Genomic DNA, 70608 nt, shown 5'->3' on the forward strand with positions numbered 1-70608 from the left:
CAGCGGCTCCACCCCGCACGCCCTGCAGTAATGTATGGAGGGGCAGCGGCTCCACCCCGCACGCCCTGCAGTGATGTATGGAGGGGCAGCGGCTCCACCCCGCACGCCCTGCAGTAATGTATGGAGGGGCAGCGGCTCCACCCCGCACGCCCTGCAGTAATGTACGGAGGGGCAGCGGCTCCACCCCGCACGCCCTGCAGTAATGTATGGAGGGGCAGCGGCTCCATCCCGCACGCCCTGCAGTGATGTATGGAGGGGCAGCGGCTCCACCCCGCACGCCCTGCAGTGAGGTACGGAGGGGCAGCGGCTCCACCCCGCACGCCCTGCAGTGATGTACGGAGGGGCAGCGGCTCCACCCCGCACGCCCTGCAGTAATGTACGGAGGGGCAGCGGCTCCACCCCGCACGCCCTGCAGTAATGTACGGAGGGGCAGCGGCTCCACCCCGCACGCCCTGCAGTAATGTACGGAGGGGCAGCGGCTCCACCCCGCACGCCCTGCAGTAATGTACGGAGGGGCAGCGGCTCCACCCCGCACGCCCTGCAGTAATGTATGGAGGGGCAGCGGCTCCACCCCGCACGCCCTGCAGTAATGTATGGAGGGGCAGCGGCTCCACCCCGCACGCCCTGCAGTAATGTATGGAGGGGCAGCGGCTCCACCCCGCACGCCCTGCAGTAATGTATGGAGGGGCAGCGGCTCCACCCCGCACGCCCTGCAGTAATGTATGGAGGGGCAGCTGCTCCACCCCGCACGCCCTGCAATAATGTACGGAGGGGCAGCGGCTCCACCCCGCACGCCCCGCAGTGATGTACGGAGGGGCAGCGGCTCCACCCCGCACGCCCCGCAGTAATGTACGGAGGGGCAGCGGCTCCACCCCGCACGCCCTGCAGTAATGTATGGAGGGGCAGCGGCTCCACCCCGCACGCCCTGCAGTAATGTATGGAGGGGCAGCGGCTCCACCCCGCACGCCCTGCAGTAATGTATGGAGGGGCAGCGGCTCCACCCCGCACGCCCTGCAGTAATGTATGGAGGGGCAGCGGCTCCACCCCGCACGCCCTGCAGTAATGTATGGAGGGGCAGCTGCTCCACCCCGCACGCCCTGCAGTAATGTATGGAGGGGCAGCTGCTCCACCCCGCACGCCCTGCAGTAATGTATGGAGGGGCAGCGGCTCCACCCCGCACGCCCTGCAGTAATGTATGGAGGGGCAGCGGCTCCACCCCGCACGCCCTGCAGTAATGTATGGAGGGGCAGCGGCTCCACACCGCACGCCCTGCAGTAATGTATGGAGGGGCAGCTGCTCCACCCCGCACGCCCTGCAGTAATGTATGGAGGGGCAGCGGCTCCACCCTGCACGCCCTGCAGTAATGTACGGAGGGGCAGCGGCTCCACCCCGCACGCCCCGCAGTAATGTATGGAGGGGCAGCGGCTCCACCCCGCACGCCCTGCAGTAATGTATGGAGGGGCAGCGGCTCCACCCCGCACGCCCTGCAGTAATGTACGGAGGGGCAGCGGCTCCACCCCGCACGCCCTGCAGTAATGTACGGAGGGGCAGCTGCTCCACCCCGCACGCCCTGCAGTAATGTATGGAGGGGCAGCGGCTCCACCCCGCACGCCCTGCAGTAATGTACGGAGGGGCAGCGGCTCCACCCCGCACGCCCTGCAGTAATGTATGGAGGGGCAGCGGCTCCACCCCGCACGCCCTGCAGTAATGTATGGAGGGGCAGCGGCTCCACCCCGCACGCCCTGCAGTAATGTATGGAGGGGCAGCGGCTCCACCCCGCACGCCCTGCAGTGATGTATGGAGGGGCAGCGGCTCCACCCCGCACGCCCTGCAGTAATGTACGGAGGGGCAGCGGCTCCACCCCGCACGCCCTGCAGTAATGTACGGAGGGGCAGCGGCTCCACCCCGCACGCCCTGCAGTAATGTATGGAGGGGCAGCTGCTCCACCCCGCACGCCCTGCAGTAATGTACGGAGGGGCAGCTGCTCCACCCCGCACGCCCTGCAGTAATGTACGGAGGGGCAGCGGCTCCACCCCGCACGCCCTGCAGTAATGTACGGAGGGGCAGCGGCTCCACCCCGCACGCCCTGCAGTAATGTATGGAGGGGCAGCGGCTCCACCCCGCACGCCCTGCAGTAATGTACGGAGGGGCAGCGGCTCCACCCCGCACGCCCTGCAGTAATGTACGGAGGGGCAGCGGCTCCACCCCGCACGGCCTGCAGTAATGTACGGAGGGGCAGCGGCTCCACCCCGCACGCCCCGCAGTAATGTATGGAGGGGCAGCGGCTCCACCCCGCACGCCCTGCAGTAATGTATGGAGGGGCAGCGGCTCCACCCCGCACGCCCTGCAGTAATGTATGGAGGGGCAGCGGCTCCACCCCGCACGCCCTGCAGTAATGTACGGAGGGGCAGCGGCTCCACCCCGCACGCCCTGCAGTAATGTATGGAGGGGCAGCTGCTCCACCCCGCACGCCCTGCAGTAATGTACGGAGGGGCAGCTGCTCCACCCCGCACGCCCTGCAGTAATGTACGGAGGGGCAGCGGCTCCACCCCGCACGCCCTGCAGTAATGTACGGAGGGGCAGCGGCTCCACCCCGCACGCCCTGCAGTAATGTATGGAGGGGCAGCGGCTCCACCCCGCACGCCCTGCAGTAATGTACGGAGGGGCAGCGGCTCCACCCCGCACGCCCTGCAGTAATGTACGGAGGGGCAGCGGCTCCACCCCGCACGGCCTGCAGTAATGTACGGAGGGGCAGCGGCTCCACCCCGCACGCCCCGCAGTAATGTATGGAGGGGCAGCGGCTCCACCCCGCACGCCCTGCAGTAATGTATGGAGGGGCAGCGGCTCCACCCCGCACGCCCTGCAGTAATGTATGGAGGGGCAGCGGCTCCACCCCGCACGCCCTGCAGTAATGTATGGAGGGGCAGCGGCTCCACCCCGCACGCCCTGCAGTAATGTATGGAGGGGCAGCGGCTCCACCCCGCACGCCCTGCAGTAATGTACGGAGGGGCAGCGGCTCCACCCCGCACGCCCTGCAGTGATGTATGGAGGGGCAGCGGCTCCACCCCGCACGCCCTGCAGTAAGCGGCTCCACCCCGCACGCCCTGCAGTGATGTACGGAGGGGCAGCGGCTCCACCCCGCACGCCCTGCAGTAATGTACGGAGGGGCAGCGGCTCCACCCCGCACGCCCTGCAGTAATGTATGGAGGGGCAGCGGCTCCACCCCGCACGCCCTGCAGTAATGTATGGAGGGGCAGCTGCTCCACCCCGCACGCCCTGCAATAATGTACGGAGGGGCAGCGGCTCCACCCCGCACGCCCCGCAGTGATGTACGGAGGGGCAGCGGCTCCACCCCGCACGCCCCGCAGTAATGTACGGAGGGGCAGCGGCTCCACCCCGCACGCCCTGCAGTAATGTATGGAGGGGCAGCGGCTCCACCCCGCACGCCCTGCAGTAATGTATGGAGGGGCAGCGGCTCCACCCCGCACGCCCTGCAGTAATGTATGGAGGGGCAGCGGCTCCACCCCACACGCCCTGCAGTAATGTATGGAGGGGCAGCGGCTCCACCCCGCACGCCCTCCAGTATTGTACGGAGGGGCAGCGGCTCCACCCCGCACGCCCTGCAGTAATGTATGGAGGGGCAGCGGCTCCACCCCGCACGCCCTGCAGTAATGTATGGAGGGGCAGCGGCTCCACCCCGCACGCCCTCCAGTATTGTACGGAGGGGCAGCGGCTCCACCCCGCACGCCCTCCAGTATTGTACGGAGGGGCAGCGGCTCCACCCCACACGCCCTGCAGTAATGTATGGAGGGGCAGCGGCTCCACCCCGCACGCCCTGCAGTGATGTACGGAGGGGCAGCGGCTCCACCCCGCACGCCCTGCAGTAATGTATGGAGGGGCAGCGGCTCCACCCCGCACGCCCTGCAGTGATGTATGGAGGGGCAGCGGCTCCACCCCGCACGCCCTGCAGTGATGTATGGAGGGGCAGCGTCTCCACCCCGCACGCCCTGCAGTAATGTACGGAGGGGCAGCGGCTCCACCCCGCACGCCCTGCAGTAATGTATGGAGGGGCAGCGGCTCCACCCCGCACGCCCTGCAGTAATGTATGGAGGGGCAGCGGCTCCACCCCGCACGCCCTGCAGTAATGTATGGAGGGGCAGCGGCTCCACACCGCACGCCCTGCAGTAATGTACGGAGGGGCAGCGGCTCCACCCCGCACGCCCTGCAGTAATGTATGGAGGGGCAGCGGCTCCACCCCGCACGCCCTGCAGTAATGTATGGAGGGGCAGCGGCTCCACCCCGCACGCCCTGCAGTAATGTACGGAGGGGCAGCGGCTCCACCCCGCACGCCCTGCAGTAATGTATGGAGGGGCAGCGGCTCCACCCCGCACGCCCTGCAGTAATGTACGGAGGGGCAGCGGCTCCACCCCGCACGCCCCGCAGTAATGTATGGAGGGGCAGCGGCTCCACCCTGCACGCCCTGCAGTAATGTACGGAGGGGCAGCGGCTCCACCCCGCACGCCCTGCAGTAATGTACGGAGGGGCAGCTGCTCCACCCCGCACGCCCTGCAGTAATGTACGGAGGGGCAGCTGCTCCACCCCGCACGCCCTGCAGTAATGTATGGAGGGGCAGCGGCTCCACCCCGCACGCCCTGCAGTAATGTATGGAGGGGCAGCTGCTCCACCCCGCACGCCCTGCAGTAATGTATGGAGGGGCAGCTGCTCCACCCCGCACGCCCTGCAGTAATGTATGGAGGGGCAGCGGCTCCACCCCGCACGCCCTGCAGTAATGTATGGAGGGGCAGCGGCTCCACCCCGCACGCCCTGCAGTAATGTATGGAGGGGCAGCGGCTCCACCCCGCACGCCCTGCAGTAATGTATGGAGGGGCAGCTGCTCCACCCCGCACGCCCTGCAGTAATGTATGGAGGGGCAGCGGCTCCACCCTGCACGCCCTGCAGTAATGTACGGAGGGGCAGCGGCTCCACCCCGCACGCCCCGCAGTAATGTATGGAGGGGCAGCGGCTCCACCCCGCACGCCCTGCAGTAATGTATGGAGGGGCAGCGGCTCCACCCCGCACGCCCTGCAGTAATGTACGGAGGGGCAGCTGCTCCACCCCGCACGCCCTGCAGTAATGTACGGAGGGGCAGCGGCTCCACCCCGCACGCCCTGCAGTAATGTACGGAGGGGCAGCGGCTCCACCCCGCACGCCCTGCAGTAATGTACGGAGGGGCAGCGGCTCCACCCCGCACGCCCTGCAGTGATGTATGGAGGGGCAGCGGCTCCACCCCGCACGCCCTGCAGTAATGTATGGAGGGGCAGCGGCTCCACCCCACACGCCCTGCAGTGATGTATGGAGGGGCAGCGGCTCCACCCCGCACGCCCTGCAGTAAGCGGCTCCACCCCGCACGCCCTGCAGTAATGTATGGAGGGGCAGCGGCTCCACCCCGCACGCCCTGCAGTAATGTATGGAGGGGCAGCGGCTCCACCCCGCACGCCCTGCAGTAATGTACGGAGGGGCAGCGGCTCCACCCCGCACGCCCCGCAGTAATGTATGGAGGGGCAGCGGCTCCACCCCGCACGCCCTGCAGTAATGTATGGAGGGGCAGCGGCTCCACCCCGCACGCCCTGCAGTAATGTATGGAGGGGCAGCGGCTCCACCCCACACGCCCTGCAGTGATGTATGGAGGGGCAGCGGCTCCACCCCGCACGCCCTGCAGTAAGCGGCTCCACCCCGCACGCCCTGCAGTAATGTATGGAGGGGCAGCGGCTCCACCCCGCACGCCCTGCAGTAATGTATGGAGGGGCAGCGGCTCCACCCCGCACGCCCTGCAGTAATGTACGGAGGGGCAGCGGCTCCACCCCGCACGCCCCGCAGTAATGTATGGAGGGGCAGCGGCTCCACCCCGCACGCCCTGCAGTAATGTATGGAGGGGCAGCGGCTCCACCCCGCACGCCCTGCAGTAATGTATGGAGGGGCAGCGGCTCCACCCCGCACGCCCTGCAGTAATGTATGGAGGGGCAGCGGCTCCACCCCGCACGCCCTGCAGTAATGTACGGAGGGGCAGCGGCTCCACCCCGCACGCCCTGCAGTGATGTATGGAGGGGCAGCGGCTCCACCCCGCACACCCTGCAGTAATGTATGGAGGGGCAGCGGCTCCACCCCGCACGCCCTGCAGTAATGTATGGAGGGGCAGCGGCTCCACCCCGCACGCCCTGCAGTGATGTATGGAGGGGCAGCGGCTCCACCCCGCACGCCCTGCAGTAAGCGGCTCCACCCCGCACACCCTGCAGTAATGTACGGAGGGGCAGCGGCTCCACCCCGCACGCCCTGCAGTATTGTACGGAGGGGCAGCGGCTCCACCCCGCACGCCCTGCAGTAATGTACGGAGGGGCAGCGGCTCCACCCCGCACGCCCTGCAGTAATGTACGGAGGGGCAGCGGCTCCACCCCGCACGCCCTGCAGTGATGTATGGAGGGGCAGCGGCTCCACCCCGCACGCCCCGCAGTAATGTATGGAGGGGCAGCGGCTCCACCCCGCACGCCCCGCAGTAATGTATGGAGGGGCAGCGGCTCCACCCCGCACGCCCTGCAGTGATGTATGGAGGGGCAGCGGCTCCACCCCGCACGCCCTGCAGTAATGTACGGAGGGGCAGCGGCTCCACCCCGCACGCCCCGCAGTAATGTATGGAGGGGCAGCGGCTCCACCCCGCACGCCCCGCAGTAATGTATGGAGGGGCAGCGGCTCCACCCCGCACGCCCTGCAGTGATGTATGGAGGGGCAGCGGCTCCACCCCGCACGCCCCGCAGTAATGTACGGAGGGGCAGCGGCTCCACCCCGCACGCCCTGCAGTGATGTATGGAGGGGCAGCGGCTCCACCCCGCACGCCCCGCAGTAATGTATGGAGGGGCAGCTGCTCCACCCCGCACGCCCTGCAGTAATGTATGGAGGGGCAGCGGCTCCACCCCGCACGCCCTGCAGTAATGTATGGAGGGGCAGCGGCTCCACCCCGCACGCCCTGCAGTAATGTACGGAGGGGCAGCGGCTCCACCCCGCACGCCCCGCAGTAATGTATGGAGGGGCAGCGTCTCCACCCCGCACGCCCTGCAGTAATGTAAGGAGGGGCAGCGGCTCCACCCCGCACGCCCTGCAGTAATGTACGGAGGGGCAGCGGCTCCACCCCGCACGCCCTGCAGTAATGTATGGAGGGGCAGCGGCTCCACCCCGCACGCCCTGCAGTAATGTATGGAGGGGCAGCGGCTCCACCCCGCACGCCCCGCAGTAATGTATGGAGGGGCAGCGGCTCCACCCCGCACGCCCTGCAGTGATGTATGGAGGGGCAGCGGCTCCACCCCGCACGCCCTGCAGTAATGTACGGAGGGGCAGCGGCTCCACCCCGCACGCCCTGCAGTGATGTATGGAGGGGCAGCGGCTCCACCCCGCACGCCCCGCAGTAATGTACGGAGGGGCAGCGGCTCCACCCCGCACACCCTGCAGTAATGTACGGAGGGGCAGCGGCTCCACCCCGCACGCCCTGCAGTAATGTACGGAGGGGCAGCGGCTCCACCCCGCACGCCCTGCAGTAATGTATGGAGGGGCAGCGGCTCCACCCCGCACGCCCTGCAGTAATGTATGGAGGGGCAGCGGCTCCACCCCGCACGCCCTGCAGTAATGTATGGAGGGGCAGCGGCTCCACCCCGCACGCCCTACAGTAATGTATGGAGGGGCAGCGGCTCCACCCCGCACGCCCTGCAGTAATGTATGGAGGGGCAGCTGCTCCACCCCGCACGCCCTGCAGTAATGTATGGAGGGGCAGCGGCTCCACCCCGCACGCCCTGCAGTAATGTATGGAGGGGCAGCGGCTCCACCCCGCACGCCCCGCAGTAATGTACGGAGGGGCAGCGGCTCCACCCCGCACGCCCCGCAGTAATGTATGGAGGGGCAGCGTCTCCACCCCGCACGCCCTGCAGTAATGTACGGAGGGGCAGCGGCTCCACCCCGCACGCCCCGCAGTAATGTATGGAGGGGCAGCGTCTCCACCCCGCACGCCCTGCAGTAATGTAAGGAGGGGCAGCGGCTCCACCCCGCACGCCCTGCAGTAATGTATGGAGGGGCAGCGGCTCCACCCCGCACGCCCTGCAGTAATGTATGGAGGGGCAGCGGCTCCACCCCGCACGCCCCGCAGTAATGTATGGAGGGGCAGCGTCTCCACCCTGCACGCCCTGCAGTAATGTATGGAGGGGCAGCGGCTCCACCCCGCACGCCCCGCAGTAATGTATGGAGGGGCAGCGGCTCCACCCCGCACGCCCTGCAGTAATGTATGGAGGGGCAGCGGCTCCACCCCGCACGCCCTGCAGTGATGTATGGAGGGGCAGCGGCTCCACCCCGCACGCCCTGCAGTAATGTATGGAGGGGCAGCGGCTCCACCCCGCACGCCCTGCAGTAATGTACGGAGGGGCAGCGGCTCCACCCCGCACGCCCTGCAGTAATGTACGGAGGGGCAGCGGCTCCACCCCGCACGCCCCGCAGTAATGTATGGAGGGGCAGCGGCTCCACCCCGCACGCCCTGCAGTAATGTATGGAGGGGCAGCGGCTCCACCCCGCACGCCCTGCAGTAATGTACGGAGGGGCAGCGGCTCCACCCCGCACGCCCTGCAGTAATGAATAGAGGGGCAGCGGCTCCACCCCGCACGCCCTGCAGTGATGTATAGAGGGGCAGCGGCTCCACCCCGCACGCCCTGCAGTGATGTATGGAGGGGCAGCAGCTCCACCCCGCACGCCCTGCAGTGATGTATGGAGGGGCAGCGGCTCCACCCCGCACGCCCTGCAGTGATGTATGGAGGGGCAGCGGCTCCACCCCGCACGCCCCGCAGTAATGTATGGAGGGGCAGCGGCTCCACCCCGCACGCCCTGCAGTGATGTATGGAGGGGCAGCGGCTCCACCCCGCACGCCCTGCAGTAATGTATGGAGGGGCAGCGGCTCCACCCCGCACGCCCTGCAGTAATGTATGGAGGGGCAGCGGCTCCACCCCGCACGCCCTGCAGTAATGTATGGAGGGGCAGCGGCTCCACCCCGCACGCCCTGCAGTAATGTACGGAGGGGCAGCGGCTCCACCCCGCACGCCCTGCAGTAATGTACGGAGGGGCAGCGGCTCCACCCCGCACGCCCTGCAGTAATGTATGGAGGGGCAGCGGCTCCACCCCGCACGCCCTGCAGTGATGTATGGAGGGGCAGCGGCTCCACCCTGCACGCCCTGCAGTGATGTATGGAGGGGCAGCGGCTCCACCCCGCACGCCCTGCAGTAATGTATGGAGGGGCAGCGGCTCCACCCCGCACGCCCTGCAGTGATGTATGGAGGGGCAGCGGCTCCACCCCGCACGCCCTGCAGTAATGTACGGAGGGGCAGCGGCTCCACCCCGCACGCCCTGCAGTAATGTATGGAGGGGCAGCGGCTCCACCCCGCACGCCCCGCAGTAATGTATGGAGGGGCAGCGGCTCCACCCCGCACGCCCTGCAGTAATGTATGGAGGGGCAGCGGCTCCACCCCCCACGCCCTGCAGTAATGTATGGAGGGGCAGCGGCTCCACCCCGCACGCCCTGCAGTAATGTATGGAGGGGCAGCGGCTCCACCCCGCACGCCCTGCAGTAATGTATGGAGGGGCAGCGGCTCCACCCCGCACGCCCTGCAGTAATGTACGGAGGGGCAGCGGCTCCACCCCGCACGCCCTGCAGTGATGTACGGAGGGGCAGCGGCTCCACCCCGCACGCCCTGCAGTGATGTACGGAGGGGCAGCGGCTCCACCCCGCACGCCCTGCAGTGATGTATGGAGGGGCAGCGGCTCCACCCCGCACGCCCTGCAGTAATGTATGGAGGGGCAGCGGCTCCACCCCGCACGCCCTGCAGTAATGTATGGAGGGGCAGCGGCTCCACCCCGCACGCCCCGCAGTAATGTATGGAGGGGCAGCGGCTCCACCCCGCACGCCCCGCAGTGATGTATGGAGGGGCAGCGGCTCCACCCCGCACGCCCTGCAGTAATGTATGGAGGGGCAGCGGCTCCACCCCGCACGCCCTGCAGTAATGTACGGAGGGGCAGCGGCTCCACCCCGCACGCCCTGCAGTAATGTACGGAGGGGCAGCGGCTCCACCCCGCACGCCCTGCAGTAATGTATGGAGGGGCAGCGGCTCCACCCCACACGCCCTGCAGTAATGTATGGAGGGGCAGCGGCTCCACCCCGCACGCCCTGCAGTAATGTACGGAGGGGCAGCGGCTCCACCCCGCACGCCCTGCAGTAATGTATGGAGGGGCAGCGGCTCCACCCCGCACGCCCTGCAGTAATGTACGGAGGGGCAGCGGCTCCACCCCGCACCCCCTGCAGTAATGTATGGAGGGGCAGCGGCTCCACCCCGCACGCCCTGCAGTAATGTACGGAGGGGCAGCGGCTCCACCCCGCACGCCCTGCAGTGATGTACGGAGGGGCAGCGGCTCCACCCCGCACGCCCTGCAGTGATGTATGGAGGGGCAGCGGCTCCACCCCGCACGCCCTGCAGTAATGTATGGAGGGGCAGCGGCTCCACCCCGCACGCCCCGCAGTAATGTATGGAGGGGCAGCGGCTCCACCCCGCACGCCCCGCAGTGATGTATGGAGGGGCAGCGGCTCCACCCCGCACGCCCTGCAGTAATGTATGGAGGGGCAGCGGCTCCACCCCGCACGCCCTGCAGTAATGTATGGAGGGGCAGCGGCTCCACCCCCCACGCCCTGCAGTAATGTATGGAGGGGCAGCGGCTCCACCCCGCACGCCCTGCAGTAATGTATGGAGGGGCAGCGGCTCCACCCCGCACGCCCCGCAGTAATGTATGGAGGGGCAGCGGCTCCACCCCACACGCCCTGCAGTAATGTATGGAGGGGCAGCGGCTCCACCCCACACGCCCTGCAGTAATGTACGGAGGGGCAGCGGCTCCACCCCACACGCCCTGCAGTAATGTACGGAGGGGCAGCGGCTCCACCCCGCACGCCCTGCAGTAATGTACGGAGGGGCAGCGGCTCCACCCCGCACGCCCTGCAGTAATGTATGGAGGGGCAGCGGCTCCACCCCACACGCCCTGCAGTAATGTATGGAGGGGCAGCGGCTCCACCCCGCACGCCCTGCAGTAATGTACGGAGGGGCAGCGGCTCCACCCCGCACGCCCTGCAGTAATGTATGGAGGGGCAGCGGCTCCACCCCGCACACCCTGCAGTAATGTACGGAGGGGCAGCGGCTCCACCCCGCACCCCCTGCAGTAATGTACGGAGGGGCAGCGGCTCCACCCCGCACGCCCTGCAGTAATGTATGGAGGGGCAGCGGCTCCACCCCGCACGCCCTGCAGTAATGTATGGAGGGGCAGCGGCTGCACCCCGCACGCCCTGCAGTAATGTATGGAGGGGCAGCGGCTGCACCCCGCACGCCCTGCAGTAATGTATGGAGGGGCAGCGGCTGCACCCCGCACGCCCTGCAGTAATGTATGGAGGGGCAGCGGCTGCACCCCGCACGCCCTGCAGTAATGTATGGAGGGGCAGCGGCTCCACCCCGCACGCCCTGCAGTAATGTATGGAGGGGCAGCGGCTCCACCCCGCACGCCCTGCAGTAATGTATGGAGGGGCAGCGGCTCCACCCCGCACGCCCTGCAGTAATGTATGGAGGGGCAGCGGCTCCACCCCGCACGCCCTGCAGTAATGTACGGAGGGGCAGCGGCTCCACCCCGCACGCCCTGCAGTAATGTACGGAGGGGCAGCGGCTCCACCCCGCACGCCCTGCAGTAATGTATGGAGGGGCAGCGGCTCCACCCCGCACGCCCTGCAGTAATGTACGGAGGGGCAGCGGCTCCACCCCGCACGCCCTGTAGTAATGTACGGAGGGGCAGCGGCTCCACCCCGCACGCCCTGCAGTAATGTATGGAGGGGCAGCTGCTCCACCCCGCACGCCCTGCAGTAATGTATGGAGGGGCAGCGGCTCCACCCCGCACGCCCTGCAGTAATGTATGGAGGGGCAGCGGCTCCACCCCGCACGCCCTGCAGTAATGTACGGAGGGGCAGCGGCTCCACCCCGCACGCCCTGCAGTAATGTACGGAGGGGCAGCGGCTCCACCCCGCACGCCCTGCAGTAATGTACGGAGGGGCAGCGGCTCCACCCCGCACGCCCCGCAGTAATGTATGGAGGGGCAGCGGCTCCACCCCGCACGCCCCGCAGTAATGTATGGAGGGGCAGCGGCTCCACCCCGCACGCCCTGCAGTAATGTACGGAGGGGCAGCGGCTCCACCCCGCACGCCCTGCAGTAATGTACGGAGGGGCAGCGGCTCCACCCCGCACGCCCTGCAGTAATGTATGGAGGGGCAGCGGCTCCACCCCGCACGCCCTGCAGTAATGTATGGAGGGGCAGCGGCTCCACCCTGCACGCCCTGCAGTAATGTATGGAGGGGCAGCGGCTCCACCCCGCACGCCCTGCAGTAATGTATGGAGGGGCAGCGGCTCCACCCCGCACACCCTGCAGTAATGTATGGAGGGGCAGCGGCTCCACCCCGCACGCCCCGCAGTAATGTACGGAGGGGCAGCGGCTCCACCCCGCACGCCCTGCAGTAATGTATGGAGGAGCAGCGGCTCCACCCCGCACGCCCTGCAGTAATGTATGGAGGGGCAGCGGCTCCACCCCGCACACCCTGCAGTAATGTATGGAGGGGCAGCGGCTCCACCCCGCACGCCCTGCAGTAATGTATGGAGGGGCAGCGGCTCCACCCCGCACGCCCTGCAGTAATGTATGGAGGGGCAGCGGCTCCACCCCGCACGCCCTGCAGTAATGTACGGAGGGGCAGCGGCTTCACCCCGCACGCCCTGCAGTAATGTACGGAGGGGCAGCGGCTCCACCCCGCACGCCCTGCAGTAATGTACGGAGGGGCAGCGGCTCCACCCCGCACGCCCTGCAGTAATGTATGGAGGGGCAGCGTCTCCACCCCGCACGCCCTGCAGTGATGTATGGAGGGGCAGCGGCTCCACCCCGCACGCCCTGCAGTAATGTATGGAGGGGCAGCGGCTCCACCCCGCACGCCCTGCAGTAATGTATGGAGGGGCAGCGGCTCCACCCCGCACGCCCTGCAGTAATGTATGGAGGGGCAGCGGCTCCACCCCGCACGCCCTGCAGTAATGTATGGAGGGGCAGCGGCTCCACCCCGCACGCCCTGCAGTAATGTATGGAGGGGCAGCGGCTGCACCCCGCACGCCCCGCAGTAATGTATGGAGGGGCAGCGGCTCTACCCCGCACGCCCTGCAGTAATGTACGGAGGGGCAGCGGCTCCACCCCGCACGCCCCGCAGTAATGTATGGAGGGGCAGCGGCTCCACCCCGCACGCCCCGCAGTAATGTATGGAGGGGCAGCGGCTCCACCCCGCACGCCCCGCAGTAATGTATGGAGGGGCAGCGGCTCCACCCCGCACGCCCCGCAGTAATGTACGGAGGGGCAGCGGCTCCACCCCGCACGCCCTGCAGTAATGTATGGAGGGGCAGCGGCTCCACCCCGCACGCCCTGCAGTAATGTATGGAGGGGCAGCGGCTCCACCCCGCACGCCCCGCAGTAATGTATGGAGGGGCAGCGGCTCCACCCCGCACGCCCCGCAGTAATGTACGGAGGGGCAGCGGCTCCACCCCGCACGCCCTTCAGTAATGTATGGAGGGGCAGCGGCTCCACCCCGCACGCCCCGCAGTAATGTACGGAGGGGCAGCGGCTCCACCCCGCATGCCCCGCAGTAATGTACGGAGGGGCAGCGGCTCCACCCCGCACGCCCCGCAGTAATGTACGGAGGGGCAGCGGCTCCACCCTGCACGCCCCGCAGTAATGTATGGAGGGGCAGCGGCTCCACCCCGCACGCCCCGCAGTAATGTACGGAGGGGCAGCGGCTCCACCCCGCACGCCCTGCAGTAGTGTATGGAGGGGCAGCGGCTGCACCCCGCACGCCCTGCAGTAATGTACGGAGGGGCAGCGGCTCCACCCCGCACGCCCTGCAGTAATGTATGGAGGGGCAGCGGCTCCACCCCGCACGCCCTGCAGTAATGTATGGAGGGGCAGCGGCTCCACCCCGCACGCCCTGCAGTAATGTATGGAGGGGCAGCGGCTCCACCCCGCACGCCCTGCAGTAATGTATGGAGGGGCAGCGGCTCCACCCCGCACGCCCTGCAGTAATGTATGGAGGGGCAGCGGCTCCACCCCGCACGCCCTGCAGTAATGTATGGAGGGGCAGCGGCTCCACCCCGCACGCCCCGCAGTAATGTAAGGAGGGGCAGCGGCTCCACCCCGCACGCCCCGCAGTAATGTATGGAGGGGCAGCGGCTCCACCCCGCACGCCCTGCAGTAATGTACGGAGGGGCAGCGGCTCCACCCCGCACGCCCTGCAGTAATGTATGGAGGGGCAGCGGCTCCACCCCGCACGCCCTGCAGTAATGTACGGAGGGGCAGCGGCTCCACCCCGCACGCCCCGCAGTAATGTATGGAGGGGCAGCGTCTCCACCCCGCACGCCCTGCAGTAATGTATGGAGGGGCAGCGGCTCCACCCCGCACGCCCTGCAGTAATGTATGGAGGGGCAGCGGCTCCACCCCGCACGCCCTGCAGTAATGTATGGAGGGGCAGCGGCTCCACCCCGCACGCCCTGCAGTAATGTATGGAGGGGCAGCGGCTCCACCCCGCACGCCCCGCAGTAATGTATGGAGGGGCAGCGGCTCCACCCCGCACGCCCTGCAGTAATGTACGGAGGGGCAGCGGCTCCACCCCGCACGCCCTGCAGTAATGTATGGAGGGGCGAAGGCTCCACCCCGCACACCCTGCAGTAATGTACGGAGGGGCAGCGGCTCCACCCCGCACGCCCCGCAGTAATGTACGGAGGGGCAGCGGCTCCACCCCGCACGCCCCGCAGTAATGTACGGAGGGGCAGCGGCTCCACCCCGCACGCCCCGCAGTAATGTACGGAGGGGCAGCAGCTCCACCCCGCACGCCCTGCAGTAATGTATGGAGGGGCAGCGGCTCCACCCCGCACGCCCTGCAGTAATGTACGGAGGGGCAGCGGCTCCACCCCGCACGCCCTGCAGTAATGTATGGAGGGGCAGCGGCTCCACCCCGCACGCCCCGCAGTAATGTATGGAGGGGCAGCGGCTCCACCCCGCACGCCCTGCAGTAATGTATGGAGGGGCAGCGGCTCCACCCCGCACGCCCTGCAGTAATGTATGGAGGGGCAGCGGCTCCACCCCGCACGCCCCGCAGTAATGTATGGAGGGGCAGCGGCTCCACCCCGCACGCCCTGCAGTAATGTATGGAGGGGCAGCGGCTCCACCCCGCACGCCCTGCAGTAATGTATGGAGGGGCAGCGGCTCCACCCCGCACGCCCCGCAGTAATGTATGGAGGGGCAGCGGCTCCACCCCGCACGCCCTGCAGTAATGTATGGAGGGGCAGCGGCTCCACCCCGCACGCCCTGCAGTAATGTATGGAGGGGCAGCGGCTCCACCCCGCACGCCCCGCAGTAATGTATGGAGGGGCAGCGGCTCCACCCCGCACGCCCTACAGTAATGTATGGAGGAGCAGCGGCTCCACCTCGCACGCCCTGCAGTAATGTACGGAGTGGCAGCGGCTCCACCCCGCACGCCCCGCAGTAATGTATGGAGGGGCAGCGGCTCCACCCCGCACGCCCTGCAGTAATGTACGGAGGGGCAGCGGCTCCACCTCGCACGCCCTGCAGTAATGTATGGAGGAGCAGCGGCTCCACCCCGCACGCCCTGCAGTAATGTACGGAGGGGCAGCGTCTCCACCCCGCACGCCCTGCAGTAATGTATGGAGGAGCAGCGGCTCCACCCCGCACGCCCTGCAGTAATGTACGGAGGGGCAGCGGCTCCACCCCGCACGCCCCGCAGTAATGTATGGAGGGGCAGCGGCTCCACCCCGCACACCCTGCAGTAATGTATGGAGGGGCAGCGGCTCCACCCCGCACGCCCTGCAGTAATGTACGGAGGGGCAGCGGCTCCACCCCGCACGCCCTGCAGTAATGTATGGAGGGTCAGCGGCTCCACCCCGCACGCCCTGCAGTAATGTATGGAGGGGCAGCGGCTCCACCCCGCACACCCTGCAGTAATGTACGGAGGGGCAGCGGCTCCACCCCGCACGCCCTGCAGTAATGTATGGAGGGGCAGCGGCTCCACCCCGCACGCCCTGCAGTAATGTATGGAGGGGCAGCGGCTCCACCCCGCACACCCTGCAGTAATGTACGGAGGGGCAGCGGCTCCACCCCGCACACCCTGCAGTAATGTACGGAGGGGCAGCGGCTCCACCCCGCACACCCTGCAGTGATGTATGGAGGGGCAGCGGCTCCACCCCGCACGCCCTGCAGTAATGTACGGAGGGGCAGCGGCTCCACCCCGCACACCCTGCAGTAATGTACGGAGGGGCAGCGGCTTCACCCCGCACACCCTGCAGTGATGTATGGAGGGGCAGCGGCTCCACCCCGCACACCCTGCAGTAATGTATGGAGGGGCAGCGGCTTCACCCCGCACACCCTGCAGTGATGTATGGAGGGGCAGCGGCTCCACCCCGCACGCCCTGCAGTAATGTATGGAGGGGCAGCGGCTCCACCCCGCACACCCTGCAGTAATGTACGGAGGGGCAGCGGCTTCACCCCGCACACCCTGCAGTGATGCATGGAGGGGCAGCGACTCCACCCCGCACACCCTGCAGTGATGTATGGAGGGGCAGCGGCTCCACCCCGCACACCCTGCAGTAATGTATGGAGGGGCAGCGGCTCCACCCCGCACACCCTGCAGTAATGTATGGAGGGGCAGCGGCTCCACCCCGCACACCCTGCAGTAATGTATGGAGGGGCAGCGGCTCCACCCCGCACACCCTGCAGTAATGTATGGAGGGGCAGCGTCTCCACCCCGCACGCCCTGCAGTAATGTATGGAGGGGCAGCGGCTCCACCCCGCACGCCCTGCGGTAATGTACGGAGGGACAGCGGCTCCACCCCGCACGCCCTGCAGTGATGTATGGAGGGGCAGCGGCTCCACCCCGCAGTAATGTATGGAGGGGCAGCGGCTCCACCCCGCACGCCCTGCAGTAATGTACGGAGGGGCAGCGGCTCCACCCCGCATGCCCTGCAGTAATGTACGGAGGGGCAGCGGCTCCACCCCGCACGCCCTGCAGTGATGTATGGAGGGGCAGCGGCTCCACCCCGCACGCCCTGCAGTAATGTACGGAGGGGCAGCGGCTCCACCCCGCACGCCCTGCAGTAATGTACGGAGGGGCAGCGGCTCCACCCCGCACGCCCTGCAGTAATGTATGGAGGGGCAGCGGCTCCACCCCGCACGCCCTGCAGTAATGTATGGAGGGGCAGCGGCTCCACCCCGCACGCCCTGCAGTAATGTATGGAGGGGCAGCGTCTCCACCCCGCACGCCCTGCAGTAATGTACGGAGGGGCAGCGGCTCCACCCCGCAGTAATGTATGGAGGGGCAGCGGCTCCACCCCGCACGCCCTGCAGTAATGTATGGAGGGGCAGCGGCTCCACCCCGCACGCCCTGCAGTAATGTATGGAGGGGCAGCGGCTCCACCCCGCACGCCCTGCAGTAATGTACGGAGGGGCAGCGGCTCCACCCCGCACGCCCTGCAGTGATGTATGGAGGGGCAGCGGCTCCACCCCGCACGCCCTGCAGTAATGTACGGAGGGGCAGCGGCTCCACCCCGCACGCCCTGCAGTAATGTATGGAGGGGCAGCGGCTCCACCCCGCACGCCCTGCAGTAATGTATGGAGGGGCAGCGGCTCCACCCCGCACGCCCTGCAGTAATGTATGGAGGGGCAGCGGCTCCACCCCGCACGCCCTGCAGTAATGTATGGAGGGGCAGCGGCTCCACCCCGCACGCCCTGCAGTAATGTATGGAGGGGCAGCAGCTCCACCCCGCACGCCCTGCAGTAATGTACGGAGGGGCAGCGGCTCCACCCCGCACGCCCTGCAGTAATGTATGGAGGGGCAGCGGCTCCACCCCGCACGCCCTGCAGTAATGTACGGAGGGGCAGCGGCTCCACCCCGCACGCCCTGCAGTAATGTATGGAGGGGCAGCGGCTCCACCCCGCACGCCCTGCAGTGATGTATGGAGGGGCAGCGGCTCCACCCCGCACGCCCTGCAGTAATGTATGGAGGGGCAGCGGCTCCACCCCGCACGCCCTGCAGTGATGTATGGAGGGGCAGCGGCTCCACCCCGCACGCCCTGCAGTGATGTACGGAGGGGCAGCGGCTCCACCCCGCACGCCCTGCAGTAATGTATGGAGGGGCAGCGTCTCCACCCCGCACGCCCCGCAGTAATGTATGGAGGGGCAGCGACTCCACCCCGTACGCCCTGCAGTAATGTACGGAGGGGCAGCGGCTCCACCCCGCACGCCCCGCAGTAATGTACGGAGGGGCAGCGGCTCCACCCCTCACGCCCTGCAGTAATGTATGGAGGGGCAGCGGCTCCACCCCGCACGCCCTGCAGTAATGTACGGAGGGGCAGCGGCTCCACCCCGCACGCCCTGCAGTAATGTATGGAGGGGCAGCGGCTCCACCCCGCACGCCCTGCAGTAATGTATGGAGGGGCAGCGGCTCCACCCCGCACGCCCTGCAGTAATGTATGGAGGGGCAGCGGCTCCACCCCGCACGCCCTGCAGTAATGTATGGAGGGGCAGCGTCTCCACCCCGCACGCCCTGCAGTAATGTATGGAGGGGCAGCGGCTCCACCCCGCACGCCCTGCGGTAATGTACGGAGGGGCAGCGGCTCCACCCCGCACGCCCTGCAGTAATGTATGGAGGGGCAGCGGCTCCACCCCGCACGCCCTGCAGTAATGTATGGAGGGGCAGCGGCTCCACCCCGCACGCCCTGCAGTAATGTATGGAGGGGCAGCGGCTCCACCCCGCACGCCCTGCAGTAATGTATGGAGGGGCAGCGGCTCCACCCCGCACGCCCTGCAGTGATGTATGGAGGGGCAGCGGCTCCACCCCGCACGCCCCGCAGTAATGTACGGAGGGGCAGCGGCTCCACCCCGCACGCCCTGCAGTAATGTATGGAGGGGCAGCGGCTCCACCCCGCACGCCCTGCAGTGATGTACGGAGGGGCAGCGGCTCCACCCCGCACGCCCTGCAGTAATGTACGGAGGGGCAGCGGCTCCACCCCGCACGCCCTGCAGTGATGTATGGAGGGGCAGCGGCTCCACCCCGCACGCCCTGCAGTAATGTATGGAGGGGCAGCAGCTCCACCCCGCACGCCCTGCAGTAATGTATGGAGGGGCAGCGGCTCTACCCCGCACGCCCTGTAGTAATGTATGGAGGGGCAGCGGCTCCACCCCGCACGCCCTGCAGTAATGTATGGAGGGGCAGCGGCTCCACCCCGCACGCCCTGCAGTAATGTACGGAGGGGCAGCAGCTCCACCTCGCACGCCCTGCAGTAATGTACGGAGGGGCAGCGGCTCCACCCCGCACGCCCTGCAGTAATGTATGGAGGGGCAGCGGCTCCACCCCGCACGCCCTGCAGTAATGTATGGAGGGGCAGCGGCTCCACCCCGCACGCCCCGCAGTAATGTACGGAGGGGCAGTGGCTCCACCCCGCACGCCCTGCAGTAATGTATGGAGGGGCAGCGGCTCCACCCCGCACGCCCTGCAGTAATGTATGGAGGGGCAGCGGCTCCACCCCGCACGCCCTGCAGTAATGTATGGAGGGGCAGCGGCTCCAGCTCGCACGCCCTGCAGTAATGTATGGAGGGGCAGCGGCTCCACCCCGCACGCCCTGCAGTAATGTATGGAGGGGCAGCGGCTCCACCCCGCACGCCCTGCAGTAATGTATGGAGGGGCAGCGGCTCCACCCCGCACGCCCTGCAGTAATGTACGGAGGGGCAGCGGCTCCACCCCGCACGCCCTGCAGTAATGTATGGAGGGGCAGCGGCTCCACCCCGCACGCCTGTCACGGGTGTGTCGCCACGAAGATCGTCACGATTACACAGCCTGACTTCTCACAGCTGACTTTTTGGTGCTTTGTGTTTTCGGCAGTGAGGGAGTTAATTCTCTCTCTCTCTGTGCTAGACGAGGTCCAGCCTCGCCCAGCTGCAATCAATGCTGCTGTAGTGAGTCTCCTTCAAATACCTGCTGGTCTGTTTGGGAAGTGTCGGTGAAAGCATTTCATACAGACTTACAGAGCGGATCGTGGTATTTGGAGTTTCTGAGATAAGTGTATTTGGAGTGTTTTTTCCCTTCCTCGCTTTATCATTTATCTCCTTTCCCGTTGGTGTTCCCTCTGTTGTAGTTGTGTAGTTTTTGTATGCAAGGTGGTTTTGGTTTTTCCCTTGTACTGTCTCGTTCGTCTAAGTACTGTGTGTGGGCATATTATTACTTGTCCTCTTTTGTTGTGATCGGGGTCATTCTCAGGACTAGATTACTTAGGTGCAGGGATCCTCAGGAGGTAGGGGTTACGCTGGCGGCCTGGACCTCTGTACCTTTAACAGTACCTCCAGGTTGAGGGATTAGTCAGGGCCCCAGCTTAGGGTCAGCTTAGGCCCCCTACCTCCAGTATACAGAGACAGCGTGATATTTTCACCGACCCACTTAGTTTTTCTCCAGCTACCATGGATCCAGTAGCCGGTCTAGCTCGGCAGTTGCAGAGTTTGTCCATGGAGCTGGCGGACGTTAGGTCCAAGGTTTTGCATCCTCTGGAGCAAGCCGGACCAGAACCTAAAGTAGCTCTCCCTGACAGGTTCACTGGGGGGCGGGACAAGTTTTTTGTTTTCCGGGAGGCATGCAAATTGTACTTTCGGCTGCGGCCTCGGTCATCGGGGAGTGAAGAACAAAGGGTGGGAATTGTCATCTCGCTCCTACAAGGGGACCCACAATCTTGGGCGTTCTCTCTTCCCCCGGGCTCCCCGGCTCTCCAGTCAGTGGATAGGTTTTTCGCTGCTCTGGGACTCGTATATGATGACCCAGATCGGATCTCCCTTGCTGAGTCTAAGTTACGTAGGATCCAGCAGGGAGATCGTCCGGCGGAGGAATTCTGTTCGGAGTTCCGTAGGTGGGCCACGGACACCCAGTGGAATGACCCGGCTCTTAGGAGCCAGTTTTGTCAAGGTTTATCCGACAAATTACAGGATGTGTTGGCACAGTATGACTCTCCCGCGTCACTGGAAGCCGCTATGGCCCTGGCTATTCGCGTTGACAGACGGCTTCGGGAGAGGTGCGGGATAACTCGACCCCCTGTGATGACTCCACCTCCTACAAGGTCCCCTCATATGGTGGTTCCCCTGGTCAGTCCAGAGGAGCCTATGCAATTAGGAGGGACATCATTTCGGGGGAGGGGACCGGTGGTGCGCCATAAGACAGGAAGGTGTTTCTTCTGCAGGAGAAAGGGACATTTTATTGGGGGGTGTCCATCCCGTCCCTTGCAGAGTGAAGAGTCGTCGGAAAACTGTTGATCCCAGGTTGTGTGGTGGACGGCAATCTGGGAGTAGGTATTTCGTCCCTAGGTTCGTCTCAGTTTCTCGTACCGGCGGAGGTGGTGGTGGGTACGAGAACTGAGAGGATATCTGTTCTTCTGGATAGTGGGGCCGGGGCTAATCTGGTTGATGCTCGGTTTGCCCGGGTTCAAGGTATGCGATTGAGTGAGTTGGCTAAACCCATCCCCATATTCTCGATCGATGCCAGGCCTCTCGGTCAGGGAAGTTTTTTGCAAGCTGTGCATGACGTAAAACTTCAAGTGGGGGCGATACATAAAGAACTGTTGTCTTGCTACGTGTTGGAGGGTCTTCCCACTCCTATAGTGTTGGGCCTTCCTTGGTTAACTAAGCATAACCCGGTTATTAATTGGCAAACCAGAGAGATAAGCCAATGGAGTAAATTCTGTAATAAAAACTGCATGAACACGGTCATCGGTGCGGTTACTCCTTGGGTCTTACCTCCATTTCTGGCGGACTTTGAGGATGTATTCTCGGAGAAAGGGTGTCAGGAACTACCTCCTCATCGCGAGTATGACTGTTCTGTAAAACTGCTCCCTGAGGCCAAGTTACCTAAAGCTAGGTTGTATAACCTTTCTGGTCCTGAGAGGCAGGCCATGAAGGATTATATTTCAGAAAGTCTGGCTAAGGGGCATATTAGACCTTCATCTTCACCGGTGGCTGCGGGGTTCTTCTTTGTTAAGAAGAAAGATGGAGGCCTACGCCCTTGCCTGGATTTCCGTGAACTTAATCGGATTACGGTCCGAGATCCGTATCCACTCCCACTTATTCCCGATCTCTTTAATCAGATCGTGGGCGCCAAATGGTTCTCTAAGTTGGATCTCAGGGGGGCGTACAATCTGATTAGGATGAAGGAGGGGGATGAGTGGAAGACGGCGTTTAACACTCCGGAGGGGCATTATGAGAACCTTGTCATGCCATTCGGTCTGACTAATGCCCCGGCGGTGTTCCAACACTTTGTTAATGACATTTTTCGCCGCCTGGTGGGACAGTTTGTTGTCATATATCTGGATGATATCTTAATTTACTCGCCGGATCTGGTGTCTCATCAGGAGCACGTTAGGCAGGTGTTACAGATCTTGCGGGATAATAAACTGTATGCCAAATGGGAAAAGTGTGTGTTCGCCGTACAGGAACTCCAGTTTTTAGGCTTCCTGGTTTCAGCGTCCGGTTTTCGTATGGACCCTGGGAAAGTGCGGGCAGTTCTTGAGTGGGATCGGCCAGAGAATCTTAAGGCACTACAACGTTTCCTGGGGTTTGCTAATTATTACCGGAAGTTCATTCGTAATTTCTCGTCCATGGTTAAGCCTCTCACAGACATGACTAAAAAGGGGACGGATTTTTCTAGGTGGTCTGACAAAGCTTGTCAAGCATTCTCCTGCTTGAAAAAATGTTTTGCCTCGGCACCCATACTCATTCAACCTGATGCGTCACAGCCATTCATTGTAGAGGTAGACGCTTCCGAGGTAGGGGTGGGAGCAGTATTGTCACAAGGTTCGTCCCCTGGTAAGTGGCATCCGTGCGCCTTTTTCTCTAAAAATTGTCGTCCGCTGAGAGGAATTACGATGTCGGCAATAGGGAACTCTTGGCCATTAAGTTAGCTTTTGAGGAGTGGCGCCATTTTTTGGAGGGGGCAGTCCATCCGGTCACCGTCATCACCGATCACAAGAACCTGCTATATCTGGAGTCCGCGAAACGTCTGAATCCCAGACAAGCTAGGTGGTCATTGTTTTTTACCAGGTTTAATTTTGTCGTTACATATCGTCCTGGGTCAAAAAATGTAAAGGCGGATGCCTTATCTCGCAGTTTCCCTGGGGCCGGGAATACGGACGACCCGATTCCTATCCTTCAGGAGGGGGTGGTGGTTTCGGCAGTATGCTCTGAGCTGGAGGAGGAGGTATTGGAGGCTCAGGGGGACGCCCCTGTTGGACCTCCGGGGAGACTGTTTGTTCCAGATCAGTTGCGACAAAAGGTGATCGAGGCACACCATAACTCAGTTTTGGCAGGACACCCGGGGAGTAAAGCAACTGTGGATCTCCTCTCGCGTCGGTTTTGGTGGCCTAACTTACATAAGGAGGTGGTAACTTTTGTCGCGTCCTGTGGGGTTTGTGCGCGCTCTAAGACCTCACATACCCGTCCGTCTGGGGCCCTCTTACCTTTGAAGATCCCGGAGCGTCCTTGGACTCATCTGTCTATGGACTTTATTACGGACCTCCCTCCGTCTTCGGGTAAAACGGTCATACTCGTTGTAGTGGACAAGTTCAGCAAGATGGCACATTTTATCGCTCTTCCGGCTCTCCCTAATGCTAAAACTCTTGCGCAGGTGTTCATTGGGGAGATTGTGAGGCTTCACGGGGTACCCTCCGATGTGGTGTCTGATCGGGGGTCTCAGTTTGTGTCCAAGTTCTGGAAGGCGTTTTGTGCACGGCGGGGGATGCATTTGTCATTCTCATCGGCTTTTCACCCTCAGACCAATGGTCAGATGGAACGTATGAACCAGAGCTTGGAGACATATCTCCGGTGTTTTGTGTCAGAGAACCAGGAGGACTGGGCTTCTTTCTTACCTCTGGCAGAGTTTGCTCTTAATAATAGGCGGAGCGAGTCCACTGGTAAGTCCCCGTTTTTTGGGGCATATGGTTTTCACCCCCAGTTTTGTACTTTCAGTAGGGGGGGCTCTTCGGGGGTTCCTGAGGAGGAACGATTTTCCTCATCACTCGCTTCAGTATGGAGAGGGGTGCTGAAGAATCTGAATACTATGGGGAACCGATACAAACGTATGGCTGATAGGAGGAGAGTGTCTGGTCCGGACCTAAGTGTGAACGATCGGGTATGGTTGTCTACCAGGAATATTAAACTTAAGGTTCCCTCCTGGAAACTGGGTCCCAGGTTCATCGGGCCGTACAGAATCAGTTCTATTATTAATCCGGTGGCATTCCGTCTTGACCTCCCCCCTACGTTTAAAATTCACAACGTGTTCCACAGATCGTTGCTTAAGAGGTATGTGGCGCCGGTGGTACCGTCACCTTTACCTCCCCCTCCAGTGGTGGTCAATGGTAACTTGGAGTTCCAGGTATCAAGGGTCATCGATTCACGTTTTAATCGCCGGTCCCTTCAGTACCTGGTTCATTGGAAAGGGTATGGTCCTGAGGAGAGGATGTGGGTTCCTGCGTCGGATATTAACGCGGACCGATTAGTTCGGGCCTTCCACACGACTCACCCGGATAAACCTGGCCCTGAGGGTCCGGAGGCCCCTCGTAGAAGGGGGGGTACTGTCACGGGTGTGTCGCCACGAAGATCGTCACGATTACACAGCCTGACTTCTCACAGCTGACTTTTTGGTGCTTTGTGTTTTCGGCAGTGAGGGAGTTAATTCTCTCTCTCTCTGTGCTAGACGAGGTCCAGCCTCGCCCAGCTGCAATCAATGCTGCTGTAGTGAGTCTCCTTCAAATACCTGCTGGTCTGTTTGGGAAGTGTCGGTGAAAGCATTTCATACAGACTTACAGAGCGGATCGTGGTATTTGGAGTTTCTGAGATAAGTGTATTTGGAGTGTTTTTTCCCTTCCTCGCTTTATCATTTATCTCCTTTCCCGTTGGTGTTCCCTCTGTTGTAGTTGTGTAGTTTTTGTATGCAAGGTGGTTTTGGTTTTTCCCTTGTACTGTCTCGTTCGTCTAAGTACTGTGTGTGGGCATATTATTACTTGTCCTCTTTTGTTGTGATCGGGGTCATTCTCAGGACTAGATTACTTAGGTGCAGGGATCCTCAGGAGGTAGGGGTTACGCTGGCGGCCTGGACCTCTGTACCTTTAACAGTACCTCCAGGTTGAGGGATTAGTCAGGGCCCCAGCTTAGGCCCCCTACCTCCAGTATACAGAGACAGCGTGACAACGCCCTGCAGTAATGTATGGAGGGGCAGCGGCTCCACCCCGCACGCCCTGCAGTAATGTATGGAGGGGCAGCGGCTCCACCCCGCACGCCCTGCAGTAATGTATGGAGGGGCAGCGGCTCCACCCCGCACGCCCTGCAGTAATGTATGGAGGGGCAGCGGCTCCACCCCGCACGCCCTGCAGTAATGTATGGAGGGGCAGCGGCTCCACCCCGCACGCCCTGCAGTAATGTACGGAGGGGCAGCGGCTCCACCCCGCACGCCCTGCAGTAATGTATGGAGGGGCAGCGGCTCCACCCCGCACGCCCTGCAGTAATGTATGTGTAGCACCCTGAGGACTCGGCTGCTACAGGGGTATTACACCTCAAGCCAGAGGTGTGGTATTCCACTCCCGGGTAAGGATGGAGTGTGGGACTGAGCTCAGATAGCTGCATACACTACATACATCCCATTTCCGGGGGACAGATCGACGGTACTCCCACCAGTTTATGTGCAGGTACGATAGTGTCTGTCCCTGGCTGGAGTGGGAGGGGGGTGGAACATCCCAGTAGTGTAGGGGCAGATAGGGGAAGCAGTCTGGGTAAGGCTAGGAGCTCATTGGGTGCTGGTCACCTGAGCTCACACATAGAGGGAGTATATAAGGTGGGCACCATCTTAGGACAGGGTCTTTTGTAGAGTGAGTCAGCCTTTGTAGAGTCAGAGGAGCAGAGCAGAGAAGCTCAGCCAGAAGGGCTGACAGGCAGTTGTGGTTCCGGCTGGGCCCAGCTCCAAGGCCAAGACTGAGAGAGAGAGAGAGGAGTCAGAAGGACCCAGAGAGAAGAAGAAGGAACCCCAAGACCCCAGAATACAAACAGCAGGGTGAAGGGTTGGCACCCAGGGTACCGGATCCCAAGCTGGTGGAGGCCACTAAACCTTAGCCAGAGACCGGAGGTCGTGGGCAGGATCTACCACGACCCTCACTAAATCCACTAGGAAGGCATACCAGGTATAGGGTCAGGGAACCCAGAAGGGGTGTACCCACCAAGAGACCCGAGGGAGCCGGACATAAGTGGATCCCTAGTGAGAACGGCCAGAAGAGAGGGGAAGTCAGACAGGAGCTCAGGACCACGCTCCAGAATTGCTTGGGGGTTGGCCGAGTCCAGGACCTGGTGGACGCAGCACGGCTCGGGTGGTCTCTTCAGGCCAGAGTGACCATAAGAACACCCGTAAGTAAAAACCCCTGAACTACACAGCCCGACTCTGAGTCTTCTTGCTTAGCTCTCCTGCACCTGCACAACCACCATCCTCTACACCTGACCCCCTGAGGCTATACCCCTCCCGTTGGGGGTTATACTACCACAGCTGCACACATACCACCAGCCTCAGCGGACCCTTCTGCAGCGGCGGCCTTTTGACCGCAAATCAACGGGTGGCGTAGTCGACACTAAGAACATTTAACAACATCTGTAAAGACTGCCACACACTGAGTTTGACACCCTGGGCACGGACCGGGTCGCCGCCACTCGGAGACTACAACCCCCATCTGATCTGGCTCCGGGTAATCCCCAAACAACACTGGCCCAGGGGGCGCGTCAACTTTGGCGTAGTCGGCAGGATTTCGTGCCCGCAACCACCGGGTACTGCGTGCCTGAAGAAAAGTTCAAATTTACCTCAAGAAGAAGTCTCCCGCCGGTTCCAGAGGGTCCCCGCTATGGGACGCCATCACGGATCGTTTCCCGCTGGTTGCCCGCCATCTGCAGCTTTTTCCCGCCATCCACGGAGTTTCCCGCCACTGGGAGACGATTCCCGCCATTTCCAGAAGATTTCCCGCCTTGGAAGAGCAGACGCCATTATGGGCATGCCAGAGGGTGGCAAGAGGTCACCTCCCATCGTGGGCCAGGTCAAGGAATGGCGCCAAAAGCGGAAACCGCCCCCACCAACAGAGACTGTGATGCTAGAGATGTCCATCAGCGTGAGAGAACTGCCCCTGGAACTGACAATCACAAAGTTGCCCCGGGACCACCTTCAATGTGGGCGGAGACAGAACAAGAGAGCGAAGATGGGTGCAGCCTGGAGGAGTCTGGAGAGAGCGCACCCGGAGACAAGAAGTCTGGAGAGGACTCCGGAGAAGTCGTACCCGGAGATGGAAGGAGAGGCAGGCAGCACCGACCCAGTGGTCAGGAGCCTGTTGCAAGCGACAACCCCACTAGGCTTAGTGGAGATCCTGGCACAGCTCCCCCGAGACCGGGAGTGTGCGCAGACCGCGCTGGAGCGCCTCGCATGGAGGATGGCCCAGGTGCAGCGAGAGACGCTGACGGAGTGGAGCCGAGAGATGGCCCTGCAGGCAAGAACCCGCCAGCGAAGCACGCCACCCGAGACGAGGAGACAGACCGCCTCTGAGGATGGTGCAGGAGGAGTGAAGGCCGGAGACGGCGCCGAAGAGGGAGCTGAACAGATGGAGGCAGGTAAAGGGGACGTCACTACCCCGAGCCGAGAAACCGCGTGCCTGCCCCAGCTCCCCGTCGCAGAGCCCGAAATTCCCCCTGCCGTGCCCGTCGCTGCATCGTCACCGCTCCAGACAAGGCCTCAAGCAGAAGCCGCGGCCGCGACCCCTGTGACGTCACGCGCCTCAACCCTGAGCGCGGCAAAGCAGGAAACACCACCGGCCTGGTCGCAAGGTCTAGTACCCCCGGGCACCGCAGTACCAACAGCGCCCTCTACCTCCACTGAGCCACCGGCCTGGTCGCTGGGCCAAGTAACCCCGGGTGCCGCCGTCTTCACGGTGCCCTTTACGTTCAGGGTATCCCAGGCCTGGTCGCAAGGCCTGGCGAGCCCGGGCGCCGCTTCCACCACCGCGCCCTCAACATCTAGAGTGCCACACCTGGGTGAAGACCTATTTGCCCAGCATACGTGCCCGGATGGGCAGCCCTTTATATGGCCACCGGAGTTCCACCATCCCCGACTCCGGAAAGAGAGACCCCTAGATGAGCCCCTGATTCCGGTTCCGAAGCCCGTTAAGATCACCCCACTCTCGTTGGAGGAAGCGCAGTTTGCGTGGGACCCCACCGGAGGAGACCTCATGGGATTCACCCAAGAGACTCGGGCGGCCGCAGCTGAGCGTGCGGAGTGCTGCCGGCAGCAGTTAGAGGTCTTCGACCGGGAGCGAAGAGAGAGGCGGGTCCGAGAGCAGCGGCTGCAGGAACAGAGTGCAGAGCAGAAGAGCCGGACCAGGAGGAACCCCCGTGCAGCCCACGGTCCCCGTGCCACCGGGACTGTGATTAAATTCCAACTGCAGCACGGTTGGGGTTTCATCAGGGATCATCACACCCCCGGCGACGTCTTTGTCACCCGCAGAGACGTGGAGTCCCATCTGCCGGAGGGACACAGAGGTCGTGACCTATATGTAGGGGACGAGGTCACATTCACCCGGCACAAGTGTGCCAAAGGACCCTACGCTCTCCATGTACACCGGCTGACGGAGGAGGAGCTACGGTGTGAAGAGGAGCAAGAGGATCCGGACGGGTCTGAAGGAGGAGCAGGAGTACGCCGTCATTAAAGTACGGTAAAGAGACTGTACATAGTTACCCGTCAGGGTATAAGAACTGTTACTGCTGCTAGTTAAAATATAGTCCCCGTTGGGACCAGCAAATTGAACTGTTCCAGTGTGTCCCATCTCCCCACAGGCTGAGGACTGTGAACAGCCATTCCTTTTTCCCACTGGCCGAGGACTGAGAGCGGCCATACCTTCCCTTGTATATAGTTGCGCTTTCTAAGGTGCCCCCTACCGGTTTTATAGGAAACTGTTGTTTTTACTACAAGAGACTGTCGCACTTTACCCGGTCACAAGTTGCACCGTGGCCGGAGGAACAAGAGTGTTATTTCTGAAAAGCTTTATATGAAAAGTTTATGATGATAATGTTTTATATGTTTATGTTTTATGAAAAAAAAAAAAATGTATGTTTGTGGATGTTTATTCTCTTACAGCCCGAGGACGTGCTGTGATTTACCAGGGGGGAATGTAGCACGCTGAGGACTCGGCTGCTACAGGGGTATTACACCTCAAGCCAGAGGTGTGGTATTCCACTCCCGGGTAAGGATGGAGTGTGGGACTGAGCTCAGATAGCTGCATACACTACATACATCCCATTTCCGGGGGACAGATCGACGGTACTCCCACCAGTTTATGTGCAGGTACGATAGTGTCTGTCCCTGGCTGGAGTGGGAGGGGGGTGGAACATCCCAGTAGTGTAGGGGCAGATAGGGGGAGCAGTCTGGGTAAGGCTAGGAGCTCATTGGGTTCTGGTCACCTGAGCTCACACATAGAGGGAGTATATAAGGTGGGCACCATCTTAGGACAGGGTCTTTTGTAGAGTGAGTCAGCCTTTGTAGAGTCAGAGGAGCAGAGCAGAGAAGCTCAGCCAGAAGGGCTGACAGGCAGTTGTGGTTCCGGCTGGGCCCAGCTCCAAGGCCAAGACTGAGAGAGAGAGAGAGGAGTCAGAAGGACCCAGAGAGAAGAAGAAGGAACCCCAAGACCCCAGAATACAAACAGCAGGGTGAAGGGTTGGCACCCAGGGTACCGGATCCCAAGCTGGTGGAGGCCACTAAACCTTAGCCAGAGACCGGAGGTCGTAGGCAGGATCTGCCACGACCCTCACTAAATCCACTAGGAAGGCATACCAGGTATAGGGTCAGGGAACCCAGAAGGGGTGTACCCACCAAGAGACCCGAGGGAGCCGGACATAAGTGGATCCCTAGTGAGAACGGCCAGAAGAGAGGGGAAGTCAGACAGGAGCTCAGGACCACGCTCCAGAATTGCTTGGGGGTTGGCCGAGTACAGGACCTGGTGGACGCAGCACGGCTCGGGTGGTCGCTTCAGGCCAGAGTGACCATAAGAACACCCGTAAGTAAAAACCCCTGAACTACACAGCCCGACTCTGAGTCTTCTTGCTTAGCTCTCCTGCACCTGCACAACCACCATCCTCTACACCTGACCCCCTGAGGCTATACCCCTCCCGTTGGGGGTTATACTACCACAGCTGCACACATACCACCAGCCTCAGCGGACCCTTCTGCAGCGACGGCCTTTTGACCGCAAATCAACGGGTGGCGTAGTCGACACTAAGAACATTTAACAACATCTGTAAAGACTGCCACACACTGACTTTGACACCCTGGGCACGGACCGGGTCGCCGCCACTCGGAGACTACAACCCCCATCTGATCCGGCTCCGGGTAATCCCCAAACAACACTGGCCCAGGGGGCGCGTCATATGGAGGGGCAGCGGCTCCACCCCGCACGCCCTGCAGTAATGTATGGAGGGGCAGCGTCTCCACCCCGCACGCCCTGCAGTAATGTATGGAGGGGCAGCGGCTCCACCCCGCACGCCCTGCAGTAATGTACGGAGGGGCAGCGGCTCCACCCCGCACGCCCTGCAGTAATGTATGGAGGGGCAGCGGCTCCACCCCGCACACCCTGCAGTAATGTATGGAGGGGCAGCGGCTCCACCCCGCACGCCCTGCAGTGATGTATGGAGGGGCAGCGGCTCCACCCCGCACGCCCTGCAGTAATGTATGGAGGGGCAGCGGCTCCACCCCGCACACCCTGCAGTAATGTATGGAGGGGCAGCGGCTCCACCCCGCACGCCCTGCAGTAATGTATGGAGGGGCAGCGGCTCCACCCCGCACGCCCCGCAGTAATGTATGGAGGGGCAGCGGCTCCACCCCGCACGCCCTGCAGTAATGTATGGAGGGGCAGCGGCTCCACCCCGCACGCCCTGCAGTAATGTATGGAGGGGCAGCGGCTCCACCCCGCACGCCCTGCAGTAATGTATGGAGGGGCAGCGGCTCCACCCCGCACGCCCTGCAGTAATGTATGGAGGGGCAGCGGCTCCACCCCGCACACCCTGCAGTAATGTACAGAGGGGCAGCGGCTCCACCCCGCACACCCTGCAGTAATGTACGGAGGGGCAGCGGCTCCACCCCGCACGCCCCGCAGTAATGTATGGAGGGGCAGCGGCTGCACCCCGCACGCCCCGCAGTAATGTACGGAGGGGCAGCGGCTCCACCCCGCACGCCCTGCAGTAATGTATGGAGGGGCAGCGGCTCCACCCCGCACGCCCTGCAGTAATGTACGGAGGGGCAGCTGCTCCACCCCGCACGCCCTGCAGTAATGTATGGAGGGGCAGCGGCTCCACCCCGCACGCCCTGCAGTAATGTACGGAGGGGCAGCGGCTCCACCCCGCACGCCCTGCAGTAATGTATGGAGGGGCAGCGGCTCCACCCCGCACACCCTGCAGTAATGTATGGAGGGGCAACGGCTCCACCCCGCACGCCCTGCAGTAATGTATGGAGGGGCAGCGGCTCCACCCTGCACGCCCTGCAGTAATGTATGGAGGGGCAGCGGCTCCACCCCGCACGCCCTGCAGTAATGTATGGAGGGGCAGCGGCTCCACCCCGCACGCCCTGCAGTAATGTATGGAGGGGCAGCGGCTCCACCCCGCACGCCCTGCAGTAATGTATGGAGGGGCAGCGGCTCCACCCCGCACGCCCTGCAGTAATGTATGGAGGGGCAGCGGCTCCACCCCGCACGCCCTGCAGTAATGTATGGAGGGGCAGCGGCTCCACCCCGCACGCCCTGCAGTAATGTATGGAGGGGCAGCGGCTCCACCCCGCACGCCCCGCAGTAATGTACGGAGGAGCAGCGGATCCACCCCGCACGCCCCGCAGTAATGTATGGAGGGGCAGCGGCTGCACCCCGCACGCCCCGCAGTAATGTATGGAGGGGCAGCGGCTCCACCCCGCACGCCCTGCAGTAATGTATGGAGGGGCAGCGGCTCCACCCCGCACGCCCTGCAGTAATGTATGGAGGGGCAGCGGCTCCACCCCGCACGCCCTGCAGTAATGTATGGAGGGGCAGCGGCTCCACCCCGCACGCCCTGCAGTAATGTATGGAGGGGCAGCGGCTCCACCCCGCACGCCCTGCAGTAATGTACGGAGGGGCAGCGGCTCCACCCCGCACGCCCTGCAGTAATGTACGGAGGAGCAGCGGATCCACCCCGCACGCCCCGCAGTAATGTATGGAGGGGCAGCGGCTCCACCCCGCACGCCCTGCAGTAATGTACGGAGGGGCAGCGGCTCCACCCCGCACGCCCTGCAGTAATGTATGGAGGGGCAGCGGCTCCACCCCGCACGCCCCGCAGTAATGTATGGAGGGGCAGCGGATCCACCCCGCACGCCCTGCAGTAATGTATGGAGGGGCAGCGGCTCCACCCCGCACGCCCCGCAGTAATGTATGGAGGGGCAGCGGATCCACCCCGCACGCCCCGCAGTAATGTATGGAGGGGCAGCGGCTCCACCCCGCACGCCCCGCAGTAATGTATGGAGGGGCAGCGGATCCACCCCGCACGCCCCGCAGTAATGTATGGAGGGGCAGCGGCTGCACCCCGCACGCCCCGCAGTAATGTACGGAGGGGCAGCGGCTCCACCCCGCACGCCCCGCAGTAATGTATGGAGGGGCAGCGGCTCCACCCCGCACGCCCCGCAGTAATGTATGGAGGGGCAGCGGCTCCACCCCGCACGCCCTGCAGTAATGTATGGAGGGGCAGCGGCTCCACCCCGCACGCCCCGCAGTAATGTATGGAGGGGCAGCGGCTCCACCCCGCACGCCCCGCAGTAATGTATGGAGGGGCAGCGGCTCCACCCCGCACGCCCTGCAGTAATGTATGGAGGGGCAGCGGCTCCACCCCGCACGCCCCGCAGTAATGTATGGAGGGGCAGCGGCTCCACCCCGCACGCCCCGCAGTAATGTATGGAGGGGCAGCGGCTCCACCCCGCACGCCCCGCAGTAATGTATGGAGGGGCAGCGGCTCCACCCCGCACGCCCCGCAGTAATGTATGGAGGGGCAGCGGCTCCACCCCGCACGCCCTGCAGTAATGTACGGAGGGGCAGCGGCTCCACCCCGCACGCCCTGCAGTAATGTACGGAGGGGCAGCGGCTCCACCCCGCACGCCCCGCAGTAATGTACGGAGGGGCAGCGTCTCCACCCCGCACGCCCCGCAGTAATGTATGGAGGGGCAGCGGCTCCACCCCGCACGCCCTGCAGTAATGTATGGAGGGGCAGCGGCTCCACCCCGCACGCCCTGCAGTAATGTACGGAGGGGCAGCGGCTCCACCCCGCACGCCCCGCAGTAATGTATGGAGGGGCAGCGGCTCCACCCCGCACGCCCCGCAGTAATGTATGGAGGGGCAGCGGCTCCACCCCGCACGCCCTGCAGTAATGTATGGAGGGGCAGCGGCTCCACCCCGCACGCCCTGCAGTAATGTACGGAGGGGCAGCGGCTCCACCCCGCACGCCCTGCAGTAATGTATGGAGGGGCAGCGGCTCCACCCCGCACGCCCTGCAGTAATGTATGGAGGGGCAGCGGCTCCACCCCGCACGTCCTGCAGTAATGTATGGAGGGGCAGCGGCTCCACCCCGCACGTCCTGCAGTAATGTATGGAGGGGCAGCGGCTCCACCCCGCACGCCCTGCAGTAATGTATGGAGGGGCAGCGGCTCCACCCCGCACGCCCTGCAGTAATGTACGGAGGGGCAGCGGCTCCACCCCGCACGCCCCGCAGTAATGTATGGAGGGGCAGCGGCTCCACCCCGCACGCCCTGCAGTAATGTATGGAGGGGCAGCGGCTCCACCCCGCACGCCCTGCAGTAATGTATGGAGGGGCAGCGGCTCCACCCCGCACGCCCTGCAGTAATGTATGGAGGGGCAGCGGCTCCACCCCGCACGCCCTGCAGTAATGTACGGAGGGGCAGCGGCTCCACCCCGCACGACCTGCAGTAATGTACGGAGGGGCAGCGGCTCCACCCCGCACGACCTGCAGTAATGTACGGAGGGGCAGCGGCTCCACCCCGCACGCCCTGCAGTAATGTACGGAGGGGCAGCGGCTCCACCCCGCACGACCTGCAGTAATGTACGGAGGGGCAGCGGCTCCACCCCGCACGCCCTGCAGTGATGTACGGAGGGGCAGCGGCTCCACCCCGCACGCCCCGCAGTAATGTACGGAGGGGCAGCGGCTCCACCCCGCACGCCCTGCAGTGAAGTACGGAGGGGCAGCGGCTCCACCCCGCACGCCCTGCAGTAATGTATGGGGGGGCAGCGGCTCCACCCCGCACGCCCTGCAGTAATGTATGGAGGGGCAGCGGGTCCACCCCGCACGCCCTGCAGTAATGTATGGAGGGGCAGCGGCTCCACCCCGCACGCCCTGCAGTAATGTACGGAGGGGCAGCGGCTCCACCCCGCACGCCCTGCAGTAATGTATGGAGGGGCAGCGGCTCCACCCCGCACGCCCTGCAGTAATGTACGGAGGGGCAGCGGCTCCACCCCGCACGCCCCGCAGTAATGTATGGAGGGGCAGCGGCTCCACCCCGCACGCCCTGCAGTAATGTATGGAGGGGCAGCGGCTCCACCCCGCACGCCCCGCAGTAATGTATGGAGGGGCAGCGGCTCCACCCGGCACGCCCCGCAGTAATGTATGGAGGGGCAGCGGCTCCACCCCGCACGCCCCGCAGTAATGTATGGAGGGGCAGCGGCTCCACCCCGCACGCCCTGCAGTAATGTACGGAGGGGCAGCGGCTCCACCCCGCACGCCCTGCAGTAATGTATGGAGGGGCAGCGGCTCCACCCCGCACGCCCTGCAGTAATGTACGGAGGGGCAGCGGCTCCACCCCGCACGCCCCGCAGTAATGTATGGAGGGGCAGCGGCTCCACCCCGCACACCCTGCAGTAATGTATGGAGGGGCAGCGGCTCCACCCCGCATGCCCTGCAGTAATGTACGGAGGGGCAGCGGCTCCACCCCGCACGCCCTGCAGTAATGTATGGAGGGGCAGCGACTCCACCCCGCAGTAATGTATGGAGGGGCAGCGGCTCCACCCCGCACGCCCTGCAGTAATGTATGGAGGGGCAGCGGCTTCACCCCGCACGCCCCGCAGTAATGTATGGAGGGGCAGCGGCTCCACCCCGCACGCCCTGCAGTAATGTACGGAGGGGCAGCGGCTCCACCCCGCATGCCCTGCAGTAATGTATGGAGGGGCAGCGGCTCTACCCCGCACGCCCTGCAGTAATGTATGGAGGGGCAGCGGCTCCACCCCGCACGCCCTGCAGTAATGTACGGAGGGGCAGCGGCTCCACCCCGCACGCCCTGCAGTGATGTATGGAGGGGCAGCGGCTCCACCCCACACGCCCTGCAGTAATGTATGGAGGGGCAGCGGCTCCACCCCGCACGCCCTGCAGTAATGTACGGAGGGGCAGCGGCTCCACCCCGCAGTAATGTATGGAGGGGCAGCGGCTCCACCCCGCACGCCCTGCAGTAATGTATGGAGGGGCAGCGGCTCCACCCCGCACACCCTGCAGTAATGTACGGAGGGGCAGCGGCTCCACCCCGCAGTAATGTACGGAGGGGCAGCGGCTCCACACCGCACGCCCTGCAGTAATGTATGGAGGGGCAGCGGCTCCACCCCGCACACCCTGCAGTAATGTACGGAGGGGCAGCGGCTCCACCCCGCAGTAATGTACGGAGGGGCAGCGGCTCCACACCGCACGCCCTGCAGTAATGTATGGAGGGGCTGCGGCTCCACCCCGCACACCCTGCAGTAATGTACGGAGGGGCAGCGGCTCCACCCCGCAGTAATGTACGGAGGGGCAGCGGCTCCACCCCGCACGCCCTGCAGTGATGTATGGAGGGGCAGCGGCTCCACCCCACACGCCCTGCAGTAATGTATGGAGGGGCAGCGGCTCCACCCCGCACGCCCTGCAGTAATGTACGGAGGGGCAGCGGCTCCACCCCGCAGTAATGTATGGAGGGGCAGCGGCTCCACCCCGCACGCCCTGCAGTAATGTATGGAGGGGCAGCGGCTCCACCCCGCACACCCTGCAGTAATGTACGGAGGGGCAGCGGCTCCACCCCGCAGTAATGTACGGAGGGGCAGCGGCTCCACACCGCACGCCCTGCAGTAATGTATGGAGGGGCAGCGGCTCCACCCCGCACGCCCTGCAGTGAAGTACGGAGGGGCAGCGGCTCCACCCCGCACGCCCTGCAGTAATGTATGGGGGGGCAGCGGCTCCACCCCGCACGCCCTGCAGTAATGTATGGAGGGGCAGCGGGTCCACCCCGCACGCCCTGCAGTAATGTATGGAGGGGCAGCGGCTCCACCCCGCACGCCCTGCAGTAATGTACGGAGGGGCAGCGGCTCCACCCCGCACGCCCTGCAGTAATGTATGGAGGGGCAGCGGCTCCACCCCGCACGCCCTGCAGTAATGTACGGAGGGGCAGCGGCTCCACCCCGCACGCCCCGCAGTAATGTATGGAGGGGCAGCGGCTCCACCCCGCACGCCCTGCAGTAATGTATGGAGGGGCAGCGGCTCCACCCCGCACGCCCCGCAGTAATGTATGGAGGGGCAGCGGCTCCACCCGGCACGCCCCGCAGTAATGTATGGAGGGGCAGCGGCTCCACCCCGCACGCCCCGCAGTAATGTATGGAGGGGCAGCGGCTCCACCCCGCACGCCCTGCAGTAATGTACGGAGGGGCAGCGGCTCCACCCCGCACGCCCTGCAGTAATGTATGGAGGGGCAGCGGCTCCACCCCGCACGCCCTGCAGTAATGTACGGAGGGGCAGCGGCTCCACCCCGCACGCCCCGCAGTAATGTATGGAGGGGCAGCGGCTCCACCCCGCACACCCTGCAGTAATGTATGGAGGGGCAGCGGCTCCACCCCGCATGCCCTGCAGTAATGTACGGAGGGGCAGCGGCTCCACCCCGCACGCCCTGCAGTAATGTATGGAGGGGCAGCGACTCCACCCCGCAGTAATGTATGGAGGGGCAGCGGCTCCACCCCGCACGCCCCGCAGTAATGTATGGAGGGGCAGCGGCTTCACCCCGCACGCCCCGCAGTAATGTATGGAGGGGCAGCGGCTCCACCCCGCACGCCCTGCAGTAATGTACGGAGGGGCAGCGGCTCCACCCCGCATGCCCTGCAGTAATGTATGGAGGGGCAGCGGCTCTACCCCGCACGCCCTGCAGTAATGTATGGAGGGGCAGCGGCTCCACCCCGCACGCCCTGCAGTAATGTACGGAGGGGCAGCGGCTCCACCCCGCACGCCCTGCAGTGATGTATGGAGGGGCAGCGGCTCCACCCCACACGCCCTGCAGTAATGTATGGAGGGGCAGCGGCTCCACCCCGCACGCCCTGCAGTAATGTACGGAGGGGCAGCGGCTCCACCCCGCAGTAATGTATGGAGGGGCAGCGGCTCCACCCCGCACGCCCTGCAGTAATGTATGGAGGGGCAGCGGCTCCACCCCGCACACCCTGCAGTAATGTACGGAGGGGCAGCGGCTCCACCCCGCAGTAATGTACGGAGGGGCAGCGGCTCCACACCGCACGCCCTGCAGTAATGTATGGAGGGGCAGCGGCTCCACCCCGCACACCCTGCAGTAATGTACGGAGGGGCAGCGGCTCCACCCCGCAGTAATGTACGGAGGGGCAGCGGCTCCACACCGCACGCCCTGCAGTAATGTATGGAGGGGCTGCGGCTCCACCCCGCACACCCTGCAGTAATGTACGGAGGGGCAGCGGCTCCACCCCGCAGTAATGTACGGAGGGGCAGCGGCTCCACCCCGCACGCCCTGCAGTGATGTATGGAGGGGCAGCGGCTCCACCCCACACGCCCTGCAGTAATGTATGGAGGGGCAGCGGCTCCACCCCGCACGCCCTGCAGTAATGTACGGAGGGGCAGCGGCTCCACCCCGCAGTAATGTATGGAGGGGCAGCGGCTCCACCCCGCACGCCCTGCAGTAATGTATGGAGGGGCAGCGGCTCCACCCCGCACACCCTGCAGTAATGTACGGAGGGGCAGCGGCTCCACCCCGCAGTAATGTACGGAGGGGCAGCGGCTCCACACCGCACGCCCTGCAGTAATGTATGGAGGGGCAGCGGCTCCACCCCGCACGCCCTGCAGTAATGTATGGAGGGGCAGCGGCTCCACCCCGCACGCCCTGCAGTAATGTAAGGAGGGGCAGCGGCTCCACCCCGCACGCCCTGCAGTAATGTATGGAGGGGCAGCGGCTCCACCCCGCACGCCTTGCAGTAATGTACGGAGGGGCAGCGGCTCCACCCCGCACGCCCCGCAGTAATGTATGGAGGGGCAGCGGCTCCACCCCGCACGCCCTGCAGTAATGTACGGAGGGGCAGCGGCTCCACCCCGCACGCCCTGCAGTGATGTACGGAGGGGCAGCTCACTCCTCCCCTAGACATGGCACAGGGTCTCTGCATGGTCTCCAGCCTTCTTATTCCCCACACTCCTGAGTATAATAGATTGGAGCTCCGTTAAATGTTTCATGGGGTAGTTAATGGGTACAAATCTAAATATATATATATAACATTAATGGGATGACGATTATTTTGATGGAGGCTTATTGGTCCCAGGGAAGAGGTCGTTGTGAGGACTCTGGTTTTTATGAACTTGTCAGAATTACTTTGTATTTGTAAAGACCGACGTTGTGATGTCTCGCCTCATCGGAGACCTGTGATGTTGGGGTCAGATCTTACTAATTCTGACAGGGATTCAGTGGTAAGAGATCACGGGAGAGAGGACGCCCCCGACACCTGCCATTATGTATAAAAATGGCTCTGATATAAAGGTGTGAGAAGGCGGTGACGAGTATGTAGTGTAAGTAGGGGTGAGGTGATGTAAGTGGTAGTGTAAGCAGGGGTGAGGTGATGTAAGTGGTATGTAAGCAGGGGTGAGGTGATGTAAGCGGTAGTGTAAGCAGGGGTGAGGTGATGTAAGTGGTAGTGTAAGCAGGGGTGAGGTGATGTAAGTGGTAGTGTATGCAGGGGTGAGGTGATGTAAGCGGTAGTGTAAGCAGGGGTGAGGTGATGTAAGCGGTAGTGTATGCAGGGGTGAGGTGATGTAAGCGGTAGTGTAAGCAGGGGTGAGGTGATGTAAGCGGTAGTGTAAGCAGGGGTGAGGTGATGTAAGCGGTAGTGTAAGCAGGGGTGAGGTGATGTAAGTGGTAGTGTATGCAGGGGTGAGGTGATGTAAGCGGTAGTGTAAGCAGGGGTGAGGTGATGTAAGCGGTAGTGTAAGCAGGGGTGAGGTGATGTAAGTGGTAGTGTATGCAGGGGTGAGGTGATGTAAGCGGTAGTGTAAGCAGGGGTGAGGTGATGTAAGCGGTAGTGTAAGTAGGGGTGAGGTGATGTAAGCGGTATGTAAGCAGGGGTGAGGTGATGTAAGCGGTAGTGTAAGCAGGGGTGAGGTGATGTAAGTGGTAGTGTATGCAGGGGTGAGGTGATGTAAGTGGTAGTGTAAGCAGGGGTGAGGTGATGTAAGTGGTAGTGTATGCAGGGGTGAGGTGATGTAAGCGGTAGTGTATGCAGGGGTGAGGTGATGTAAGTGGTAGTGTATGCAGGGGTGAGGTGATGTAAGCGGTAGTGTAAGCAGGGGTGAGGTGATGTAAGTGGTAGTGTAAGCAGGGGTGAGGTGATGTAAGTGGTAGTGTATGCAGGGGTGAGGTGATGTAAGCGGTAGTGTAAGCAGGGGTGAGGTGATGTAAGTGGTAGTGTAAGCAGGGGTGAGGTGATGTAAGCGGTATGTAAGCAGGGGTGAGGTGATGTAAGCGGTAGTGTAAGCAGGGGTGAGGTGATGTAAGTGGTAGTGTAAGCAGGGGTGAGGCGATGTAAGCGGTAGTGTAAGCAGGGGTGAGGTGATGTAAGCGGTAGTGTAAGTAGGGGTGAGGTGATGTAAGTGGTAGTGTAAGCAGGGGTGAGGTGATGTAAGCGGTATGTAAGCAGGGGTGAGGTGATGTAAGCGGTAGTGTAAGCAGGGGTGAGGTGATGTAAGTGGTAGTGTAAGCAGGGGTGAGGTGATGTAAGCGGTAGTGTAAGTAGGGGTGAGGTGATGTAAGTGGTAGTGTAAGCAGGGGTGAGGTGATGTAAGCGGTATGTAAGCAGGGGTGAGGTGATGTAAGCGGTAGTGTAAGCAGGGGTGAGGTGATGTAAGCGGTAGTGTAAGCAGGGGTGAGGTGATGTAAGCGGTAGTGTAAGCAGGGGTGAGGTGATGTAAGCGGTAGTGTATGCAGGGGTGAGGTGATGTAAGTGGTAGTGTAAGCAGGGGTGAGGTGATGTAAGTGGTAGTGTAAGCAGGGGTGAGGTGATGTAAGTGGTAGTGTAAGCAGGGGTGAGGTGATGTAAGCGGTATGTAAGCAGGGGTGAGGTGATGTAAGCGGTAGTGTATGCAGGGGTGAGGTGATGTAAGCGGTAGTGTAAGCAGGGGTGAGGTGATGTAAGCGGTAGTGTAAGTAGGGGTGAGGTGATGTAAGTGGTGGTGTAAGCAGGGGTGAGGTGATGTAAGCGGTATGTAAGCAGGGGTGAGGTGATGTAAGCGGTAGTGTAAGCAGGGGTGAGGTGATGTAAGTGGTAGTGTAAGCAGGGGTGAGGTGATGTAAGCGGTAGTGTAAGTAGGGGTGAGGTGATGTAAGTGGTAGTGTAAGCAGGGGTGAGGTGATGTAAGCGGTATGTAAGCAGGGGTGAGGTGATGTAAGCGGTAGTGTAAGCAGGGGTGAGGTGATGTAAGCGGTAGTGTAAGCAGGGGTGAGGTGATGTAAGCGGTAGTGTAAGCAGGGGTGAGGTGATGTAAGCGGTAGTGTAAGCAGGGGTGAGGTGATGTAAGTGGTAGTGTAAGCAGGGGTGAGGTGATGTAAGCGGTAGTGTAAGCAGGGGTGAGGTGATGTAAGCGGTAGTGTAAGCAGGGGTGAGGTGATGTAAGTGGTAGTGTAAGCAGGAGTGAGGTGATGTAAGTGGTAGTGTAAGCAGGGGTGAGGTGATGTAAGCGGTAGTGTAAGCAGGGGTGAGGTGATGTAAGTGGTAGTGTAAGCAGGAGTGAGGTGATGTAAGTGGTAGTGTAAGCAGGAGTGAGGTGATGTAAGTGGTAGTGTAAGCAGGAGTGAGGTGATGTAAGTGGTAGTGTAAGCAGGGGTGAGGTGATGTAAGCGGTAGTGTAAGCAGGGGTGAGGTGATGTAAGTGGTAGTGTATGCAGGGGTGAGGTGATGTAAGTGGTAGTGTAAGCAGGAGTGAGGTGATGTAAGTGGTAGTGTAAGCAGGGGTGAGGTGATGTAAGTGGTAGTGTAAGCAGGGGTGAGGTGATGTAAGCGGTAGTGTAAGCAGGGGTGAGGTGATGTAAGTGGTAGTGTATGCAGGGGTGAGGTGATGTAAGTGGTAGTGTAAGCAGGAGTGAGGTGATGTAAGTGGTAGTGTAAGCAGGGGTGAGGTGATGTAAGTGGTAGTGTAAGCAGGGGTGAGGTGATGTAAGCGGTAGTGTAAGCAGGGGTGAGGTGATGTAAGTGGTAGTGTAAGCAGGGGTGAGGTGATGTAAGTGGTAGTGTATGCAGGGGTGAGGTGATGTAAGCGGTAGTGTAAGCAGGGGTGAGGTGATGTAAGCGGTAGTGTATGCAGGGATGAGGTGATGTAAGCGGTAGTGTAAGCAGGGGTGAGGTGATGTAAGCAGTAGTGTATGCAGGGGTGAGGTGATGTAAGTGGTAGTGTAAGCAGGGGTGAGGTGATGTAAGCGGTAGTGTAAGCAGGGGTGAGGTGATGTAAGCGGTAGTGTATGCAGGGGTGAGGTGATGTAAGCGGTAGTGTAAGCAGGGGTGAGGTGATGTAAGTGGTAGTGTATGCAGGGGTGAGGTGATGTAAGCGGTAGTGTAAGCAGGGGTGAGGTGATGTAAGCAGTAGTGTATGCAGGGGTGAGGTGATGTAAGCGGTAGTGTATGCAGGGGTGAGGTGATGTAAGCGGTAGTGTAAGCAGGGGTGAGGTGATATAAGCAGTAGTGTATGCAGGGGTGAGGTGATGTAAGCGGTAGTGTATGCAGGGGTGAGGTGATGTAAGTGGTAGTGTAAGCAGGGGTGAGGTGATGTAAGCGGTAGTGTAAGCAGGGGTGAGGTGATGTAAGTGGTAGTGTAAGCAGGGGTGAGGTGATGTAAGCGGTAGTGTAAGCAGGGGTGAGGTGATGTAAGCGGTAGTGTATGCAGGGGTGAGGTGATGTAAGCGGTAGTGTAAGCAGGGGTGAGGTGATGTAAGCGGTAGTGTAAGCAGGGGTGAGGTGATGTAAGCGGTAGTGTATGCAGGGGTGAGGTGATGTAAGTGGTAGTGTAAGCAGGGGTGAGGTGATGTAAGCGGTAGTGTAAGCAGGGGTGAGGTGATGTAAGCGGTAGTGTATGCAGGGGTGAGGTGATGTAAGTGGTAGTGTAAGCAGGGGTGAGGTGATGTAAGTGGTAGTGTATGCAGGGGTGAGGTGATGTAAGTGGTAGTGTAAGCAGGGGTGAGGTGATGTAAGCGGTAGTGTATGCAGGGGTGAGGTGATGTAAGCGGTAGTGTAAGCAGGGGTGAGGTGATGTAAGCGGTAGTGTAAGCAGGGGTGAGGTGATGTAAGCGGTAGTGTATGCAGGGGTGAGGTGATGTAAGCGGTAGTGTAAGCAGGGGTGAGGTGATGTAAGCGGTAGTGTATGCAGGGGTGAGGTGATGTAAGCGGTAGTGTAAGCAGGGGTGAGGTGATGTAAGCGGTAGTGTATGCAGGGGTGAGGTGATGTAAGTGGTAGTGTATGCAGGGGTGAGGTGATGTAAGTGGTAGTGTAAGCAGGGGTGAGGTGATGTAAGTGGTAGTGTATGCAGGGGTGAGGTGATGTAAGTGGTAGTGTATGCAGGGGTGAGGTGATGTAAGTGGTAGTGTAAGCAGGGGTGAGGTGATGTAAGTGTAGCACCCTGAGGATTCGGCTGCTACAGGGGTATTGCACCTCAACCCAGAGGTGTGATATTCCACTCCCGGGTAAGGATGGAGTGTGGAACTGAGCTCAGATAGACTGCATGCACTACATACATCCCATTCCAGAGGAGCAGGCCGACGGTACTCCCACTTAGAAATGTGCAGGTACAACCGAGCCTGTTCCTGGCTGGAGTGGGAGGGGGGGTGGTACATCCCATGTAGTGTAGGGGCAGATAGGGGGAGCAGTCTGGGTAGTGATAGGCGCTCATTGGGTGCTGGTCACCTGAGCTCACACATAGAGGGATATATAAGGAGGGCACCAACTAGAATCAGGGTCAGACGCAGAGGAGCCTGTCAGACGCAGAGGAGCCTGTCAGACGCAGAGAGTCAGTCAGCTGCAGAGGACAAGTCTGATGCAGAGAGCAGGAAACAGCAGCCCTGGAGAGAGAGAGAGTGGAGCAGAGAAAGACCCAGAGGGGGAAGACTGAAGGGACCCAAGAACCCAAATTAGAGCACCGGGTGAGGAGTCAGCATCAGGGTACCGGAACCCAAGCTGGTGGGGGCAAAAACAATCCCCAGCCAGAGACCGGAGACCGTGGGCAGTGTCTGTCACGGTCACCCACCACATTCACCCCGAAGGCACACCACATGCAGGGTCAGGGAACCCAGGGCCAAGGGTGTCCCAAAAGAAGGCCCGAGGGAGCTGGACCTAGGTGAATCCCTGGTGGGGACGGCTGAAGAAAGGACAGAGGGAGAGCTCAGGGCCACGCTCCGGACTTGTTTGGGGGTTGGCTGGATCCAGGACCTGGTGGACGCAGCACGGCTCGGGTGGTCACTAGCAGCTGGAGTGACCGAAACATCAGCAGTAAGTAAACACCCTTAACTGCACAACCCGAGTCTGTCTTCATTGCCGGCTGCACCGCACCACCACAACCCCCATCCTCTGCGCCTGTCCCCTCTGAGGCTATACCCCTCCCGTTGGGGGTTATCCCACCAAGCTGCGCATCCACCATCAGCCTCAGCGGACCCTGCTGCAGCGGCGGCCACAGTGACCGCATCACAACGGGTGGCGTAGTCGACACAAAAGAACTTTAGTAACATCTGTAAAGCTGCCACATAACACTGAACTTGACGCCCTGGGCACGGGACCGGGTCACAGCCGCTCGGAGACTACAACCCCCCATCTGATCCGGTGCCGGGTATTCCCCTCAAAAAGGAATATGTCCCAGGGGGCGCGTCAACTTTGGCGTAGTCGGCAGGATTACGTGCCCGCAACACCCGGGTACTGCGTGCCTGAAGAAAAGTGCAAGTTTACCTCAGAAAGAAGTCTCCCGCCAGTTCCGGAGGGTCCACGCCATCGGACTCCATCACCAGTCGTTTCCCGCCGATTGTCCGCCATTTCCAGCTTGTTCCCGCCATCTGCAGAGTTTCCCGCCACTGGGCGACGCTTCCCGCCAAAACCGCAGATTTCCCGCCTTGGAAGAGCAGCGGACGCCATTATGGGCGTGCCAAAGGAGGGCAAGAGGCCACCTCCCATCGTGGGCCAGGACAGAAAATGGCGCCAAAAGTGGAAACCGCCCCCACCAACAGAGACTGTGATGCTGGAGGTGTCTGTCAGCGTGAAAGAACTCCCCCTGGAGCTGACAGTCACCGAGTTGCCCCGGGACCGCCCTCGAAGTGGGAGGAGACGAAAGAGAAGAACAAAGATGGGTGTCGCTTGGAGCAGTCTGGAGCGAGCGCACCCGGAGGCAAGAGGTCTAACAAGGAGTAGCGGAGGAGCTTACCCGGAGATGGAGAGAAAGCAGAACAGCACCGGCCCGCTGGCCAGGAGTCTGCTAGAGACCGAGGAAGGAGGGCAGAGCAGCACCGGCCCGCTGGCCAGGAGCCTGCCGGAAGCCGAGCAGAGCAGCACCGACCCGATGGTCAGGAGCCTGCTAGAGTCCACAACCCCGCTAGGTCTAGCGGAGATCCTAGCGCAGCTCCCCCGAGACCGGGAGTGTGCACAAACTGCCCTGGAGGGCCTCGCAAGGAGGATGGCCCGGGTACAGCGCGAGATACTGGCGGAGTGGAGCCGGGAGATGGCCCAGCAACCAGAGACCAGTCAACGGAGCACGCTACCCTGGAAGAGGAAGCAGACCGCCTCTGAGGAAGGCGCAGGAGGACCCAAGGCCGGAGACGGCGCCGAGGAGGGAGCCGAACGCATGGAGGCAGGTAAAGGGGACGCCTATACCCCAAGCCGTGACACCGCTTACCTGCCCCAGCTCCCCGTCGCAGAGCCCGAAAGTCCCCCTGCTGTGCCCGTAGCCGCCAGGTCACCGCCATGGACTAGGCCCCGACCGGAAGCCGCCGCCGCGACCCCTGTGACGTCACACGCACCGACCCGGAGCGTGACAAAGCAGGAATTACCACCAGCCTGGTCGCAAGGCCTAGTACCCCCGGGCGCCGCACCACCAACAGCGCCCCCTACCTCCGCGGAGCCTCCGGCCTGGCCGCAAGGCCAGGTAGCCCAGGGCGCCGCCGTATTAACGGTGCCCTTCACCTTCCAGGTGCCCCAGGCCTGGCCGCAAGGCCTGGGCAACCCGGGCGCCATCACCACCGCGCCCGCGCCCGCAATACCAAGGGTGCCACACCTGGGGGAGGACCTCTTCAGCCAGCTCACATGGCCGGACGGGCAGCCCTTCATCTGGCCCGAAGGATACCATGAGCTGGGGCGGCAACAGAGACGAGGGCCCTTGTGTGAGCCCCTGATCCCGGCTCCGAAGCCCGTGACTCGGGTCTCGCCTCCTTTGGAAGACGCACAGTTTGAGTGGGACCCCACCGGAGAAGATCTAATGGGGTTCACTCAGGAAACTCGGGCAGTCGCCGCTGAGCGGACTGAGTGTTGTCGTCAGCAGCTAGCAGAGTTTACGAGAGAACGGGAGGAGAGGCGGGCCAGAGAACAACAGGCCCAAATCCGGAGCGCGGAGCAGAAGAGCCGGACTAGGAGGAACCCCCGTGCAGCGCATTGTCCCCGCACCATCGGGACAGTGATAAAGTTCAACCCGCAGCATGGGTGGGGCTTTATTCGGGACCGTAACAACCGCGGTGACGTTTTTGTGACTCGCAGAGACGTCGAGTCCCACCTGCCGGAAGGTCACAAAGGCCGTGACCTCTACGTCGGAGACGAGGTCACTTTCACCCGGCACAAGTGTGCCAAAGGACCTTACGCCCTCCACGTACACCGCTTGACGGAGGAGGAGTTGCGGTACGGAGAGGAGGAGCCAGAGGACCCGGACGGGTCTGAAGCAACACAATATCAAGAAAGAGCAGGAGGAAGACGCCGTTGAGTGCGGCAGAGCAAGTGATGTAAATAGTTACCCAATCGGGGTATAAAGGAACTGTTGCTGCTGCTAAAATAGTCCCCGTTGGGACCAGTGAACTGTTTACCCGTTAACCCCTTCATCCTACAGGCTGAGGACTGTGAGCAGCCATTCCCTTTCCTCTAACTGGCCGAGGACTGAGAGCGGCCAACTTCCAACTTCCCTGTATATAGTTGCGCGTCCTAAAGCGCCCCCTACCGGTTTTATAGAAAACCAGATTTTCTAAGAGACTGTCGCACGTTTCCCGGACACACGTTGCACAGTGTCCGGAGGAGGAACCAGAGACAAGAGAAGTCTACGAGAAAGTTTTATCTGATAAGATATGTTATATATATAATGTTTTATATGTTTTATATGTTTATATGAAAAATTTGTATGTTTTTGGTGTTTTTGTCTTTGCAGCCCGAGGACGTGCTGTGATTTACCAGGGGGGAATGTAGCACCCTGAGGATTCGGCTGCTACAGGGGTATTGCACCTCAACCCAGAGGTGTGATATTCCACTCCTGGGTAAGGATGGAGTGTGGAACTGAGCTCAGATAGACTGCATGCACTACATACATCCCATTCCAGAGGAGCAGGCCGACGGTACTCCCACTTAGAAATGTGCAGGTACAACCGAGCCTGTTCCTGGCTGGAGTGGGAGGGGGGTGGTACATCCCATGTAGTGTAGGGGCAGATAGGGGGAGCAGTCTGGGTAGTGATAGGAGCTCATTGGGTGCTGGTCACCTGAGCTCACACATAGAGGGATATATAAGGAGGGCACCAACTAGAATCAGGGTCAGACGCAGAGGAGCCTGTCAGACGCAGAGGAGCCTGTCAGACGCAGAGAGTCAGTCAGCTGCAGAGGACAAGTCTGATGCAGAGAGCAGGAAACAGCAGCCCTGGAGAGAGAGAGAGTGGAGCAGAGAAAGACCCAGAGGGGGAAGACTGAAGGGACCCAAGAACCCAAATTAGAGCACCGGGTGAGGAGTCAGCATCAGGGTACCGGAACCCAAGCTGGTGGGGGCAAAAACAATCCCCAGCCAGAGACCGGAGACCGTGGGCAGTGTCTGTCACGGTCACCCACCACATTCACCCCGAAGGCACACCACATGCAGGGTCAGGGAACCCAGGGCCAAGGGTGTCCCAAAAGAAGGCCCGAGGGAGCTGGACCTAGGTGAATCCCTGGTGGGGACGGCTGAAGAAAGGACAGAGGGAGAGCTCAGGGCCACGCTCCGGACTTGTTTGGGGGTTGGCTGGATCCAGGACCTGGTGGACGCAGCACGGCTCGGGTGGTCACTAGCAGCTGGAGTGACCGAAACATCAGCAGTAAGTAAACACCCTTAACTGCACAACCCGAGTCTGTCTTCATTGCCGGCTGCACCGCACCACCACAACCCCCATCCTCTGCGCCTGTCCCCTCTGAGGCTATACCCCTCCCGTTGGGGGTTATCCCACCAAGCTGCGCATCCACCATCAGCCTCAGCGGACCCTGCTGCAGCGGCGGCCACAGTGACCGCATCACAACGGGTGGCGTAGTCGACACAAAAGAACTTTAGTAACATCTGTAAAGCTGCCACATAACACTGAGCTTGACGCCCTGGGCACGGGACCGGGTCACAGCCGCTCGGAGACTACAACCCCCCATCTGATCCGGTGCCGGGTATTCCCCTCAAAAAGGAATATGTCCCAGGGGGCGCGTCATAAGCGGTAGTGTAAGCAGGGGTGAGGTGATGTAAGCGGTAGTGTAAGCAGAAGTGAGGTGATGTAAGTGGTAGTGTAAGCAGGGGTGAGGTGATGTAAGTGGTAGTGTAAGCAGGGGTGAGGTGATGTAAGCGGTAGTGTAAGCAGGGGTGAGGTGATGTAAGCGGTAGTGTAAGCAGGGGTGAGGTGATGTAAGTGGTAGTGTAAGCAGGGGTGAGGTGATGTAAGTGGTAGTGTAAGCAGGGGTGAGGTGATGTAAGTGGTAGTGTAAGCAGGGGTGAGGTGATGTAAGTGGTAGTGTATGCAGGGGTGAGGTGATGTAAGTGGTAGTGTAAGCAGGGGTGAGGTGATGTAAGTGGTAGTGTATGCAGGGGTGAGGTGATGTAAGTGGTAGTGTATGCAGGGGTGAGGTGATGTAAGCGGTAGTGTAAGCAGGGGTGAGGTGATGTAAGTGGTAGTGTATGCAGGGGTGAGGTGATGTAAGTGGTAGTGTAAGCAGGGGTGAGGTGATGTAAGCGGTAGTGTAAGCAGGGGTGAGGTGATGTAAGCGGTAGTGTAAGCAGGGGTGAGGTGATGTAAGTGGTAGTGTATGCAGGGGTGAGGTGATGTAAGTGGTAGTGTAAGCAGGGGTGAGGTGATGTAAGTGGTAGTGTATGCAGGGGTGAGGTGATGTAAGTGGTAGTGTAAGCAGGGGTGAGGTGATGTAAGTGGTAGTGTAAGCAGGGGTGAGGTGATGTAAGTGGTAGTGTATGCAGGGGTGAGGTGATGTAAGTGGTAGTGTAAGCAGGGGTGAGGTGATGTAAGTGGTAGTGTATGCAGGGGTGAGGTGATGTAAGTGGTAGTGTATGCAGGGGTGAGGTGATGTAAGCGGTAGTGTAAGCAGGGGTGAGGTGATGTAAGTGGTAGTGTATGCAGGGGTGAGGTGATGTAAGTGGTAGTGTAAGCAGGGGTGAGGTGATGTAAGCGGTAGTGTAAGCAGGGGTGAGGTGATGTAAGCGGTAGTGTAAGCAGGGGTGAGGTGATGTAAGTGGTAGTGTATGCAGGGGTGAGGTGATGTAAGTGGTAGTGTAAGCAGGGGTGAGGTGATGTAAGTGGTAGTGTATGCAGGGGTGAGGTGATGTAAGTGGTAGTGTAAGCAGGGGTGAGGTGATGTAAGTGGTAGTGTAAGCAGGGGTGAGGTGATGTAAGTGGTAGTGTGGGGGTCGTGATGACATTCCACTCGTCCTCCAGTCACTCCAAATTCAAACTATGAGCATGGGTCAACCATTCAAAGAATGAGTCAGACAACAAGCTGGTTCAAGCTCAGAGCATGCTCAGAAGACTACTACAGTCAACGTCCTCAGCAATGTTCTGCCTTTATTTTTTACATGCACAAATCTAAATACACTACATAATGGGGAGGGGATAGGGGTTGTCCGGGGCGGGGTAAGCCATGAAAGTCCAGTGTCTGGCCACTCCTGATTGGTTCTCATCTCCTTATCTCAGTCTCTGGGCAGATATTGCAGCCGTCAGCTTATAATCTTGTTTCGTTTCTCTGAAATAAGTCTTGGCAACGCTGGAAATGTCTTAGTTTAAGTTTCAATTTGAGCACTACGTAGCAAGGAAAGCTTATTGTTATATGACACAAAATGGTGGTTAGTACATTAGCAAAAAAGCGTATAAAAAATACAAAAGTATAAAAGTTACAAATATATATATTCTCTTTTACCCCGACATTCCCCCCTAAACACTAAGCTTTCCTTTGCTTTGGGGCCTTTGAGACTGTCCATGTGTGGGGAGAGGGGAGGTGGATTTCTTCACCCAATCATCTTAGAAGCTGCCCCCTTATGGGACGCCCCCAGACAATCGAGCCCTATCCTGAATAACACATGGAGTTCTCCCAACTGATCCTAAACTGAATCTTTCAATTGGACTTTATCATGAGGGGGTCTGGTCAGGCTTGTTCAAAGGAGTATATTTCTCTATATAAGGGGACTATGCAGCACAGGACCACCAGGCCCAATACTAGTAGGCCTCCCATTACTAGACAAACTTGTTGGAGAAATCCCTTGAGCCCTCCCAACCAACTTGAGAAAAAGGAGGTATCTACCCCTGTGTGGTAGCTGTCCACTCTGGGACAGACAGTAAGCATATGGAAAGGATATAGAAGAAGGTAGTCATCTTTTATAGACTCGTTCTGTCTCTCTTGCAGTGGGAGGCGTGAATCCAGGTGCTCTTGCCCTCAAGCTTCAGAGCCGTCGGGGTGGTGAGAAGCACAGTGTACGGTCCCTCGAACCGCGGCTGGAGGCAGTCTTTCCGGACAAACTTCTTCACATACACTAGATCGCCTGGGATGAAATCATGTACTGCATCACCTGTAGATTCTGGGAGAGAAGCAGATACTGGAGAGCGGGTGTTAGTCAATTCTCTAGACAAGGCAATCACAAATTTTACCACTCTATCATGTGTTTCAGACAACTCTTGGGGCCTAATCTCTCCTATCTTGGGTGGGGTCCCAAACAAAATTCTATAGGGAGTCAGCCCATGTTTGGCCTGAGAAGTGTGTGTGATGTGATACAATACTATGGGGAGTGGGTCGGGCCAGGGGAGGGGATGATCTTAGGTCATTTTCAAGAGCTGGGTCTTGAGTGTGGAATTCATCCTTTCCACTTTGCCTGAACTGGCAGGATGGTATGGAGTGTGGAGGCCCAAATCTGTTCCCAACATGTTCCAGAGTTCTTCGTAGATATTTGCTGTGAAAGCTGGTTCTTGATCCGATTCTATGACTTGGGGAACTCCAAATCTGTAGGCAATTTTGGTGATCAGTTTCTTGGCTGTGACTTTAGCAGTCATGTTGACAACCGGGTAGGCCTCGGGCCAGGCTGAGAACATATCCACGGCTACCAAAACGTACTCCTATTTTCCTGCTTTAGGCATTTGGATATGGTCGACTTGTATTCTCTGCCAAGGGTAGTCTGGTTTAGCCAGATGTTGGAGAGGGACCATTGCCGTACACGTTGGGTTGCAGGTAGCGCAGACAGAGCAGGATTTTGAGTATGCAGTCACAGTGGAAGAGATTCCGGGTGCAAAGTACAGTTTCTTGATACATGCCAAGGCTTGATTCTTTCCTCTGTGTGTAGGCCCGTGAGCCCATGCTGCCACAGCTGAGTACATACGTCTAGGCAAGCAAAGCTTCCCATCCACTTGGTAAAAAGTCGAGTTGACCTTTGAATCTTTGCGACCTGCCAGCACGGCTCCTGCCGCTTTCCATTGCTTGACTTCTTCAGTGGGGGGTCTTCCTTTGTTCCTCACACAATTTTTCTTTAGGCATCCTGACCCCCCTGGATTCCACTCGTGTCTCCACTGGACTTGTATGGTCTTCCGCCGGCTGTTTTTTTTTTTGGCTCTTGCTCTAGTGAGCGCCACAGCTACGGTTTGCAGGGTTTCTCCCATCTCTTCTTCCTTTTCCTGCCACTTTGATGACACATTCTCCACTGCTGCAGTCTTGGCTGCTTGGTCAGCTAGGTGGTTGCCCCTGGCTTCCCTGGAATCTAGTCTTCCATGAGCCTTGACCTTGATAACAGCAACCTGAATGGATAGTTCCAGGGCCTTCATTAGGGCCTTAATCCATGAGACATGTTTCACTGGTGTACCTGCAGCTGTGATGAATCCTCTAGACTTCCACAAGAGTCCAGAATCATTGCAAATTCCATATCCATACCTGGAATCGGTATATATATATATATTCGCCTTTGTTCCTGCTGCCAGGTGGCAGGCCTCTGTGAGAGCCACACGTTCAGCCTCTTGTGCAGACATGTATGGTGGTAGAGCTTCAGCCTTCAGAACTGTTAGGTCTGTTGTGACAGCATATCCCGTGTGGAACTTTCCTTGAGGGTCTGCGAAACGGGATCCATCAGTCCATAGGTGCAAGGCAGGGTCTGCGAGCGGATGTGCCACCATATTCTCTGGAGCAGAAGTCTCTTCCTGCAAAATTTTTATACAATCATGAGGTTCCACCAATGGACCTTCACCCTCTTCACCTTCCCCCCTAGAAGGTGGAGGCAAAGTGGCAGGATTGATAGTCAGACATCTGGTCAGCTGACTTGTCAAGGAGGATGTGAGCAGCGTGGAACGCCTTAAGGCACGTGGGGGGCAGTTCGGGCGACAGGGTCCAGGCGGGCTGAGTAGTAGCCCAAAGGCCGATACTTATGATCATAGCGTTGTGCTAGAACTCCAGAGGCATGACCTTCCGATTCCGAGACAAAAAGGTGAAATGGCTGAGTATAGTCTGGTAAGCCCAAGGCCGGGGCAGAGACAACAGCCTGTTTAAGGCGGTCAAAACATAGTCTATGTTGATGAGAAACACGTGGATCTTCAGCATGAAGCCAAACTGAGCCTTCATCCTTGAGACAGTCGTACAGAGATTGCATGAGCTTTGAGGCATCAGGGATCCATTGCCTGCAGTAAGTGATGAGGCCAAGGAAAGTCTGCATAGCGGAGTAGGTGGTTGGGAAGGTGATATCCATGATGGCTTGTTTTGTTTCTTCAGTCAGATGTCTAGTACCTTGTGATATACAATGTCCGAGGAAAATGACCTTGGGCAGACACCATTGGACTTTGCCTTTCGAGACTTTACAGTTAGCTGAGTGAAGAAACCAGAGAAGGGATACTGACATCTCTGGCAAATTTTCTTCAGTGCCACAGAGTAAAAGATCATCCACATACTGTAGAAGGGTGACCTGAGGGTTCTCTTGAACCCATGGCTCCAGAATAGACTTCATAGAATGAGTGAATTGGTTAGGAGAGTTCTGGGCTCTTTGCGGAGTCCTGGTCCATGTAAGCTGTGCTCCTTGAAAGGTGAAGGCAGAAAGAAACCACGAATCTTCATGTAAGGGTATACTGAAGAAGGCGTTGGCCAGATCTAACACCGTAAACAAGGTGGCCGTTGGAGGCACCTGAAACAAAAGGGTGTTTGGGTTGGGTACCACTGGAGTTTCTAAAATGGTAGCTGCATTGACGGCTCTGAGATCCTGAACCAACCGGTATCTTGGAGGCTCTCCCGGAGCGGTTTTCTTCTTTGGCTTAGTATCCTTTTCCATTTTTAGCATGGATTTTTGGAAAGCTTTAACGATGTCCACTACGTCATTAAAAGAAGAAGAACGAATCTCGGGGCATACCCTCAGAACGTCATCTCTGAAAACGTCTTGTAGGCCATCTACTAGGGCCTGAACCAACAGGGCGGCCTGCGTCTTGACGTGAGAACTGTATCCAAGATCCTCAAAATGCATGCTGAGTCTTGCAGCATATCTTTCCACAGAGTCATCAGGGTCTTGTTGAACATTTTGTACAGACCCAGCTTGATCTGACAAGCGATTCTGAGCCCAGACTTTTAACTGTTTCATGTATTCTAGGCCGGATTCATAAGTACTAAGGGATCCTGCTTTTGTGGAATCCATGGCCTTTTGAAAGCTCTCCGTTTTCGGCTAAGTGAGCCTGGCATTCTGCAGCCAGAGTAGAACCAGCAGCAAGGGAAATTTTGCGAGCCAATCCTCCAACATGGCTCATACAGGTGTTTGCAGGGTTGACTATGGCCCCCACCCGATGTGTAAGGATGTCACCATAGCCTATTGACAGAGTGACAGGGCGTCCTGATGGGTCTACTAGATTCCGGGAGCGGCAGGGGTCCTAAACTTCTGAAAGACTGGGGGGTGGTGGTGCTCTTTCAGCAGTTGCTTGGAGCAAGGGCCGGAGTACGGGTAATGGATGTGGGGTGGAGGATGCCATAGGAGACGTATGGGGTAAAGGGTGGGGGCTGGAGTATCTTGAGCCCATCCCTCATCTGGCACCGTATCGTCTTGAGTAACAGTATGTTGGCGGAGGGAGAGCAGTCTGGCCTGAAATTCTGGGGAGTTGAGGAGGATATCCCCAGGGTTGTGGGTGACTCCCATAGGAAACAGGGGAAGCGTCTCAGCATCGTGGACTGGAGCAGAGGGTGTCACATTAGTTTCAGATGGGTGCTCTGGGACTGCGGGCTTTTCCACCTGTGCTGGTGGCTGGTAATATGCACCGGACGGATCTAGTAGTGGATATAGGCTGGATTGGGGCTTTCCGGGCCTCCCACAACAAGTAAGAGGTGTAGCAAGATGGCCGTTGGAGGGAGGAGGTGGAGTGGGATTGGGATAGTTCTTGGAGGCAGGAAAAGGTGTAGTAAGATGGCCGTTGGAGGGAGGAGGGGGGAGTGGGGGTGGGATTGTTCTTGGGGGCAGGCTGGGCATCGTGCCATGGGCGGCCCCCCCCCCCACAGACACAGCAGAACTTCGGGTTCTGCTGTCAGCACATACGACACATCCATCCTTCCGATGATTTAGCGTCGGCGCCATTATAGGGTGGTGGCTGAGGGCTCGGTGTAGTGACAGGCATCAACGGGGTTACGGCCAATTTAGGGTCACATAACAAATCACAGTCTGCAGCTTTCATGTATCCGAGCAAAGGCTCGGCATTCTCTGTTCCCCCCTGCACCATCTACTCTAAGATGTGCTTGCAGAAATCCTCACCCAACTTTCCCAACTTCTGTGTAACACATTCTTTCTAAACTGAAAACTAAAGCCTGCCTGTACTGGATAAGCTTATCATATTCTACAAATTCCTAACATTCTTCTTGCCTTCTTGCCTTCCCGTAACTCCACTAATTGGCTTAAAGGCCACAGCAGCATTCCACAACTTACGAGATCTTTCAAATTTGAATATACTCAACATTTCCTTATAGAATGCAATGATCTGTCGCGACTCAGATCACTGGTGCAGTCCACAGGTCGCCATTCCTCAGTGTAGAGCACACCTCAATACACTGATGAGATAGAGAGACACCTCAATCTAACTCCTTTCCTAGCCTTGAATGGCGACTTTACAGTGCGACTCACCACGGCACCCTGACTACAGGTCACCACCCGTCAGTGTAGAGACACCTCGATACACTGATGAGATAGAGAGACACCTCAATCTATCTGCTTTCCTACCACAGTACCACCCGACAGTGTAGAGACACCTCAATACACTGTTTAGATAGAGAGACACCTCAATCTATCTGCTTTCCTACCACGGTACCACCCGACAGTGTAGAGACACCTCGATACACTGTTTAGATAGAGAGACACCTCAATCTATCTGCTTTCCTACCACGGTACCACCCGACAGTGTAGAGACACCTCGATACACTGTTTCCTAACCTTGACTTTACAGCAGTCTCTGTGTTAGACGAAGAGTACACCTCAATTCGTCACAGATTCTTTCTCCCTTACACTACAATTCAGGAATGCTTTGTAACCTTGACTATCAGTTACGGGAGGCAGCTATCTAAGAAAAGTACAGTGACCGGGGGAGGAGGAGGTGGTGTGCACACGAGCACGCGCAGGCATGCGACGTCACTCGTTTTAACACTTGCTGGTTCAGGACGTGGTGCGGGACGCCTGAGGTCTCACCACTTGACCGGTCACCCACCCAGATCCAACCTGACAACCCAACAGGAACCGCTGCGGCTGACACACAGGCAAGTGAGACATATAAAATACATCTCAACTTACCGTGTTCGATGGAGGTTGATCAGGCCTCAAATTCAGCCACCGCGGTCACCACCAGGGAAATCAGCAATATGGGTCCGGGAGGGCGGCGTACCGCTAGCCACGCCCCACGTTGGGCGCCATTTGTGGGGGTCGTGATGACATTCCACTCGTCCTCCAGTCACTCCAAATTCAAACTATGAGCATGGGTCAACCATTCAAAGAATGAGTCAGACAACAAGCTGGTTCAAGCTCAGAGCATGCTCAGAAGACTACTACAGACAACGTCCTCAGCAATGTTCTGCCTTTATTTTTTACATGCACAAATCTAAATACACTACATAATGGGGAGGGGATAGGGGTTGTCCGGGGCGGGGTAAGCCATGAAAGTCCAGTGTCTGGCCACTCCTGATTGGTCCTCATCTCCTTATCTCAGTCTCTGGGCAGATATTGCAGCCGTCAGCTTATAATCTTGTTTCGTTTCTCTGAAATAAGTCTTGGCAACGCTGGAAATGTCTTAGTTTAAGTTTCGATTTGAGCACTACGTAGCAAGGAAAGCTTATTGTTATATGACACAAAATGGTGGTTAGTACATTAGCAAAAAAGCGTATAAAAAATACAAAAGTATAAAAGTTACAAATATATATATTCTCTTTTACCCCGACAGTAGTGTAAGCAGGGGTGAGGTGATGTAAGTGGTAGTGTATGCAGGGGTGGGGTGATGTAAGCGGTAGTGTATGCAGGGGTGAGGTGATGTAAGTGGTAGTGTAAGCAGGGGTGAGGTGATGTAAGTGGTAGTGTATGCAGGGGTGAGGTGATGTAAGTGGTAGTGTATGCAGGGGTGAGGTGATGTAAGTGGTAGTGTATGCAGGGGTGAGGTGATGTAAGTGGTAGTGTATGCAGGGGTGAGGTGATGTAAGTGGTAGTGTAAGCAGGGGTGAGGTGATGTAAGCGGTAGTGTAAGCAGGGGTGAGGTGATGTAAGCGGTAGTGTATGCAGGGGTGAGGTGATGTAAGTGGTAGTGTATGCAGGGGTGAGGTGATGTAAGTGGTAGTGTATGCAGGGGTGAGGTGATGTAAGTGGTAGTGTAAGCAGGGGTGAGGTGATGTAAGCGGTAGTGTAAGCAGGGATGAGGTGATGTAAGCGGTAGTGTATGCAGGGGTGAGGTGATGTAAGTGGTAGTGTAAGCAGGGGTGAGGTGATGTAAGCGGTAGTGTAAGCAGGGGTGAGGTGATGTAAGCGGTAGTGTAAGCAGGGGTGAGGTGATGTAAGTGGTAGTGTATGCAGGGGTGAGGTGATGTAAGTGGTATGTAAGCAGGGGTGAGGTGATGTAAGCGGTAGTGTAAGCAGGGGTGAGGTGATGTAAGCGGTAGTGTAAGCAGGGGTGAGGTGATGTAAGCGGTAGTGTAAGCAGGGGTGAGGTGATGTAAGCGGTAATGTAAGCAGGGGTGAGGTGATGTAAGCGGTAGTGTAAGCAGGGGTGAGGTGATGTAAGCGGTAATGTAAGCAGGAGTGAGGTGATGTAAGCGGTAGTGTATGCAGGAGTGAGGTGATGTAAGTGGTAGTGTAAGCAGGGGTGAGGTGATGTAAGCGGTAGTGTATGCAGGGGTGAGGTGATGTAAGTGGTAGTGTAAGCAGGGGTGAGGTGATGTAAGTGGTAGTGTATGCAGGGGTGAGGTGATGTAAGTGGTAGTGTATGCAGGAGTGAGGTGATGTAAGTGGTAGTGTAAGCAGGGGTGAGGTGATGTAAGTGGTAGTGTAAGCAGGGGTGAGGTGATGTAAGTGGTAGTGTATGCAGGGGTGAGGTGATGTAAGTGGTAGTGTATGCAGGAGTGAGGTGATGTAAGTGGTAGTGTATGCAGGGGTGAGGTGATGTAAGTGGTAGTGTATGCAGGAGTGAGGTGATGTAAGTGGTAGTGTATGCAGGGGTGAGGTGATGTAAGTGGTAGTGTAAGCAGGGGTGAGATGATGTAAGTGGTAGTGTATGCAGGAGTGAGGTGATGTAAGTGGTAGTGTAAGCAGGGGTGAGGTGATGTAAGCGGTAGTGTAAGCAGGGGTGAGATGATGTAAGTGGTAGTGTATGCAGGAGTGAGGTGATGTAAGTGGTAGTGTATGCAGGAGTGAGGTGATGTAAGTGGTAGTGTATGCAGGGGTGAGGTGATGTAAGCGGTAGTGTATGCAGGGGTGAGGTGATGTAAGCGGTAGTGTATGCAGGGGTGAGGTGATGTAAGCGGTAGTGTAAGCAGGGGTGAGGTGATGTAAGCGGTAGTGTATGCAGGGGTGAGGTGATGTAAGTGGTAGTGTAAGCAGGGGTGAGGTGATGTAAGCGGTAGTGTATGCAGGGGTGAGGTGATGTAAGTGGTAGTGTAAGCAGGGGTGAGGTGATGTAAGCGGTAGTGTATGCAGGGGTGAGGTGATGTAAGCGGTAGTGTAAGCAGGGGTGAGGTGATGTAAGCGGTAGTGTATGCAGGGGTGAGGTGATGTAAGTGGTAGTGTAAGCAGGGGTGAGGTGATGTAAGCGGTAGTGTATGCAGGGGTGAGGTGATGTAAGTGGTAGTGTAAGCAGGGGTGAGGTGATGTAAGCGGTAGTGTATGCAGGGGTGAGGTGATGTAAGCGGTAGTGTATGCAGGGGTGAGGTGATGTAAGCGGTAGTGTATGCAGGGGTGAGGTGATGTAAGTGGTAGTGTATGCAGGGGTGAGGTGATGTAAGCGGTAGTGTATGCAGGGGTGAGGTGATGTAAGCGGTAGTGTATGCAGGGGTGAGGTGATGTAAGCGGTAGTGTATGCAGGGGTGAGGTGGTGTAAGCGGTAGTGTAAGCAGGGGAGAGGTGATGTAAGTGGTAGTGTAAGCAGGGGAGAGGTGATGTAAGTGGTAGTGTATGCAGGGGTGAGGTGATGTAAGCGGTAGTGTATGCAGGGGTGAGGTGATGTAAGTGGTAGTGTAAGCAGGGGTGAGGTGATGTAAGTGGTAGTGTAAGCAGGGGTGAGGTGGTGTAAGCGGTAGTGTAAGCAGGGGTGAGGTGGTGTAAGCGGTAGTGTAAGCAGGGGTGAGGTGATGTAAGCGGTAGTGTATGTAGGGGTGAGGTGATGTAAGTGGTAGTGTAAGCAGGGGTGAGGTGGTGTAAGCGGTAGTGTAAGCAGGGGTGAGGTGATGTAAGCGGTAGTGTAAGCAGGGGTGAGGTGATGTAAGTGGTAGTGTATGCAGGGGTGAGGTGATGTAAGTGGTAGTGTAAGCAGGGGTGAGGTGATGTAAGCGGTAGTGTATGCAGGGGAGAGGTGATGTAAGCGGTAATGTAAGCAGGAGTGAGGTGATGTAAGTGGTAGTGTATGCAGGAGTGAGGTGATGTAAGTGGTAGTGTAAGCAGGGGTGAGGTGATGTAAGCGGTAGTGTATGCAGGGGTGAGGTGATGTAAGTGGTAGTGTAAGCAGGGGTGAGGTGATGTAAGTGGTAGTGTATGCAGGGGTGAGGTGATGTAAGTGGTAGTGTAAGCAGGGGTGAGGTGATGTAAGTGGTAGTGTATGCAGGAGTGAGGTGATGTAAGTGGTAGTGTAAGCAGGGGTGAGGTGATGTAAGCGGTAGTGTAAGCAGGGGTGAGATGATGTAAGTGGTAGTGTATGCAGGAGTGAGGTGATGTAAGTGGTAGTGTAAGCAGGGGTGAGGTGATGTAAGCGGTAGTGTAAGCAGGGGTGAGATGATGTAAGTGGTAGTGTATGCAGGAGTGAGGTGATGTAAGTGGTAGTGTATGCAGGAGTGAGGTGATGTAAGTGGTAGTGTATGCAGGGGTGAGGTGATGTAAGCGGTAGTGTAAGCAGGGGTGAGGTGATGTAAGCGGTAGTGTATGCAGGGGTGAGGTGATGTAAGTGGTAGTGTAAGCAGGGGTGAGGTGATGTAAGCGGTAGTGTATGCAGGGGTGAGGTGATGTAAGTGGTAGTGTAAGCAGGGGTGAGGTGATGTAAGCGGTAGTGTATGCAGGGGTGAGGTGATGTAAGCGGTAGTGTATGCAGGGGTGAGGTGATGTAAGCGGTAGTGTATGCAGGGGTGAGGTGATGTAAGTGGTAGTGTATGCAGGGGTGAGGTGATGTAAGCGGTAGTGTATGCAGGGGTGAGGTGATGTAAGCGGTAGTGTATGCAGGGGTGAGGTGATGTAAGCGGTAGTGTATGCAGGGGTGAGGTGGTGTAAGCGGTAGTGTAAGCAGGGGAGAGGTGATGTAAGTGGTAGTGTAAGCAGGGGAGAGGTGATGTAAGTGGTAGTGTATGCAGGGGTGAGGTGATGTAAGCGGTAGTGTATGCAGGGGTGAGGTGATGTAAGTGGTAGTGTAAGCAGGGGTGAGGTGATGTAAGTGGTAGTGTAAGCAGGGGTGAGGTGGTGTAAGCGGTAGTGTAAGCAGGGGTGAGGTGGTGTAAGCGGTAGTGTAAGCAGGGGTGAGGTGATGTAAGCGGTAGTGTATGCAGGGGTGAGGTGATGTAAGTGGTAGTGTAAGCAGGGGTGAGGTGGTGTAAGCGGTAGTGTAAGCAGGGGTGAGGTGATGTAAGCGGTAGTGTAAGCAGGGGTGAGGTGATGTAAGTGGTAGTGTATGCAGGGGTGAGGTGATGTAAGTGGTAGTGTAAGCAGGGGTGAGGTGATGTAAGCGGTAGTGTATGCAGGGGAGAGGTGATGTAAGTGGTAGTGTATGCAGGGGTGAGGTGATGTAAGTGGTAGTGTATGCAGGGGTGAGGTGATGTAAGTGGTAGTGTATGCAGGGGTGAGGTGATGTAAGCGGTAGTGTAAGCAGGGGTGAGGTGATGTAAGTGGTAGTGTAAGCAGGGGTGAGGTGATGTAAGTGGTAGTGTAAGCAGGGGTGAGGTGATGTAAGCGGTAGTGTAAGCAGGGGTGAGGTGATGTAAGTGGTAGTGTATGCAGGGTTGAGGTGATGTAAGTGGTAGTGTAAGCAGGGGTGAGGTGATGTAAGCGGTAGTGTATGCAGGGGTGAGGTGATGTAAGCGGTAGTGTAAGCAGGGGTGAGGTGATGTAAGTGGTATGTAAGCAGAGGTGAGGTGATGTAAGCGGTAGTGTAAGCAGGGGTGAGGTGATGTAAGCGGTAGTGTATGCAGGGGTGAGGTGATGTAAGCGGTAGTGTAAGCAGGGGTGAGGTGATGTAAGCGGTAGTGTATGCAGGGGTGAGGTGATGTAAGTGGTAGTGTATGCAGGGGTGAGGTGATGTAAGCGGTAGTGTATGCAGGGGTGAGGTGATGTAAGTGGTAGTGTATGCAGGAGTGAGGTGATGTAAGTGGTAGTGTATGCAGGGGTGAGGTGATGTAAGTGGTAGTGTATGCAGGGGTGAGGTGATGTAAGTGGTAGTGTAAGCAGGGGTGAGGTGATGTAAGTGGTATGTAAGCAGAGGTGAGGTGATGTAAGCGGTAGTGTATGCAGGGGTGAGGTGATGTAAGCGGTAGTGTATGCAGGGGTGAGGTGATGTAAGTGGTAGTGTAAGCAGGGGTGAGGTGATGTAAGTGGTAGTGTATGCAGGGGTGAGGTGATGTAAGTGGTAGTGTAAGCAGGGGTGAGGTGATGTAAGTGGTAGTGTATGCAGGGGTGAGGTGATGTAAGCGGTAGTGTATGCAGGGGTGAGGTGATGTAAGTGGTAGTGTATGCAGGGGTGAGGTGATGTAAGTGGTAGTGTATGCAGGGGTGAGGTGATGTAAGCGGTAGTGTATGCAGGGGTGAGGTGATGTAAGTGGTAGTGTATGCAGGGGTGAGGTGATGTAAGCGGTAGTGTATGCAGGGGTGAGGTGATGTAAGTGGTAGTGTATGCAGGGGTGAGGTGATGTAAGCGGTAGTGTATGCAGGGGTGAGGTGATGTAAGTGGTAGTGTATGCAGGGGTGAGGTGATGTAAGTGGTAGTGTATGCAGGGGTGAGGTGATGTAAGTGGTAGTGTATGCAGGGGTGAGGTGATGTAAGTGGTAGTGTATGCAGGGGTGAGGTGATGTAAGCGGTAGTGTATGCAGGGGTGAGGTGATGTAAGTGGTAGTGTATGCAGGGGTGAGGTGATGTAAGTGGTAGTGTATGCAGGGGTGAGGTGATGTAAGTGGTAGTGTAAGCAGGGGTGAGGTGATGTAAGTGGTAGTGTAAGCAGGGGTGAGGTGATGTAAGTGGTAGTGTAAGCAGGGGTGAGGTGATGTAAGTGGTAGTGTATGCAGGGGTGAGGTGATGTAAGCGGTAGTGTATGCAGGGGTGAGGTGATGTAAGTGGTAGTGTAAGCAGGGGTGAGGTGATGTAAGTGGTAGTGTAAGCAGGGGTGAGGTGATGTAAGTGGTAGTGTAAGCAGGGGTGAGGTGATGTAAGTGGTAGTGTATGCAGGGGTGAGGTGATGTAAGCGGTAGTGTATGCAGGGGTGAGGTGATGTAAGTGGTAGTGTATGCAGGGGTGAGGTGATGTAAGTGGTAGTGTATGCAGGGGTGAGGTGATGTAAGCGGTAGTGTATGCAGGGGTGAGGTGATGTAAGTGGTAGTGTAAGCAGGGGTGAGGTGATGTAAGTGGTAGTGTAAGCAGGGGTGAGGTGATGTAAGTGGTAGTGTAAGCAGGGGTGAGGTGATGTAAGTGGTAGTGTAAGCAGGGGTGAGGTGATGTAAGTGGTAGTGTATGCAGGGGTGAGGTGATGTAAGTGGTAGTGTATGCAGGGGTGAGGTGATGTAAGTGGTAGTGTATGCAGGGGTGAGGTGATGTAAGTGGTAGTGTATGCAGGGGTGAGGTGATGTAAGCGGTAGTGTATGCAGGGGTGAGGTGATGTAAGTGGTAGTGTAAGCAGGGGTGAGGTGATGTAAGTGGTAGTGTATGCAGGGGTGAGGTGATGTAAGTGGTAGTGTAAGCAGGGGTGAGGTGATGTAAGTGGTAGTGTAAGCAGGGGTGAGGTGATGTAAGTGGTAGTGTATGCAGGGGTGAGGTGATGTAAGTGGTAGTGTATGCAGGGGTGAGGTGATGTAAGCGGTAGTGTATGCAGGGGTGAGGTGATGTAAGCGGTAGTGTATGCAGGGGTGAGGTGATGTAAGCGGTAGTGTATGCAGGGGTGAGGTGATGTAAGTGGTAGTGTAAGCAGGGGTGAGGTGATGTAAGTGGTAGTGTAAGCAGGGGTGAGGTGATGTAAGTGGTAGTGTATGCAGGGGTGAGGTGATGTAAGTGGTAGTGTATGCAGGGGTGAGGTGATGTAAGCGGTAGTGTATGCAGGGGTGAGGTGATGTAAGTGGTAGTGTATGCAGGGGTGAGGTGATGTAAGTGGTAGTGTATGCAGGGGTGAGGTGATGTAAGCGGTAGTGTATGCAGGGGTGAGGTGATGTAAGTGGTAGTGTAAGCAGGGGTGAGGTGATGTAAGTGGTAGTGTATGCAGGGGTGAGGTGATGTAAGTGGTAGTGTATGCAGGGGTGAGGTGATGTAAGCGGTAGTGTATGCAGGGGTGAGGTGATGTAAGCGGTAGTGTATGCAGGGGTGAGGTGATGTAAGCGGTAGTGTATGCAGGGGTGAGGTGATGTAAGCGGTAGTGTATGCAGGGGTGAGGTGATGTAAGCGGTAGTGTATGCAGGGGTGAGGTGATGTAAGTGGTAGTGTATGCAGGGGTGAGGTGATGTAAGTGGTAGTGTATGCAGGGGTGAGGTGTTGTAAGTGGTAGTGTATGCAGGGCTGAGGTGATGTAAGCGGTAGTGTAAGCAGGGGAGAGGTGATGTAAGCGGTAGTGTATGCAGGAGTGAGGTGATGTAAGCGGTAGTGTATGCAGGGGTGAGGTGATGTAAGTGGTAGTGTATGCAGGGGTGAGGTGATGTAAGTGGTAGTGTATGCAGGGGAGAGGTGATGTAAGTGGTAGTGTAAGCAGGAGTGAGGTGATGTAAGTGGTAGTGTATGCAGGGGTGAGGTGATGTAAGTGGTAGTGTATGCAGGAGTGAGGTGATGTAAGTGGTAGTGTAAGCAGGGGTGAGGTGATGTAAGTGGTAGTGTATGCAGGGGAGAGGTGATGTAAGTGGTAGTGTATGCAGGAGTGAGGTGATGTAAGTGGTAGTGTAAGCAGGGGTGAGGTGATGTAAGTGGTAGTGTAAGCAGGGGTGAGGTGATGTAAGTGGTAGTGTAAGCAGGGGTGAGGTGATGTAAGTGGTAGTGTATGTGACGCGCCCCCTGGGACATATTCCTTTTTGAGGGGAATACCCGGCACCGGATCAGATGGGGGGTTGTAGTCTCCGAGCGGCTGTGACCCGGCCCGTGCCCAGGGCGTCAAACTCAGTGTTATGTGGCAGTCCTACAGATGTTATTAAGAGTTCTTTTGTGTCGACTACGCCACCCGTTGTGATGCGGTCACTGTGGCCGCCGCTGCAGCAGGGTCCGCTGAGGCTGATGGTGGGTGCGCAGCTTGGTGGGATAACCCCCAACGGGAGGGGTATAGCCTCAGGGGGGACAGGTGCAGAGGATGGGGGTTGTGGTGGTGCAGTGCAGACGGCAATGAAGACAGAGTCGGGTTGTGCAGTTAAGGGTGTTTACTTACTGCAGATGTTATACTGGTCACTCCAGCTTCGAGTGACCACCCGAGCCGTGCTGCGTCCACCAGGTCCTGGATCCAGCCAACCCCCAAACAAGTCCGGAGCGTGGCCCTGAGCTCTCCTTCCGTCCCGTTCTCTGGCCGTCCCCACCAGTGATCCACCTAGGTCCAGCTCCCTCGGGCCTTCTGTTGGGACACCCTTGGCCTTGGGTTCCCTGACCGTTCATGTGGTGTGCCTTCGGGGTGGATGTGATGGGTGACCGTGACAAACGCTGCCCACGGTCTCCGGTCTCTGGCTGGGGTGTGTTTTGCCCCCCCACCAGCTTGGGATCCGGTACCCTGTGCCGACTCTTCACCCGGGGATTTAATTTGGGTTCTTGGAGTCCTCTTTTCTGTTTCCCCCTCTGGGTCTCTCTTCTCCTCTCTCACTCTGGGTCTCTCTTCTCCTCTGCTTGCTGACTTGTTCTCTGCATCTGACTTGTTCTCTGCATCTGACCCTGTTCTTAGTTGGTGCCCTCCTTTTATACACCCTCTATGTGTGAGCTCAGGTGACCAGCACCCAATGAGCTCCTAACTTTACCCAGGCTGCTCCCCCTATCTGCCCCTACACTACTTGGGATATACCACCCCCCTCCCACTCCAGCCAGGAACAGACTCGGTCGTACCTGCACATTTCTAAGTGGGAGTACCGTCGGCCTGTTCCTCGGAAATGGGATGTATGTAGTGCATGCAGCCTACCGAGCTCAGTTCCACACTCCATCCTTACCCGGGAGTGGAATATCACACCTCTGGGTTGAGGTGCAATACCCCTGTAGCAGCCGAATCCTCAGGGTGCTACATTCCCCCCTGGTAAATCACAGCACGTCCTCGGGCTGTAAGACATAAACAACACCAAAACATACAAAATTTTTTTTTTTTCATAAACATATAAAACAACATATATTAGCAAATAAAACATTCTCGTCGCCTCTGGCTCCTCCTCCGGTCACTGTGCAACGTGTGACCGGGTAAAGTGCGACAGTCTCTCTAGAAAACTGGTTTTCCTCTAAAACCGGTAGGGGGCGCTTTAGGACGCGCAACTATATACAGGGGAAGTTGGCCGCTCTCAGTCCTCGGCCAGTTAAGGAGGGAAAGGGAATGGCTGCTCACAGTCCTCAGCCTGGTATGAATACGGAATAACGGGTACACAGTTCACTCATGCTGGTCCCAACGGGGACTATATATATGTAGCAACAGTTTCTTTGGTACCCGGTCGGGTAACTATCTACATCTCCTGCTCTGCCGCACTCAACGGCGTCTTCCTCCTGCTCTTTGCTTGTAGCTGGTTGTAACTTCAGACCCTTCCGGGTCCTCTTGCTCCTCCTCCTCGCACCGCAACTCCTCCTCCGTCAGGCGGTGTACGTGGAGGGCGTAAGGTCCTTTGGCAGACTTGTGCCGGGTGAAGGTGACCTCGTCTCCGATGTAGAGGTCACGACCTCTGTGCCCCTCCGGCAGATGGGACTCCACGTCTCTGCGCGTGACAAAGACGTCGCCGGGGGTGTTGTTGTCTCGGATGAAGCCCCACCCATGCTGCTGGTTGAACTTGATCACTGTCCCGATGGTGCGGGGACAATGCGCTGCACGGGGGTCCCTCCTGGTCCGGCTCTTCTGCTCGGCACTCCGTACTTGGGCCTGCTGTTCCCGGACCCGCCTCTCTCTCCGCTCCCTCGCAAACTCTTCGAGCTGCTGTCGGCAACACTCAGCACGCTCCGCTGCAGCTGCCCTGGTTTCCTGAGTGAACCCCATTAGGTCTTCTCCGGTGGGGTCCCACTCAAATTGGGCCTCATCAAGCGGGGGCGAGATCCGTGCCACGGGCTTCGGAGCCGGAATCAGGGGCTCACACAAGGGCCCTAGTCTCTGCTGCCGTTCCAGCTCATGGAATTCTTCGGGCCAGATGAAGGGCCGCCCGTCCGGCCATGTGAGCTGGCTGAACAAGTCCTCCCCCAGGTGTGGCACCCTTGGTTTTACGGGCGCGGGCGCGGTGGTGGTGGCGCCCGGGTTGCCCAGGCCTTGCGGCCAGGCCTGGGGCACCTGGAAGGTGAAGGGCACCGTTAGGACGGCGGCGCCCTGGGCTACCTGGCCTTGCGGCCAGGCCGGAGGCTCCGCGGAGGTAGGGGGCGCTGTTGGTGATGCGGCGCCCGGGGGTACTAGGCCTTGCGACCAGGCTGGTGGTATTTCCTGCTTTGTCACGCTCCGGGTCGAGGCGCGTGACGTCACAGGGGTCGCTGCGGCGGCTTCCGGTCGGGGCCTAGTCCATAGCGGTGACATGGCGGCTACGGGCACAGCAGGGGGACTTTCGGGCTCTGCGACGGGGAGCGGGGGCAGGTGGGCGGTTTCCTGGCTTGGGGTATAGGCGTCCCCTTTACCTGCCTCCTTGCGTCCGGCTCCCTTCTCGGCGCCGTCTCCGGCCTTTGGTCCTCCCGCGCCATCCTCAGAGGCGGTCTGTCTCCTCGTCTCGGGTGGCGTGCTCCGCTGACAGGTCTCGGTCTGCTGGGCCATCTCACGGCTCCATTCCGCCAATATCTCGCGCTGTACCCGGGCCATCCTCCGTGCGAGGCCCTCCAGGGCAGTCTGTGCACACTCCCGGTCTCGGGGGAGCTGTGCAAGGACCTCCACTAGGCCTAGTGGGGTCGTGGTTTCTAGCAGGCTCCTGACCAACGGGTCGGTGCTGCTCTGCTCTCCTTCCTCGGTCTCTAGCAGACTCCTGGCCAGCGGGCCGGTGCTGTTCTGCTTTCTCTCCATCTCCGGGCAAGCTCCTCCGCCACTCCTCTCCAGGCTTCTTGCCTCCGGGTGCGCTCGCTCCAGACTCCTCGTTAGACTTCTTGTCTCCGGGTGCGCTCGCTCCAGACTGCTCCAGGCGGCACCCATCTTCGTTCTTTTCTTTCGTCTCCTCCCACTTCGAGGGCGGTCCCGGGGCCACTCGGTGACTGTCAGCTCCAGGGGTAGTTCTTTCACGCTGACAGACACCTCCAGCATCACAGTCTCTGTTGGTGGGGGTGGTTTCCACTTTTGGCGCCATTTTCTGTCCTGGCCCACGATGGGAGGTGGCCTCTTGCCCTCCTTTGGCATGCCCATAATGGCGTCCGCTGCTCTTCCAAGGCGGGAAATCTTCGGATTTGGCGGGAAGCGTCGCCCAGTGGCGGGAAACTCTGCAGATGGCGGGAACAAGTTGGAAATGGCGGACAATCGGCGGGAAACGACCTGTGATGGGGTCCGATGGCGTGGACCCTCCGGAACCGGCAGGAGACTTCTTTCTGAGGTAAACTTGCACTTTTCTTCAGGCACGCAGTACCCGGGTGTTGTGGGCACGTAATCCTGCCGACTACGCCAAAGTTGACGCGCCCCCTGGGACATATTCCTTTTTGAGGGGAATACCCGGCACCGGATCAGATGGGGGGTTGTAGTCTCCGAGCGGCTGTGACCCGGCCCGTGCCCAGGGCGTCAAACTCAGTGTTATGTGGCAGTCCTACAGATGTTATTAAGAGTTCTTTTGTGTCGACTACGCCACCCGTTGTGATGCGGTCACTGTGGCCGCCGCTGCAGCAGGGTCCGCTGAGGCTGATGGTGGGTGCGCAGCTTGGTGGGATAACCCCCAACGGGAGGGGTATAGCCTCAGGGGGGACAGGTGCAGAGGATGGGGGTTGTGGTGGTGCAGTGCAGACGGCAATGAAGACAGAGTCGGGTTGTGCAGTTAAGTGTGTTTTCTTACTGCAGATGTTATACTGGTCACTCCAGCTTCGAGTGACCACCCGAGCCGTGCTGCGTCCACCAGGTCCTGGATCCAGCCAACCCCCAAACAAGTCCGGAGCGTGGCCCTGAGCTCTCCTTCCGTCCCGTTCTCTGGCCGTCCCCACCAGTGATCCACCTAGGTCCAGCTCCCTCGGGCCTTCTGTTGGGACACCCTTGGCCTTGGGTTCCCTGACCCTTCATGTGGTGTGCCTTCGGGGTGGATGTGATGGGTGACCGTGACAAACGCTGCCCACGGTCTCCGGTCTCTGGCTGGGGTGTGTTTTGCCCCCCCACCAGCTTGGGATCCGGTACCCTGTGCCGACTCTTCACCCGGGGATTTAATTTGGGTTCTTGGAGTCCTCTTTTCTGTTTCCCCCTCTGGGTCTCTCTTCTCCTCTCTCACTCTGGGTCTCTCTTCTCCTCTGCTTGCTGACTTGTTCTCTGCATCTGACTTGTTCTCTGCATCTGACCCTGTTCTTAGTTGGTGCCCTCCTTTTATACACCCTCTATGTGTGAGCTCAGGTGACCAGCACCCAATGAGCTCCTAACTTTACCCAGGCTGCTCCCCCTATCTGCCCCTACACTACTTGGGATATACCACCCCCCTCCCACTCCAGCCAGGAACAGACTCGGTCGTACCTGCACATTTCTAAGTGGGAGTACCGTCGGCCTGTTCCTCGGAAATGGGATGTATGTAGTGCATGCAGCCTACCGAGCTCAGTTCCACACTCCATCCTTACCCGGGAGTGGAATATCACACCTCTGGGTTGAGGTGCAATACCCCTGTAGCAGCCGAATCCTCAGGGTGCTACATATGCAGGGGTGAGGTGATGTAAGTGGTAGTGTATGCAGGGGTGAGGTGATGTAAGTGGTAGTGTATGCAGGGGTGAGGTGATGTAAGTGGTAGTGTATGCAGGGGTGAGGTGATGTAAGTGGTAGTGTATGCAGGGGTGAGGTGATGTAAGTGGTAGTGTATGCAGGGGTGAGGTGATGTAAGTGGTAGTGTATGCAGGGGTGAGGTGATGTAAGTGGTAGTGTATGCAGGGGTGAGGTGATGTAAGTGGTAGTGTATGCAGGGGTGAGGTGATGTAAGTGGTAGTGTATGCAGGGGTGAGGTGATGTAAGTGGTAGTGTATGCAGGGGTGAGGTGATGTAAGTGGTAGTGTATGCAGGGGTGAGGTGATGTAAGCGGTAGTGTAAGCAGGGGTGAGGTGATGTAAGTGGTAGTGTATGCAGGGGTGAGGTGATGTAAGTGGTAGTGTATGCAGGGGTGAGGTGATGTAAGTGGTAGTGTAAGCAGGGGTGAGGTGATGTAAGCGGTAGTGTAAGCAGGGGTGAGGTGATGTAAGCGGTAGTGTAAGCAGGGGTGAGGTGATGTAAGCGGTAGTGTAAGCAGGGGTGAGGTGATGTAAGCGGTAGTGTAAGCAGGGGTGAGGTGATGTAAGCGGTAGTGTAAGCAGGGGTGAGGTGATGTAAGTGGTAGTGTATGCAGGGGTGAGGTGATGTAAGTGGTAGTGTAAGCAGGGGTGAGGTGATGTAAGCGGTAGTGTAAGCAGGGGTGAGGTGATGTAAGCGGTAGTGTAAGCAGGGGTGAGGTGATGTAAGCGGTAGTGTAAGCAGGGGTGAGGTGATGTAAGTGGTAGTGTATGCAGGGGTGAGGTGATGTAAGTGGTATGTAAGCAGGGGTGAGGTGATGTAAGCGGTAGTGTAAGCAGGGGTGAGGTGATGTAAGTGGTAGTGTATGCAGGGGTGAGGTGATGTAAGTGGTAGTGTATGCAGGGGTGAGGTGATGTAAGCGGTAGTGTATGCAGGGGTGAGGTGATGTAAGTGGTAGTGTATGCAGGGGTGAGGTGATGTAAGTGGTAGTGTAAGCAGGGGTGAGGTGATGTAAGCGGTAGTGTAAGCAGGGGTGAGGTGATGTAAGCGGTAGTGTAAGCAGGGGTGAGGTGATGTAAGCGGTAGTGTAAGCAGGGGTGAGGTGATGTAAGCGGTAGTGTAAGCAGGGGTGAGGTGATGTAAGTGGTAGTGTATGCAGGGGTGAGGTGATGTAAGTGGTAGTGTATGCAGGGGTGAGGTGATGTAAGCGGTAGTGTATGCAGGGGTGAGGTGATGTAAGCGGTAGTGTAAGCAGGGGTGAGGTGATGTAAGCGGTAGTGTATGCAGGGGTGAGGTGATGTAAGTGGTAGTGTATGCAGGGGTGAGGTGATGTAAGCGGTAGTGTATGCAGGGGTGAGGTGATGTAAGCGGTAGTGTAAGCAGGGGTGAGGTGATGTAAGCGGTAGTGTAAGCAGGGGTGAGGTGATGTAAGCGGTAGTGTAAGCAGGGGTGAGGTGATGTAAGCGGTAGTGTATGCAGGAGTGAGGTGATGTAAGTGGTAGTGTAAGCAGGGGTGAGGTGATGTAAGTGGTAGTGTAAGCAGGGGTGAGGTGATGTAAGTGGTAGTGTAAGCAGGGGTGAGGTGATGTAAGTGGTAGTGTAAGCAGGGGTGAGGTGATGTAAGTGGTAGTGTATGCAGGGGTGAGGTGATGTAAGCGGTAGTGTATGCAGGAGTGAGGTGATGTAAGTGGT

Source organism: Phyllobates terribilis, unplaced genomic scaffold (genome assembly GCF_046119375.1).
Source record: "Phyllobates terribilis strain yellow unplaced genomic scaffold, ASM4611937v1 Scaffold_4__5_contigs__length_816908805, whole genome shotgun sequence".
In the NCBI taxonomy this organism is placed as follows: domain Eukaryota; kingdom Metazoa; phylum Chordata; class Amphibia; order Anura; family Dendrobatidae; genus Phyllobates; species Phyllobates terribilis.